A 72,089-nucleotide genomic window follows, 5' to 3' on the forward strand; every position below is an offset into this window, starting at 1 on the left:
CGTGACACGGTTGAGCGCGCAGCACCGACTGAGGTTAGTGTCGTGGCAAGGACAACACGATGCTCTCATCCACGGAGGACAATGCTCTCCTCTCTCACTTCCTTTCCTCTTCTTCTTCCTCTTCCTCTCTCTCTCTCTCTCCCCCTCTTCGCGCTCTCCACCCCTCGACAACGTCAAGATTTCACTCCGTCCTTGTCTTCTTTCCTCTTGGTGGATACGCCGCGTTATATTCTTCCTCCTCCTCCTTCTCCTCTTGTTTCACAGTGTCGCCTCTCGCACGTACCGGATTACGCGCTGCGACGAAGCTGGCTTGCTGTCAATCGCGCGAGCACACATTTTACGCGGGCGGTCGCGATGTCGTTCTCCTTTGTCGCGACTGACATTCAAGTGGCTCCAAGTTGTCACGGTTATATCCCGCGCATTCACTCTCCCCGTGGCGAGACACACGAAAATTTCACGTTAAAAACGGATACGATGAATGCATTGACAAGACGACCAAAAACGACGACAGTACCAACATCAAGCACAACTTCACAACTGCTCGCGGCGAATCGCACTACGTAAATGTACTACTTGCTCGCGTCCTAATTGCCTCAGCGCTCTCTTGTGAGTTAGACGTGAATTATCGTCGATAAAGTAATCTCCCTGTAATCCGACTTACTATTGGAGCAGTCAAGAGGTGCGCATCTTTGCTAAATTCGAGTGATTGTTGATAAGACAGTCCCTCTGTAATTATTTATATTTTATAATTGCTCAATCAATGCCAACTGTATACAATGAAAGAAATAAGAGAAATAAGAATTATTCAACGTATTTCAACCTACAAAAAATCAAATACACCAGAATACAGTTTCTGGTAGGTTGAAATCCTATTATTCGTTGCAAATTAGAACGTTTGAACTTTAAATATGTACCCCTTTAAAACTATTTTTAATATTAATTGTTGTATTATTAATATTAATGTATGTCTTAGATATTTTAAAATGTTCTTTTAATTTTTTTATCACACAATTAAGGATAATTTTTATATATTATTTGCTGTATTTTTGAAAAATTTTTTGATGATAGAATCAAAGCTATATCTCTTGTTAAATATATTTCAACTGCACACTGTAATATTATTATAAATTTTTGTTAACATATGAGTTGACATCTAATGTATTAGCGAATTCGATTGAATTACATATTGATGTTTATTAAAGCTGTGTTTCACACAACACAGACTGAAGGGTGTCCTACATGATCCTAACGTTTTCAAAGCGTATTTTTGATAAAATGGCTTTACGAGATTGTATTGTTTTAATCTGAGTGTAAAAAAATACACAGGTAAATAAAATATTTTATCTAATAGCACAATAATAAAGTGTATTGAGGATTTTGCGCTTTAACTCGTTTCTATATTTTTGTATTAACTTTCTATCTGCAATTTGGATCTATTTTGTCCAGCCCAAGTTTTTTGCTGTTCTAGACTTTCAAAAAATATAAAAAAGTTCAAGATTATTTTTCTATTACATATTAATAAATAGTTTTTAACTTAAATATAATAAAAATTGAAATTTGAGCAAAAATGAAGAAGAAATTTGCGAGTGAAATTTCGCTTGTGTCAAAAAAGACCCTGGTTGCAGATGGAATTAAACACATCTTTACATTAATTTATATAATACGATGTCATTAATTAATATACACCAGGGAGCATTGAGTGCGTTCAATTGAATTCGCTATACTTATATATTTGTTTTGTTTGGATATTTTATACACTTACATCTACGTTGATTTCTTTTCAACTAATTAACAATGATATTTGTTAAAGATATAAATAACGAAATATATATAATAAATGTTTTTGTAAACATTTCTGTTCATGCAATAAATATGCACTTTCGTTTAAATGCACTTTGCTTGTCATTTACTATATTACCTGTTTGAAATCCTACATGCCTTTACATACAATTCTATCTGTAATAAGGAAATGACTTTCATTTATACGGGCCAATGACATCGGTTTGCTCATCGGAAAACGATGAGATCGATTTACGTAAAATGATTGAATTGATCGGATCAATTGCTCTCATTGTTGCACATGCCATTCGGATTCCAAATCGCATTATGTAGATTGCAATACGAAAGAGCAATTGTATCACACGTAATTTAAAATCACTAAGCACTTAAAGGTTTTAAATTGGTGAAATGTGAAATAAAAGTTAAATAAGACAAAATAATTGAATAAAAAAGTTAAAATTCTAAAAGCTAAAAGAATAATTAAATAAAAAATCGACTCGAAAGGATCGATAAAGGTAATTTTGGGAGAGAAGAAAAAACAAAATAGAAATTAATGTTGTTCAAATTTAGTTTAATTTAAATAATATATAAATATATAAGAAACTTTAATCTGTATCTCTCATTTAGGAACATCTTGCGTAATTTATACTAGAGAATTTCATTGTATCTCTATTCCGAAACAATTGCTCCGTAGTTTTAAAGATACCATAAGCTCATAAACATCGGTAATGTTTATTTTACAGTTACTTCGCAAGTCATTGAGAAATGCGTTATTTACGTAAGACCGTCATACCCGCAGTTTGACGCATCTACTTCAAATAGACAAATCGACATGATTTCACTTACGTTTAGTAATAAAAATATTAGCATAATGTATGATAAGAACGAAAGTAAAACAAATACTTTCCGTTGAAAGTGAGATCGAAGACATTTATTTTGAAATGAATACATAATTCAGATTAGCCTCCAATACGTATAAATATTGTTTATAATTGCACTTTTTATTTAAAATCTACTTGCTTGTGAACAATTTTCTATAAAAATGGATTTTAAATAATTTTAAATAATAATTAAAATAAAAAGTTTAATTCAAACAAATCGTCAATTATTTTCCTTTACAATATAGTTTCTTTTAAATAATTCGTCAATGTCAAAATTAAAATTACCATCTAAAGATCTTGAGACATCCCAGAACATTCGAGTTATTTTGCAATAATCATTAATCTATTTGTTTCCAGAAAAGTATCTCTATCTAACGCACCATTATCGAACAACGAAATTCCGAGAAAGTAGCATGTAATTTCGTTATATCATGGATCGTTATTATATGTTCACGAAAGAATTCTCTCATTTTACGAAGTGCGTTAGATATGCCGTCTTGCTATATCGATATATGTGCCACTGGCTAACGAGCGTAAACGATGCCAGATAGTTACGTAAAATGAAGGACACAAGTTTCGATGTTCGCTATCGATACAGGCTTCCGATGCTTGTTCAATTTTAATGGCTACACCGTGGGAAACTACATTGTACTACTAACACTTGGAACATTTCACTAAACAGCTTTGGATAATCTATTAAATAATTTATTTTGAGATCTGTAACCAAATCTTTTTCTTATTTATCTCAAAATAATCCTTGTCTTCCATTGATTTTGATTTTTTGAAAATTGCTCCAAATATCACCTGGTGAACGATCTACTTTCTTTTAGATCTGCATACTATAATCACGCTAATAATTATCTAGACGCGATTCAATATTATATCTTTAACGTTATTTCAATAGCCAACAGCTCGTCTTTGTTTCACGTGAGCGTCGAGTACTTTTAAGCGATAACGATGCGACGAAGGCCGAATTTGTGTCAACGGTGAGCGAACGTCGCACACTTGGGCGGCGCGGAACATCCCAGATAATCGTTTGCCGACCTCGCCATCGTTCTTTTTTCTTTTTTTTTTTAACGACAATGCCGGTGAATGGATGGTCGCGCGGTGCCGGTATTTACCCAGCCGCATCCGATCGTTCGATCACACAGGCAGGCGGATGAAATGCCCCTCTGCTCTTCCTCGTATCCGCCGTTGTGGCACGATGCATGGCGATTGCTTTTCATTTCGTTACGTGTACGCTTCGCAGTTGCACGGTAAGCCGACACGTACCGGCGTTAATCTCACTCTCCGCTGGCAGAACGAAAGGATGGATGTCCATCGAGAGTGAATCGCGAGCGCGGCTCGATGAGAAGCGCATGAAGCTGAAGTCGCGCAGGAGGTGCTCCGATCTCTAACCCGGCCGACGATGCACGTCTCAGCTAAGTGTGACGATCGCTACTAGAAGAGCTCAATGACGGATCAGCGTTTGCACAAGAGCGTGAGTGAACGCTTCCAAAGTACAAAGTACAAAAGACTTGAACTCGCAATTTTTAAACGAGTTCTAGTCTCGAAGAGATCACGAGTTTCATCCTTGTTTTTGCACAAAGTATAAAAATCTTAGAATATATGAATCTATTTATCTTGTTCCAACATTTTATGTGGTTTATCTCTCGAACACGGTTTTTTTACTTAAAGCAATCTGTGTAAACATTTTTCTTTAAACTTTTTCTACAGAATATAAAAAGTATATCGTCACAAAAATACGGTTTTGTATTTTACAAGATGTTTATCTTTTAAATAAAACGTAACGTAAGATTATAAAACATAAACATGGTTTTAAAAACTTCTTTTTTACTCATGTTTTAAACTTATCAGCTAAATGCGCGATTACGTGTCAATGCAAAAATAGCTTAGCTATTATCTTTCGTTATTCTTCTCATTACCTACTGTTTTAAATATGAGTATTAAATATGAGCCATCATCAATGTTGTCATACATTCGGATCATCGATATTGTCACACATGTATTAATAATGCATTAGTGTGACTCCTTCGATTAATCAACTATGACTTAACACTTGACAATTTTTTAAAATCTTTACGAGCAAAAGGGAATGTTTGCTTCTCAAGAGAATATTTTGGATTGCAATTAAATAAAAAAATTTTTTTACTATGAAATGTAAATACGCACGCTATATCTGTTCGTATTCGATAGAAAAAATGACTTATATAACAAATAGAGATTATAGAAGGATTTATTTTATTAAACACACGAGTTTCAACAGAATTCGTGTTTTACGAAATAAATCCTGCTATAAGCCGCTATCGTGCAGATTACATTGTGTGCTTATGTTGTATTAAAAGATAGCGAAACTAAAAATGCAACGTAAAAACGGCATGCATAACGCGAGGAACTCGTTTATGAGAAACGTTGAAATTATCTTGAAACCTTGAAATTAGGAGGGAGAGGTCCTTAAAGAAACTATTGACGGATGATTGCGTTTGGCCGCTTTTCCACTCGACAAGTCTACGCGACCTAATGTCATGCGTGCCAATTTCAGCTTTTACACGTGATAACGGCGTTACGTAACGACGTTTGCACAGGTACATCAGTGACGCGATTAGAAGCAGGAGATGTCGTTCTGGAGGTAAAACAATCTGGGAAATTCTTGAAAAACAACCTCTTGCAATTTGGTCTTGCCCTGTTGTTTGCAGTGGAAACATACAAGATGACGACATTGCGTTTCGCCGGCACGATTTTCGTCTGCTGCCTTGTTTCGAGTACAGGTGAGCTTCAACGTGCGAGTGATGCACTGTGAAAAATATAGCTGGACATAAATGCATCGTAAAGTATGAAAAAAGGATTCTTTTTCGTCAAAATAATGAATAAAATTAATTAAATTAAGAGAAGAAATTTTAATTATTATACTTAAAAAATGATTTAAAAAAATTTTACTGATGTCTTTTTAGCAAAGATACTTTTCATTTCTGTCACCTTTTATTCACTTTTTAAGTTTGATTAGCAAAACAGTCGTCCACGTCTGTGAATTGCACGTACAATCGTGTTCTTTATCTAGAATCAGCGATAGTGCGTAGTGCATTGTGTAGGAATGACACAAGGCTGTTTACAACTGCAATTCACATTTTATAAAGCACGCACCTATGCCCTTCAGGTTGGTCTCAGAGTTGCCAGGATCAAGATACGGGATGGGAAAAGATCGCCGGAGCAAAGCCAGCAAATGCTGTAGAGACTGTAATTTACAAAAATGGTGTGACGTCTATAAGTAATAACGGTATCATCGCGCCTTGCTTTGATAGGTGATCCATCAAGTATCTCTTTCTTTCGTGTAGATTTCGTAATTACGTTTCAATGAATAAATTGCTTAGTTGTTCCGGGAAATTATAAGTAAATGCAGTCTTTAGATGAATTATGGATATTTTGCATACGTATATAGTTGTTCGTTAATAGATGCATTTAATGAATTATACATCTCTTGCGAAAATGAAAAATAGCGCTTTGATATCGCAACATCTTTTTTAAGAAAAATTAACGTTAAATTTTTGTGAAAAGTACTTATGTGAAGCAAACACAGTATTTACGTAGTTCTATTACGCACAAAAGTATGTAAATTTATCGTTTAAAAATTCGTCTATCACAGGTGTAAAAGTTTGAATTGCACAGCTTTCGTAGTCGACTTCGCGAGGAACATCTGCTACAGTGTGCAAGTAAAAAGTGAGGAACTCATTCCTGAAACGAATGCTACGCTTTTCAATAAGATTTGTGTTACAGGTAATAATAAAAACTATTTTTTGTTATGTATACAAAGTATTATTAAAATACAATTTATTTTTTGTTAGCTAAAATTTTTCTAATTTCTGTATTAGAATTTAAAGAGCTACATATGAATTTGCAATTGTTTTATAGAAGAAAATCTAAAGCATTGAAATAAAGTTTTATGATTTCTTATTTCTAGAAAAGAAAAACTAGAAATAATATTTCTGGAAATGCATTTTTTAATCTCTCTGCGTTTTCAGTCCCGCTGAGCTGCAAACAACAGCGATTATGGCAAGTAGAAAGAACCTTGGGAGCTGTTTTAAAAGAGGGACAGTCTGGCTGGTTCCATCAAGCATTACGGAGAAGCGAGTGTTACGAGAAGTGTCTACAAGCAGGTATGTCAAGTAATCGTGTGGATTGTGTCGAGTCCTAGTTATCAAATGAATTGAAATTTTCATGAAATTATAAGCTGTGCACGGTCAATTTGAATAATAAAGTGACCTTAGGGAACGAATGTGTATCTGCGCAATTTCGTACGGGCGAGCCTTTGTCAATCAATGATACCATTGGCACGTGTTCGTTGTCAAGGCTCGAAAGGGGTACCAGACCGCAAGCCTACAGATCGTCGATGTATCGGGACGAGTATCTGCAGGATCAGTGCCATAACATAAGTAAGTCGATAAGCCAATCTCTGTCTTTCTGTAAATCGTAAGATCGAGTTGCATTCGAATTAAATTTAATTTTTATGTATTCTCTCTAATATAGCGACGAAGAGCTATTGTTCCTACGCAGAATTTCGAAACGTATCATTGCCATACTCGGACGTGGCGTTACCAGGACTGGACGTAAAACAAGTATACCTTGTATTTTCTATTGTTTTTGTTGGCTGATTCATTTGTTACTAGATTACAATTTTTTAGTGCGAAGAGAGATGTGATCGTAGCGTGGATGGTTTCATGTGTAGAGCTTATACTGTCGATTATTCGGAGAAGAAACCGCTTTGTCTCCTACATTCCGACAGTACAATCGGTCTTGGAGTCAGTTCATTGATTCCCAGACCTAACGTGATCTACAGGGAGCAAGAACCTTGTATAGATCGTACGTTTACAATGTGGATAGTTTTACAAATTTCAGCCATAAAATTTCAAAAATCAAATAGTAATCGATTTATAGTTTAAAAAAGCGAAAAGATGGAATATATGAAATTCATAAAAATTATAATTAAACATAAGATCTTGTTCAATGACTTGAAATATTAATTTATTTTACATTATATACATGCTAGTTGCTGTTTTATTTATTAAAATCTATAAATTTTATTGTTCATTTATTTTCCATACTGGCACTGTCTTGTTTTGCAGTGAAAGTGGAATGTGGCGAATCAACAATGACAATAATACTGACTACTGCGGAGCCCTTCATAGGACGGGTGTACGCGAATGGATATGGAGATGTTACGACTTGCAGCGTTAATGGTATTGGGAAAAATGTAACGATATTAAAATTGCCGCTGCCAAAGAAAGAGGAAATTGACAAGCCTGACCTCGTATGCGGTCTTACACCCGCGTTTTCCATCAGCAACGAAAATCGGTACTTGCTCTCGAAATCATCTAATTGAATCAATTCAAGGAAAAACTATTTTATTGAAGTATCTAAAAATTTAAGTAGATACAAATCTGAAAATGCTTTTGTTGACTATCAAAGTAGTTATGTAAGAAACTAAAGTATGTACTTAAGTTGCAAAAAGTTCTTTTTTTATCAACCAGCTTAAACGTCTTACATAAAAAAATGATTTTGAGTTTAATTGAACTATTTTTAGATCTGTATCTATTGCTACATTTTTAAATATTTCAGTAAAACTGTTCTTTCCTTATTTGTATCACTATCAAGTGCGATAAAAAAAATGAAAATGATTATACTATAATATTATAATATATTAATCGAATTAAAGGCTAACTTTACTAAGCTACCGAATCTTGTTTTTTCAGGACGCACACGTTGATTTGGGGTATCATTGTGATACAGTATAATCCAATCATTCAGCGATTGGGAGATCAGTCAGTGAGAGTCGGATGCACCTTAGATGAGAGTGGTCTTCCGGAACCGAGAAACGTGACCGTTCATTCGAATTTCTCTTTCGAGGACCCAAAGTAAGTTTAGTTTTTTTAATTCTTACAGGATAGCGTTCACAATTGTTTCAAATGACATATTCACTTAAATTGCCATCTGATGCAAAACCATCCCGATACTGTGACAAGTGTCCCCGATATTCCGGCTCTGGTTATTCTTTTGTAGCGCAGGCGTACCGCCGGTTGGCTCAATTGTAGTGAACGTTTCGTCCGAGGTGCCAGTGGTGACGATGAGGATTCTCAACGAAAGCAATATGGACGCTGTCGTTACCCAATTGGGAGAGAAGTTAACTCTCAGAATTGAAATTCATCCCGTAAACGGTATCTTTGTTCTCTTACTAAATTTTCAATTCAAATTTCCTTTAATAAGAGTATTGTAGCATTAATAATTTTTTAATTAAGAAATATTTAAAATTAACTTTTCGTAAATTTAGTTTCAGTTGCATTAAATATATTTTATTTTGAAAAAAATTATATTATAATTCTTTGGTTTGACAGGAACTTATGACATCGCAGCTGGACACCTCGTAGCTAGTAGCGCATCCGGAGAATCCTCGTATCTTCTTCTTGACGAAATTGGATGTCCAACAGATCCGGCGACCTTTCCCGCGCTATTGAAGGATCCAATCGATAATCGATCTTTGATCTCAACATTTACTGCCTTCAAATTTCCTGACAGTCAAATCGTTCGATTTAACGTCATTGTTAGATTTTGTATCGAACAATGTGAGCCGGTAAACAAACTACATATTCTTTTTAACATCATTTCAAGTTCTTTAAGTCATGATTGTATTTTAGGATATAATATTAAAATATAATAATAAAATTCTTTTTACATAAAAGAATATTAATAACATTTCTTTAATAAATAAAAATAATTTAGTATCTTTGTACAAATTAGTTAGGTTAATTAAAGAGTGAGAAAATTTGAAATTTATGATTTCTTTGAAGGCCATATGCAGAGGAGGACAACCATCGTATGGCAGGAAGCGGCGGTCGATCGGGGAGCCAGTCACTGCCGAGGTAACTGAAATTTTCAGAAACCTCACTCCCGTGGAATTACCATTAGAACTATCTATCGTCGTTCAAAGTCCAGTGATAACGGCAGACCATTTATCCAGGGAAAATCCTGATACGCTTTTGATCACCGGCGGAAGTGAGTTTAATATCGATATCGCTACGTCCTGCAAGCGTCGGAAACTTCGATTCTAGAAATTTGATTTTTGCACTTTTAAAGTCTAGATAATAAAGTTATACGACAGAGCTAACGGAGCTACACAAGTTTTGTTTTTTTTTTTCCAGAATCTGACAGCCTCTTTTGCGTGGACGCGAGTTTAGCTCTGGGTCTTTTGATCTTTTGGTTAATAATTCAAATTGCACTCACCGCTGGTTGCATTATAGCCGTTCGTCGCTACAGAAAAATGGCTGTAGAAGCCGAAGAAGACAGAGCTCAGATATTGGCGAGACATCTTTACGGGATTCACGGAGGAAACTTTGAAATCGCACGAAGGGTTAGATGGGCCGATCGAAACGATTCCTCAATCGGATAGATTCATTTTCTGCATTTTTCAAACGCAAGGGCAATTTAAATATTATTAATATAAAAAGTTTTAAATAAAGTTAAAACAATAAAAAATATTATTACACTTATAATAAAATTTTTTTATCGTAAAATTTTAAAGTAATCACTAGTCATATTTTCTATTTTAGGACTTTAATTACATACTTTATTATTTGTGATGTGGATTTATTTATTTTATTAAGAATAAGAAATGGTTTTCTCAATTTGATTTTTTAAGAAATTTTATTTTTTAAAAGTCATTAATTTTATTTAAAACAAAAATTAAATTTTATAAAAGGAATAAACCATTCCCACCAATTTAATATATATACTTTTTGTATTAACAATTTAAATATCTAATAAAAGCCCATTATAATTTGTTTGATGTTGATAATGTTAATTTTAAAATCATTTAATGTAAAAAGATTATATAAAAATAAAGTCAATAAGCTCTTATTTTTGCTTATGAAACAATTAAATATGTTTGTTACATATTATACAGTACACACGTTACGGTGTGTACATACGTAAGTGATTCATATATGAACGAGACTTTTTTTTGTGTTGAATACAAATCAATGTTAGTAGATGTATTTACACTGATTGTGAATGACAAGTAAGGGCGTCTACTCATGCTCGATATAGTTGTGGCCTCATGGAAATTGTTTCTGTAGTTATTGTCGCGATGTCCGAACACTTCGAACAAATGAGCAAATACTTCTACCTGTCACTCAATATAAAAACATCTACCAACACCCATTATCAGTATAAAAACACCTATCGATTTGTATTCATACAAAAAAAGTTTCGTTCATATTCGAATCATCCTCGTATGTTTATTTTTCTTAAGTTTGCCAATTTTACATTAAAACATTTATTATCATAAACTGTATTATAATGAAAATTGTAAGTTATCCAGTTTCGTCTGTTGTACACTTTCCATGATCTTTCGGTTTTACGTCTGTAAATATAAAATATTGTATGTTGAATATATATTTTACTGCGTTCGCAATCGCACTGCCTTGTACTGTAATTATATGTAAGAAGTTTTTATTATTTTATATATTTTATAGGACAAAGATTGTTAAATGTATAAATATGTCCGGTAAATATATTTGCTGTTGCAAAATCTGTTAATGCTAGAACAACCGAGGACATTTAGAAGAATGATTTTCTTTTTATGTTATGTGTATATGATGTATATATATAAAAAAAAAAAAAACTCTTACGTAATTTTATCTTTTTTCCTCATAATTTACATATTAATATCAATTTTCGTCTTATAATTAATATAACTTAAAAGATTTAAGCAATAATAATAATAATAAAGGCAGTTAAAAAAATTGATAGAAACTACGTGACTTATTGAAAAATATTAAAACAACTAACTTGATCGTTCTAGCGTTAAAATGAAAAATTTGTCTCCGAGACATTGTCATTCTGATAGAAAGCTTGTTTTACATTGTTACCACGCATATATCTTTCATATAGTAAAATAAATACAATTGTTAAATAAAATAATGTCTCTATTTCACCTATTCCACATCGTTGCTCGCAATGCAATTTTCTTAGATTGCTATAAGTAATGTATCACAAATGAGATCGAATTCCAATGTCGTCTGTGACAATTAAAAATGCCATTATAAGTTCAATATTAAATTTATTTTTCAGAAGTAAATGAAAAGTATATTCAACAAGTAAACAACAAGTAAACAATATGGTGACGAGTTACTTTTCAAAAGCAACTCTCTCAACTCTTTAGCGTTTAATTAGTTATTTTTAGTGTCATAAAAAATTGCAACGTCATTACCAAATCGTTATTATAAAAAATAACGACAAAAGTAGCAGCCTTACTTACTTCCCATCCTATTTGTTTCATCCAAATTCTTTTCATTTATAATTGCATCTGTGTAATATCGTACAGCAAGCTTTCGTCAATCAACGATTCCATCCATCGACAGGCATTCGTTGTCGTGGAGAACTGCAAGACCGCAAGTTTACAGATCATCGACGTATCGAGATGAGTATTTACAGGATCAATGTCATAACATAACTAAGTAAATTAATCGATCTGCCTTTCTGCAAATTGCTAGATCTAGCTGCATTTGAATTGAATTTAACTGGTACGTGCTGGTATAATGAAGATCGGTTTCGCGGAATTTCGAAACGTATAATATTATTGGCAATACTCGGGCATGCCGTAACGAGACCAGGGTACCTATCATGGAACATGTACCAGGGTACCTATCATGGAACATTTAAGTATATATGTCTCATATAAAGTATGTAAAATTATCTGCATTATAAACGTTTACTTATACTTCTCGCACAAAAAAAACACTGATCGAGTGAATCGAGTTACTCAGAAGAACAGCCGAAAATATAAAGAATATTTAATACCTGCTTTATGTTCAGAGCATCTATCATGGAACAAAGGCGGAATGAATTCTAGGGAAAACGGAATAATTCCGATCGGAATTCATTCTGATTTTGTTCCATGATAGATGCTCTGAACATAAAGCAGGTATTAAATATTCTTTATATTTTCGGCTGTTCTTCTGAGTAACTCGATTCACTCGATCAGTGTTTTTTTTGTGCGAGAAGAGATGTGACAGAGCAACGTTTCATATATCGTCTGCGTATATCAATTATTTAAACTCTAATCGCTCTGCCTACTGCATTCCGATAGGACAATCAGTCTTGGAATAGTTGGAATTACTTCGCTATAATTACCAGACCTGATCTATAAGGAGCAAGAGCTTTGTCTAGACAGTATAAGTATACATTTATAATGCAGATAATTTTACATATTTTCTATGAGACATATATACTTAAATACATATATATCTGCATATTAACAATAATAAAATTTAAATACCATAAAGCACATTTACATAATTTGTTTGATATTTATAATGTTAATTCTAAAACCATTCAAAGTAAAAAGATCAAAGAAAAAGTCAATAAACAGTTATTTTCTATTATAAAGCAAATAAGTATATTTAATACATATAATATTATACATACATTATGGTGTGTAAACATGTTTATTTTTCTTACATTTGCCAATTTTGATTAAAACATTTATTATGATAAATTGTATTACAATGAAAACCATAAGTTATTCAGTTGCACATTGTATACAGCTTCCAGAACATTTTACTGTTACATCTGTAAACAAAAAGTATTGTATGTTGAATATTTTAATCACATCGTTTACAATCGTATTGTCTTATGTCCTGATTATATATAGGATTTTTTGTCATTTTATATATTTTTTAGTGCAAATATTATTAAATATGATTGGTAAATTAATTTGCTATTGTATTATTCATTAATGCTGGAATCGAGACTATTTAGAAGAACGATTTTCCATCCATCTTGTATGTAAAAAAGAAAATTTTTTTTGTAATTTTAGTTTGCAATTTTAATTTGCATATTAGTAACTATCAATTTAATTACTTCAAAAATATAATTAATGTAACTTCAAAGATTTGAACAACAACAATAATAATAACAATAAAGATGGATTAAAAGAATTGACAAAAAGAATCTCTTTGTCTTATTGGAAAACATTAAAACAATCAGTTTGACTGTTCTAGTGATAAATCAAAAAATGTCTTTAAGATCATTGTTACACTAATAGAAAGCTTGTTTATGTTACTATCATGTATGTGTTTTTCATATAAAAAATAAATAACTATTAAATATAATGAAGTTTTAATGAAGTATCTTACTTTTTCCACAACATTGCGCGCATTGTAGATGTGATCGATTTATATAAGTAATTTCGTCTGTACCACAAACAGGATCGTAAATTAATATTATCTGTCAAAAAAATGCCGTTATAGGTTTAACATTAAACTTATTTTTCAGAAAAAGATGTAAAAGATTTTTAATTATAATAATAAAAAATTATAGTTATACATTGCATTCCTGAGCTGAGAGGGATAAATCGTCACTTTGCTTAGATTGTCTGTAAGCCATTGGACTGTTACCATCCACCTGAACTATTTCTGCTGCGTTATCCAAATTCTATAATGTTTATCGAATTAAACTTCCAAATATTAAATTCCCGATTTTTTTTTAAATATAACGGAAATATTACTTTCAAAAATACAAAATTGTACGAAGCATTTTACACGATATTGATTTCAGAATATTAAAATAAATATTAAAATATGAATAGAGTATGTGCAAACTTTTCATTATAATATTTTCATTCATATGGAACAAATAATATAAGAATATCATTGTTATATAGAAAATATTAATTATTAAGAACTCAAACGATCCACGAACATTATGATATATCTGCATCATAGCTTATTGCACTTATTGTTAGCATAGAACATGATTATATTTTTTGACATTATAACATATTCAAATGTCTTGAATCGTTTAAATATTTATTCATTTGTCTCCTACAACAGATCGCACGAAAAAATATTTACTTACTTGTTGAATCGCGTGATAAGAAACGGCGATGCAGCAACTGTAAGAATTATACAATACAGTGGAGATATTAGAATCAATTAATTGATGCATAAACAATTCGCAACATGCATGAAATATTTGAAATAATTTTCTTACTCAGCAACAAATAAAATAACATTTTGTTAAAATTTGCCTGATCAAAGATCACCAGTTATCGATGTTATATGTTATTTTATGTGATCTAACTTAAGGTAATCTACTAACAGAAATTTGTCGAGCTACTGTTGGCAGTATCATGTTGCGCTTCCTTTTATGGAACTAGTTGTTAATTGGTGGCTATATCGTAATGTAAGCGTATGATAAAAAAATTGCTCAATACACTTATTGCATGCTAATTTTCAAACTTTGTGTAACAATGGAAGACTTTGAAGTACTAAAAGGAATTATATGTGTATAGAAAACAGCAATATTAAAAAATTTTTTTAATATTTATGCGATGTTGATAACTGGCGGCTTTTTAACCAAAATGTTATTTTATTGCTGAATAAAAAGATTATTTCAAATACTCGCGTTTCGTGTATCAGAAACGTTATGCTTATGTATCAATTAATTAATTCTATAATATCTCCATTGTGTTGTTTATTATTTAATTCTTGCAGTTGCAGCATCGTCTTTTCTTATCACTGCAATTCAAATTTCTTACAAATTTTTAACAAAATGTTATTGAACTAGTAATATCAAAATCTTGAAAGTACAAAAGTTTATCATTACGTTAATAAATAGACGTTGTATATAAGTCTGTAATATTTAACATGCCGGTTTTATCATTGTATAAATAAAAAATAATAATAAAGCAAAGAGATAAAATAAAATAATGTCACACAATTTTATCAGCGTTAAAAATATCGCAATTATCTTCACCTACATGTCATATTTATTAATCACATGGAAACGATACTATGTATCTGTGCAATATTGTACGGCCTTGTGTCAATCAACGATACCATTGACAGGTAGTCTGTTGAGGCAGCAGTTGTTGAGACTCGAAAGGGGAATAAGACCACAAGTTTACAGAACATCGACGTATCGGGATGGGTATTTACAGGATCAGTGTCATAACATATGTAAGTGTATAAATGGATCTGCCTTTCTGCAAATTGCAAGATCTAGCCGCATTCAAATTGAATTTAACTTGTACATACTAATATAGCGAAGGCTATTGTTCCTATGCAGAACTTCGGTACGTATTATTACTTGGACGTGACATTATCAAGACTGCGGATGTATGTAAAACAAATATTTCTGCTGTTCCTGTGAGCGAGCTGATTCACTTTGTTAATAGATTGTTTTCTTTTTAATGCGAGGGAATGTGACGCAGCTTGGATGATTTTACATGCAGAGTCTATTGATTATTGAGATTATTCGAATGAGGTTCTGTCTACTGCATTTCGACAACACAATCGATCTTAGAGTCAATTCGATAGTTACAAAAAAAAACGAAAATTTAAGGAGTCAAAGTTTTGTTTATATTATATGTTTATAGTTTATAATGCAGATAGTTGTATAAACGTTGACTACAAAATTGTAAGACGAAGTATAATTGACTCTTGATTCAAATAATAAGCGGAAAGATAAGTTATATAAAATTCACAAAAATTATTATTAGACATAAAGTTCCGCGCGATGATCGAAAATATTCACTTATTTTACATTATATACATATTGATCGCTATTTAATTATTAAAGTCTTTGAATCTTATTGTCGTACATTTTATTGTCTTGTTTCACAGTAAAAATGGAGAGCAAAAATTCCGCAGCAGTCAATACGTCAACTATGACATACTGACTGCTGCGGAATTTTTAGTAGAATGAACGTACATACATAAGTCATCAAGAAGACATTGAGATCTACAGCGTTAATGGAAAAATTGAGAAAATTGTATTTTTTTGAAGAAGAAAATGACAATATTAAAATTAATAATGAACACAATAAATATAATAATGAACACAACAATAGGATTCCCGAAATTCAATAATAACAAATTAATGAAGGATATTACAATTGCCAAAGGAATAACAATTCAATAGGCCTAACATTGCGACATGAAAATTGCCATACTAAAATGTATATATTACACAATGTATAAATATTTTTCTTTATACGTTTATAAATATTTTATCAAAATATTTATTACCGTGAATTGTATTGTATAATGTAAATCGTTTGTTATCCAGTTCGGCTTGTTGAACAGCGTCCATAATAATTTAATGTCACGTCTGTAAATATAAATTATTATGTGTTAAGCATTGTAATGCGTTCGTAATTACACTATACTTTATACTGTAATTATGCATAGAAGTTTTTATTATTTTATATATTTTATAGGACAAAGATTATTAAACGTATAAATATATATGTGCTAAATACCTACTTTTGCTATTGCAAAATTTATTAATGCTAGAACAATCGAGAATATTGAAAAGAATTGTCTTCCTTCTATCTTATTAATATAAAAAGAAAAAACTTCCCCATCTAGATTTAAATAAGGAAGTCTTTTCTTTTTTCCTTAATGTATGTACAAAAAAATATATAAATATAAATATAATATGGTAGTGTACATTAATATATTCAATTTACAATATAACTTCAAGGATGTAAGCACTAAGCAATAATAATAATAAAGATAAATCAAAAGAACTGATAAAAACAATCTAAGACAAATACCAATTAGTGGACATGACCCAATTATTAGACAAAATGACAAAAATTAAACATTAATTTATTATATGTATGTTTTAAATATTAATTTTATGAAGCATCTCACCTTTCCCACAACGTTGCGCGCAGCCTAATCTTCCTGGATTAACGTAATCAGCGTTGTCCGTACCACAAACAGGATTATATTCGGTCGTCACCTATGATAAGAATGATATTTACAGAGAGAAAGAGAGAGAGAGAAAGATTCAATATTAACAATAAGATTATTTTTCAGCAGTAGATGTAAAATTTATTTAACAAAATTTTCTCTTGAATTAAAAATTGTTTTGAATAAAGTTACGTTGAGAGATTTCAGTGAGAAAAGAATTATAATTACCGGACAGTTCATTACGCATACATTATATATATTGTCAAGTATAATAGAAGAGGTAGTTGTGGACGTTGAAGTAATTCTTTGTTGTCCATTGGATTCGGAAGCCACTGGACCGTCAAAGATGAAACCATCTACTTGAGCCATCTCCACAGATGCGTTATCCAAATTTTGTGATATACACACATACATTTATCAAATTACACTTCAAATATTAGATCCTCGACACTTTTTTTTTAGAAAATACAGAAATATTATTTTCAACAAAATTATATAGATAACTTTACAATATTGGTTTCAGGATATTAAAATAAATACAATATTAAAATATAAACAAGTATGAATGCGATCATCTCTTGTTTTAATCTCTCTGTTCATAGAGCGTAAAATAAAGATATTATTGTTACATAAAGGAAATCCTAATTAAGAATTAATCGACTCACAAACGTCATGATGTGTCTGTGTCATCACTTAATTACTGTGCTTACAATACAAGCAGTGCTTACAGTACAAGACATGATTATACTTCTTGACAACGTATGCAAATGTTTAAAATCATTAAAATATTCTCCCCTACAAAAGAATATTTTGTATATTAAAGAATGTTTACTTACTTGTGGAAACGCGATAATGACAAACGGCGATGCAGCAACTATAAGAATTATTCAACATGATTGAGATATTAGCACTAATTGATCTATAAGAATAACATTTCGCGTCATGTACAAAATGTTTAAAATAGTTTTCTTACTCAATAATAAATAAAACAACATTTTGTTAAAATTAGTTTGATGAGAAATCAGCAATCGACGTTGTGTGATGTCCAAGATGATATTCTGAATATAAATTCGAGGATCTACTGTTTAGCAGCATTAGTTGCGCTTGCTTTTATATAGAACCGGTTGCCAACCAACGGTTCTGTCTACAATGCGCGCAAGTATAAGCGAACAGGAATTCCCCAATATAATGATATGACCTATTCACTAGCTGCATAATAATTTTCAAATTTTTTACGAAAATAAAAGATTAAAAAATAGTGAAAATTAATATCTTTACAATATAAAAGATATTTTAAAATTAAAAAAACATTTGATGTTATTACTCAAATTCTTTTTCTAACAAAAAGTTATGAAAACAGTAATGTTAGAATATTGAATAAGAATTCATTAGTACATTTAATAAAAAGAAAAACCTTTAAGAATTCAGATTGTCTCGTTTCAACAAGTGAGCATTCATTTGTCAGATTTATTCTTATTATGCACAAGAATGTTAATAATATTGTATCGACATAATTATTACCTTTGCAGTCGCGTTTTTGGCAACTATAATAGGATTGTATTGATTATCTCGCAGTGTTTTAAAACTATAAAAAATTAAGAGTTGCAGTTTCTATGATGACATATGTGTGCATACTGTTGTAATTAATAATTAATAATCGTATAGAGTAATATTAAAATATAATAAGTAAGTATTCACATAACAGAGTATTAATTAATTTCTAATTTAATGTAATGTAAATGTTACATTTTAATTTAATACAATTATAGTAGAAATATACTTTAATGTATTGTATATACAATGTAAACTTAATATAAGTATGTCTAAATATTCAGTAAGCCGTAGTTTTTACATAACGTAATAGCAATTACAAATTAAAAATGCATACATTTAAAATGTAATGGAATACATCGAATACATTATTAACACATAAAGTTTGCGAAATGTTGATGGTCAGGAATTAATAGTTTGCGATATCAGAAATTTCCTCTAATAGACGTTGTATATAAGTCTATAACATTCAAAACGTGACAGTTTTATCATTTGTTTATGTGAACAAAAAATAATAATAACGCAAACAGATAAAACGTTTTACGTTAAAAACTAACATTTATCTTTACCTATATGTGATGTTTATCAATCATATAGAAGTGATGGCGGACCATATGATATTCAATTACTACTCAGCTGGATGTAAGGTTCACAAGCCCTGATGACTCTTATCTCAAGTTCTTAAAAAATATTTAGCGTTATTAGATAATTTATTCGTCGAAATAAGAAATTATAAACGATTTAATAATTAAATAGAAGTAATGAAGAGAAGATTTATAAAAATTCATGTTAAGAAGTTTAAATAAATTTAATGTAATAACGAAGAAAAAATAGTAATGTAGGAGTAATGCAGTACTTACGTGGATTACAATTTTTCGCGCAATTAAATCTTCCTATATTCCAGTAGGTTACGTTATCGGTGCCGCATATCGGGTTGTATTCAGCAGTCGCGATACATGGACAATTATTATTATTATTAGTATTAGTATTATTATTGTTATTATTTATTGTCCCTTGCGTGGTGCTGCTTGGTGGTGTGCTGCTGTTCACCTCATCATTATTATCAAATATTATGGAGTCATCGACGACGTTGCCCGACCAGTCTCTTTGCGGGAATGCCAAGGCGACCAACCAAATCATGGTCAATACTTGCACAACTATCGAGTAAAACGACGTATCATGATGTGCATATGCACATTTTAACGCAAATTTGCAGACAAATTTAGAAATCTCGAAAAATATCAAATAAGAGCTTAAGAAATATCTCAGTTTTTTTCTTTAAATATTTGAAGACTTAACAAAACATCGGAAATGCGTTATTCAAATTCAAACGTATCAGATATCCACGAAAAGAGAATAGATTTTTGTTGTCTTATAGATTTGAAAAAAATAATCAAGAGCTATATTTTTTGTTACACTGTACTCACGTGCAAAAATATATTTCATGATTGTATCCGTGCGATATCGAATCCAAGTTCAAAAACGAGTAGAAGTTAAATGAAAACGTTTTAATGATACTCGAAAGAACAACCGAATGACTGTCTTTGGTAAGCTGCTTTTCGATTTATATTAGTTGTCCACTCTTATCTGTTTTCAACTTGTTTCCTTATACAGGAAAAAACCAGTAAGCGACAAGCGATCGGGAATATCCACGTTGCGTATATACTTGTTGCATTAACAGTGATTTCACGCATATAAAGACCAAGTTTATAGACTTGCCCCGTTTTTATCTCATACAAATAGCTATCAAAAAATAAGCTGGAATTTTTGTTTATTCCTTTATCTTCAATCAAAACTAGCTAACTTATATATTTAATCACATAATGCGCACGAAATCATTGCGAATTATTGCATCTTTTTACCATAACTACACAGCACACTAATTAATTACATAGCATTAAACTACATCATTTTGAATAATCAGATCTTTGGTTTGCTGTCACATGATAAATGACGATTTCACTCGATCATTATAATTTTATTTCATCAAAATATTGTAAGAGATAAAATAACAGCGTTTTCGCAGAATAAGTGAAAAATGCATAATCCTCTCTTTATCATTATAAATATGAGTATATCTATATAACATCCAGACAAGAGCTATTAGCCTTGAAAATTATACACGATTATGAACAAATTATCGTTTATCTCTTTCACACATATTCGCAGAGATATTGATTTCCTGCTCGTACTTCCTACATCATCCTCACGCACGAGTGAGTTCTTTAAGAATCTAAAATACGTCAGCTCTCTCGAGCATGACGTACGTTAGAACTGAGGAAAGCTATGAGATTATCATAACTTGTATTTATACAATTTTTAAAAAAATGAAATCAATCACGATGAACCGTAGGTCAATAAGACAGGTCTGTAATATATGCGAAATGAAATTGATATTAGGAGCGTTTGGACGCTATTAGCGCTATTTGTGTCATCTTTATCGGTCTCATTAGATGTAAAACAAAGATAGCTTGACACAAAAAGCTAATAGGCGTCTCCCTGAACACATCCATTGTACTGCATTTTTCATATTCGGAAAAGATTCAAATCGCCTTCTAAAAAATTGTAAAATTATATGCAGTGCGTGTGAAAAACAGATAAATGAATTGCTCGTTATGCCCATATAAAGTCCCAAGGCTATTTAAAACAAAAACCTTGTATCAATTTAATATAAATATATACATTTTGTCGAACGGAATTTCGTTTCTGATAAAAAATTATGCGGAGTTATAGGAATCATCTGCACATTCACATTTCTGACATCATAACAAATAAATATTGACTTGAAGTCGTACTTTTAATGGACAAATTAGAAAGAAATTCTTGAAGAAACGGAAAATTATTCAAAGAATTCATTAGGGATGCACTGGATATCCAGAAAGTATCCGGTATCCAGTATTATCCGGTACTTTTTTACTATCCGACCGGATAACCGGATATCATTAGTATCCGGGAATATATCCGTTTGAAATTTTATATCATTAAATTGCTGATTTGTTATCAGGGCTGAGCATGTATTTGAAATACTTTTATTTAAAACACTATTTGCAGTACAAGCGTATTTTGTACTTTTTATTTTAGCGGATCACATAAAAGTATTACGTATTTTGTATTTAAAATCGAAAGATTGAAAGCTTTCTGCATTTTGTAATTCAAATAATAAGATTGATTGTCAATGTGTTAGTATTTGAAATACAAAATACAAAATACTTTTATATGCTCCCATGAAACACAAAATACAAAATATAATTATCTTACCAATACTGTTTTTCAAATAAAAGTATTTCAAATACATGCCCAGCCCTGTTTGTTATTATATAAATGTTTAGAAATGAGTATGCATATTCATAATGCCATATTAATATCTTATTGTTGCAAAGTTACAATTTTTTCTCTACAGCCCTTTTTCTGCTTTTTTTTTTAGAAAACAGTTTTCCGAAATCCGGTCGGATATTCGGAAAATGTCGGATATCCGACTCGAAAAAATTGCCTTCTCAGATATCCGATATTCGGTATATGGTAATTTTACGATCCGGTGCATCCCTAGAATTCATCATTTTTTAAGTTTTATTTGAGACATTTTGAGATTCTGTAAGATTAGTAGCATCAAAAGATGATACTTTTAAAATTATTTTTGCTTACACGCGTGTTCCAGTAAACGCTAAATATTCCTGAAATATTCGTAAAATTTCCAAAATCCCAAAATAACATTGCAAGAATATTTCAGAATATCCCGAAATATTTTCAGAATGTGAGAACAATATTCAAAATATTTCATTCGTACATCGTTACATACCGTTCTATATATATTATCCGCAAAATTATAATTTTCCAAGAAATTCCAAAACCTGCGGTCCCTGAATTAATTTTTAAACAAAATTGCACTGTCAAAAACACATTTCATATACTTTCATCTTGGAATCTAATTTTAGAAACTCACTTCGCACAAGCGAATTGCTGGGCTCTTTGTATTCTTTCCCTTATAATTCTTTCTCTTATAATTCTTATTTAATATGTGTGGGAACGCACGCAATTTAATTAGCATGCTTCATCGTAGATCGGGTAACATATTAAGACTGGACATAATATAGCTTGCTATGCGCTTGCTAATAGAAAGGGGTTTTACGCGTTTACGCATAATCTTTATTTATAGCAATATCAATCAACCGTATATAGCTTTACCATGTATGGAGTTACGATTCACGGTCATAACGCTCTTGGAAATCATTTATCCTTGTTGTTTATCAGTGGTAAAGAAGAACAAATAATACTCACGAGAATTGTGAGCGTGAATCAGATCGTAGCTTCATACAGCACAAATCATTCCAGCAACATTGCAACGTTTGAGCAATATTACAGCAACATTGCAAACATTGCAACAATGTTGCTGCAAGTTCGTTATATTTATTATTATATAGGATATATCATATCGCATATAGAAGATAGAGACATCCTCTGGACGTTCTTAGGACATCTTTTCCAAGGGATCCTAAGGACATCCAGAGAATGTCTCTATGTCTTATGAATGTCCTAAAGACATTCCCAGGATATCTCTCCGATAAAATATGCTGTATTGCATGATCATGTTTGGAGATAATAAAAAACGATACATGGAAATCAAGTTTGAGGCTCATGCGGACGAGCCGATCGGTGTCAATATGGCGCGGCGCGGCCCGATGCGCGCTGATGCGCGCAACCCGCATCTGAACGTACCTACTGTGGGCGCGACTGTCGCTGTTGACGCTGTTGTCCGTGTTCGATAAGCCGGGCGTGAACGCGCAGGAAACGTCAAGCACACACAGCCGAGATGTCGAGGAACGATGGCAAGAAGGACACCTCGGCGTCCGCGTTCCGTAAGATCGACGTAGACCAATACAGCGACAACAATTTCAAAGAGGAGGACGCGGACGGCGGCGTAGGTGCGCCCACCGGTCCGGACGAGAACGAGATTTTGACACTTCTTAGCCAATATCCTTTTGCGATACTTTAACGTTCCGCAGAGCCTTTACTTTTCAGCAGTTCCATTATGAGATTTTTCTTAACACAATTATCAAGGGTAAGAACGCGGAAGCCCTAATATCGGTATTAAAGTCCGCACCGTTGGAGTGTAAGAATCAGCAAGTGAAGGTAACCTCAAACTGCGAGACGGTGATTCACCTTTTGTCGTAAAGCGACTTTGTGATTTGCTAAATGGAATGGCATCGTGTACTTGAAAATTGCATAAATTAATTGTGGGAAGCAGTCATTATTTTAATGTAAATCGATTTAAATTTTGTGATTAAGAAGTAACTTCACGAGGTCCACAATTAAAGGAGCATGTTATATTTTATTAATGATGAAAATTGCTCTGCAATTTGGGTCTTTTGTTTTTATTTTATGATTTTTATATATAATTCTAAGAAGACTAATTTGCAAATTTGAATATATATGAATAGTTAAAGTTTATGTATGATTCATGAAAAAATATGTAGTTTCAAGCTTAACAGTCCAGCATGCTCCTCTAACGGGTGTGTTTAGTGAACATAATAGTTGAGTGAACGCTTAGTAATTATTGCCTGTGATTGAAGTAGACTTTTTAGATCCATGAATAAATAAATCTAGAAGAATATCCTAATAGCGAGCTGAATGCACCCAATATCATTTCACAATGTTATGTGTATTTTATTAAATATAAATTTCCATATATATATATATATATATATGCAAGTACATTTTTCTATTTGCAGGACAGTGCACGAAACTTAACACAGAAGGTGCTTCTAAGTATAAAGTCGAATCAAATGGACGATTGCTTAGCACAATTAGATCGTGACTTAATAGATGTTCTAATGAAATATATTTACCGAGGTTTTGAAATCCCGACAGAAGGTAGCAGTAGTCACTTGTTACTTTGGCATGAAAAAGTATTTAATATAAGCGGTGTCGGCTGCATTGTCCGTGTATTCTCTGACAGCAAGCGGGCTTGAAGAGTTTTGTACATTTTGCAGTAACATGTTCATTATCATAATTACCATTAATTCTTACTGTTATTCATCGTCATTGTTAATGCGATGAGGATGTAGATAGGCAAGCCATTCACAATTTTCCATATGGGAAATACAACAAATTTGTGTACATTTGTTATCAATAAAGTAATTTTTATTTCTTGTACATTTGGAGCAGTAATTCCTTCCGCCATACTCTTCTACCGTTCTGCCCTTATTTCATTCTAAAGAGTATAAACAGATTGTTTATGAAAATTATTTAAATGAGAATTCAATTTTCTCAAATGTATTTTTCATCCTGAATTTTAAACTGAACACTATTATAATAAATTTCAATGTTACCTCCAGATTTATATAGGTTTTACTCAAATTTTATACTCTTTAGAGTTCTGAGATAAAAGGAAACATAATATATATATATATATACGATATATTATTTTTATATAACAACAATAAGGTCGTGTTCATGTTTTTAAACATTTCTTGTATATACAATACTATTATTGACCATTACAATAAGAATTGACGATTAATATGACGTTGGCACAAAATAAAAGTATAAATATATAATTTGTGGAATATAATATACCCCAACATCTTTATTATTTTATATATATCTATATATATATTTATAACAAAAACTATAGTGCAACCGATTAACGGCAACATAATGACGTTAAATCTTCTATACCGGATATTTAGGTTCTATCATTGCTTGTATAATAGAATATGTGAGATTAGAATGTTATGCTGATTGTAATATTTATGGTTTATCTGACTCTAGTGATATTATCACATACAACACTGCAAATTCATAGTAAAACTGTTTACTCACATTTGTCCTTTACTGTGAGCATAATCATATTTGTTTGATGTATCAGGTACAGTGCACTCACAAATACTGCATTTGCTCTGTAAGAAGTATAAATTTCGTTTAATTAAGATAAAAATGTAATGTAAATAATACCCCTCATTTGCTACAACACAACTAAAAAGAAAACCAAATTTTCCAGAAAATAAATTCCAATTTTCTGAATTATTAAAATTTTGTAATAATAATTTTGAAATATATAATCTTGGCGTAATAACTGATTCAAGGAGTAAAATGTTCTTTCTTTTTGTTCTTTATATTTCCATTCTTTCTCTGCAAGCGATTAAAAAAAATGACAATTTTTAATTATGTCATTATTGTAGCGAACAAGTAATATGTATTTCTAATTTTTGGCTGCGTTATTATTTTTGTTTCGATTGGTTATTTTGATACTTACTGTCCCTCCTTGAAGTATTCCTTTAATGTATTACTGAATCTTTTGCTAAACTTTACAAATTCTCTTTTACGTTGATCTAAGGCTTGTTTACCAGCTGAACCGGGTATAAATGCAGTAACTTCATTCACAGCATCTAAAAGTTTCTTTATTGCACTCGCAATTTCTCTGAAAGAAAGTATAATTGATAGAGCTATGGAATTCCGTATAAAGATTGTACATAGAAATATGCTATACAAACTTGATTGTCTCTAGGAAAGTCTTTCTGTCTGTAATTTCATCAGGAATTCTGCTAAGTATTCTCTTTAAAGAAGTTGATTTACGATTCAATTCTTGGAATGCATCTTCTGGACGTGCTGAGCGATACTCCACAACTACAATCAAAGGCAAAATGCATTTGCTTATTTTAAATCTTATAATAACCAGATGTAGATAGTAAAATGCTATGAGGGACGACATTAATAATACATATAAACACAAAGTAATTTATACATATATATATATATAAAAAAGATATTTTACCATCATAATCAGAAGCAGTGCCTTGTAACCGTAAGACACTCTCGTTCATATCAAGATTCAGCTCAGCTCTGCGTATTATACCCATAATTAAGTCATATGTAATCCCAGGATGCGAACTCTCTGCTTTTGAGAGAGCCGCACGTATAGTCTGTGCCGCCATAACATTTTGCCTTTCCAGCTGTAAAAATTTAACATGTTACTATCTGACAGACATTCTTATACAAGAGGTTCTGTATCTAATGGTGTAAAACCCAAGATATAATACAAAACATAATTCACAAGATACAATTACCCACAATTTTTTTCAAGTACACTCATTCTTCTACTGTTAAAAGATAACTCTCTGCTAATACAAGACGTCGAACAAGACAAAGATTGAAATATTATTTATAGAAAAGACACAAACGTGTCCTGGAAGAAAACACATTCAGGTGATACAACAGACAATCTTGATAAGACCCTCTATCAAAAGGTACAAAGCCCAATGCGAGATACAATTCACTGTGCAATTGCGCACAAATTTTTTCAAGTCGTTTCTCAATTCATTCTTCCACATTTAAAAGATAATCATTTATTAACAATACAAGACGTTAAACGTAGATGAAAACATTTATGGAAAAGACGATTGTCTTGAGGAAGAGCATATTCAACCGATACCTTGGTTAATATTGGCCTTAATATGACGGGAAGAACCAGTGATGTAACCGGGGTCTCATCGCCCATTGTCATCCTTCACCGTGTATGTTGTTGTTCAAGACGCCGAGAATTAAAACAATTTAGTCGTGGATTCGAGACGAGGCGCAAAGTCAAGGCTGTTTCACAAAATGGCGAAAGAATTGTTTACACGAAACTGGCACGATCACGGCTCAACTAGAATGTAACTCTTCCTCTATGACAGCTGTCACAATAGGCGCTAGACACGCGGAAATGAGGTTATCCGGCGCTGCCAACATTACCCGAACGAGTCGAAAGTTGTCGCGGCCTCGCGTCGTCATTGGTCACCACACAAATAGGCTTGCTCATAGTGCAACTTTTTATGCTTTTCATTCTTCCTCATTCTCTTAATTCCTAGTAACGGTGTAACTGTTTCGTTTTAACTTGCTACTTGTAGATTAATCGATGATTAATCCAATCGTGTCTGAATTGCTCGAAGTAAAATTTCTATAATTACATAATTTCTTATTACATACCTGTACCAAAGAGAAACCTGAGAGTTTATCTCGACGTAGGACCGAAATCGCCCGATATGGGCTAGAAATTAAATTTTTTTTAATTAAAGAAAATTAAAGAGAAAGAGAGAGAGAGAGAGAGAGAGAGAGAGAGAGAGAATAGATGATGGCTATTAAAGACTATGAGAAAAAGATCGAACTTATAAATACGCAATCTTGAAAAAAAACATAACAAAGTTATAAATTCATAATACAAAATTAAATGCTTACAGGTTTATCGAAATTTACAATCAATATCCGTCATTTATAATAAATGAATTGAAAAAAAAGTCGCTTACAAATTTCTATCTCAATTGGAAGTTTAGAAAGAGAAAAAAATAAAATATAAATTATAAATTATAGATCATTTAAATACGTTGTGCAAATTTAGAAATATACTTATTTTACTTATAAAGTTCTATAATAAAATTCTTCAAATTGAGATATTAATAGTAATATAACTTCACTAAATTCTGTTTATTAGATACTGAATGTATTATGATAATAATTATTCATTTGCGTATAAATGAAATGGAAAACGACATTAGATGTTTTGTGTACGTACGTCGGAAAATGGATTCAACGAAATTAAACTCCTACAGCACAAAAGTTGCAGTAACAATGCTACATTGCAGGTTGCAGCGATATTGCTGCAAATTCTGTGCTGTATGGGTAATATTGTTATGTAACGTAAACTATAATGCTAATGCTAACAATCTAACATCGTAAAGCGCGTTCCGAGTACGGTACTCACTCCAGAAACGCATGTGTTTAATTTCCGAAAAAGAGTGAAATTTTTGTTGCGAAGCGCTCATTTATATACTCTATCCGAAAGCTAGCGTTCTCCAATGAGCGCTCGAATTCAATGCCCGCAGCGCGCTGATTGGCTGGCGCGCAAGTGGTGGGGATTGACGCTCGCCAAGTCTTATATAAATCGCGCATAAATCGCGCGCTCGCGCTATTGCGAATATGACATTTCTGGTTCGGATCTGGTGCGACCACCTGCGATACATTGTCGCGTTGCACGGAGACTTACAACCGTAATCCTGACTTCGAGTAGCATGATTCTTCCTTCAAAACTGAATAATTTAATTCCTTCAAAAGACAAAGCGAACTTCGATTAGATAAATCATAAGAAAAACAGCTCGGAAGGAATCGTTGGAATTTGCCAACGAGGTATTCAATAATTATTATCTATATTTTACTAAATTATATTAATACTTTTACGCGACATCAATTCTAAGCAGAATCGTAAGATCTGTAATATGTTTTCGTAAAACTTGTATAAGAACTTATGACTAGTATTCTAATTTTATGCGTATATATCGTATAAGACGTACGATTATTCGTAAATATCTACGATTTCTTGTAAATTTTATGGCTAGTAAGAAATATTGTATAAAGGTATAAACACTTAAAAATTCTTACAAATCTTACAAGAATATGTTACGAGCGTTACGATTATTCTGCTTAGAATTTAGGCATAAATATGCGAGAAATATATTTCAAGAATCGATCGCTTCTAATTATTTGCCGAGCATTACGGCTGGCGACAAGGTTTGCAATGCATTGTACGTACAATAGATCGCCCTTTATTGTAACCGTCACCACTGCGTTTCGTAATTCGAATTCGAATACAAACATGCCGTGTAAGATGTTTGTTTGGATGTGGATGTATTTTATTTTTATAATTTTGCACACACGGCTCCGGAAAAGTTTATACGACGAAGTTTGCATCGGTCGTTTCGAATTTTTAGATCGGTGACGACGGGGACATGAGGTATCGCGCTGTCTCGGCCAACTTCATTATGTCAATCGCGCGTACCGCCGCCATGCCGCCGTATAGTGTAATAAGTGTAATTGGAGTTGGCGCGTGTAACGGCTACTGACGCGATCGCGCAAGTTTTGTCGTGTGTTCGTTGAGCTCGCAATGCGGGAATATAAACGAATACGGGATCGTCTGCATCGTTACTGAGCCACCTTTTGAAGGCTAAAATTCTTGGGCTAAAGAAGAGTGCGGGGTTCGATAGACAAAATGTCGCGAGATCGAGAGTCGAAAATTTCCGTGGAAATTGCGACGTGCTTGTTCCATGCGGAAGCGTTTTATCGCTCATCGGCCGTGTGTTTCAGAACGTTCGCGTCATGAGGATTCTGAAAGAGAGGAGAGAGACAGGATGCAGAATCCACGACGAGATCCGGCAGCCGCTATCGAATATCAATTAAGCAGCACGACTGGAAGCCGGAAATCCTGTTTGCAACGACGAACGAGAGAAGGTAGATGCTAAATATTAATAGCCAATATTCTTCATTCCTGTGGAAAAAATTTTGTTGTAAATAAAATGCAGCAATACAGTTGAAAATAAATTTTGCAATATTCAGAAATATAATTTTGGAGCTCTAAATGAAATTGTTTTGGAACAGGATATAATAATCTTGAGTTGTCAATTTTTATTCATAAATATATTCTCAGATATCATGGTAAAAAATCCTCTGGTTAGAGAACAGTAAAAGTTTTTTGCAAAATTAATTAATTAATTAATTAGAATTACACAAGGAATTATTGTTGATATTATTGAAAATTTTTTTTCTAAATATGTTCTCAGATATTAGTAAAAAAATCTAATTAGAAAATTATATAATAAAGGCTTTTGCAAAATATCAGTAAAAAATCTAATTAGAAAATTATATAATAAAGAATTTTACAAAATTATTTAATTAATTATTTAGAATTGCGCAAAGAATTATTGTCAATATCATTGACAAAAACTTGTTTTTCCTACATAATGGTCGACATGAGTAACGTAATTGCCTTTTATGTGAAGAAAGAAATTTTATTGGTAACGTAGGAACGTCCAAATATATAAACAGCGTGTATAAAAGTATAAAAAATAAATATTAACAACGCGCACGCGCGCCGTTATTTCGTGAGTCTTATGAATAACGAGTCGGGGTCGCGATGTACTCTCGACCACGCAATTGGGAATACGCGAGCACAGTCAAGAGTACGATAGTATATAGCTACGATAGTAATAGTAATAATAATTTTGACAGTATCAACAGGGAAAATAGGCGAATCGCTCACTTTGAAAAAGATAACACGCTGCTGAGAACGAGATCGCTTTTACGATCCTAGTTGTATTATCTATTTAGCTGTTCTCTCTCTCTTACGTGAATCACAGTATTTCTTGTTTACAACCTTCCGATGTTATTAGAAATGTGAACTGTGGGAAAGGCGATTTCCGAGGATCGCAGATCGCAAATCGAGATTATATATTATTACGAAATATTACTTCGATTTTTAGTTCGGGATAGTACGTAGCACACTCTCTCCAAAGTGGTCAGGTTCAATCGCAATAATCGTGATAATCGTAACTGTTATACCGCTAATCTGGAGTCACGCTAAGCCATGGCGCATTATAATCAACGTTACATTAAAATGATATACTAATTCGCTATTAATTAATTAAAGCATTTCTAACACATACCTCTCTCACGCATACCTATGATTACTTATATCTACTAATTGCATTCCGCAAAAGTTTTCTACGAAAGACTAAACTCGAAGATCTATAATAGATATATTACATATTTTAGAATTTACCGTTTATTTTCTGAATGAGGCCTCATCCTATTTCCAAAGTGTGATATAAACGGTTCAATCTTTATAGGTATATATTATTGCAGTTTTGTAAATGCGAAATTCTACAATAATCCTTTTCTATTGAGAAATCCTGAGAAAAGTCTATTTTTTCCTCTTTTTTTCCTCTTTATTATAAGCACAATGAAATTATCTTGTCTACAACTAACTCCGGCATCGGATCGAGATTTCGTTATACACTTAATCGTGTTTATCTGGGTATTGGCGTAAACGACACGATCAATTTGACTTGAATTTAAATCTCTTCTAGAGGATTGTATGGCACATTCGATCGGGTTTCGTTTCGCCGAAGATTCGTTATAACGAAATCACGATATTCGCCGACGTTTTGTGTGTTTACGGATTTCGATTTTGCGCCAGAAGTGTATTCTCTGACGATGAGGAGCCACACGGAAGCTCTGTCGTGAATGTGACGTTAATTAACGTGTAATTAATATCCCGCGGTTCGCTGTTCACGCGAGGATTTACGATGTCTGTCCTCCTTCGTCCTTATCGTTTAACTGCACTCGCGTGTAGTTGCTCCGCGGCAAACACTTGCTTGCTCTATTATCTTAAATTATTTTTCTCGGCCTCGTTCGCGGGGAGACGCTTCTCATGGCAGTCGATTTGTAATCTACACTAATCGTCCTTAATTGACAGAGTCGATAGGCGATTGGGGCCAATCGCATGCAACGATATCACGTAAAGTTCTCTTAATTCATATATGCTATTTCGCCAACGACAGACGACGACATCGTCGATTGTGACGAGGAGTAAAATGGAAATTTTTTAAAGTTGGTGTGTGTGTGTGTGTGTGTGTGTGTGTGTGTGTGTGTGTGTGTGTGTGTGTACAGTAGATTCATTAACACTTATTTTTAAATCGCAGTAGTTCTAAAAAATACAATAAAAAAGAAACCTCGATAATATTAAATTTACATTTAAACTAAATCGCGATTATTTCGTCTCGGAATGGCAGTGATTGACTGAATCGTTTTTATTCCAATTATATATAATATACTGAAATGTGTTCTGCCTATCAAACTATACATTCCTTAACATCACACATTCAAAACAATTAACGTTCTCACAAACGCATTGACGATTAACTTTTCGCGTGATTCGATTCGCTATTTTCCGCAGGCCGATTAAATTAATTATTGCTCTACAATTAAACAGTATATTTTGAAGTTCATATTGTTTGTCAGTTCAAGGAATTAACGAATGTATCTTTTCTCGTAAGAATTGTTCAATCTTTTTTTCAATTTAAAAAAAATTTTTTTATCAATTTTTTATAACTTATTTTAGAGAATATTCGAGTTTTTGACTTTGATCATATAGCTAATATATCATCTAAGTGTCATTTCGATATTACATGGAAAGGACGGTTTTATTGAACTTTAACAATTTAACTAGACATAAACCTGAAAATTTTGTTGAATGATCAAAATAATTATGTAGAACGCTTAAATTGCTAGGATGTTAAAACTTTTTACAACATTGTTTATCGTGCTTCAGATTTCTACGTAATTTATATTTTGATGGTCCCACAAAATTATTTTTCAGGTCTATATCTAGCGAATTTTTAATTTTCAGTAAAATCGTTCTTTCTGTGCACCGTTGCAGTAAATTCCTTCACATAAGTATTGACTTAGATCTTTTTAGTATCGTTAATTATCATTCTTCTTCCTCTTGTTGTTTCCAGGAAGATATTTATATTAATTTTCGCAATCTGGTGATAGAATTTCATGTAAAATCGTGAAAAATTGATTTAATTTCCTGGAATAATATAAAATTAAATTCTATCTAGAATTATATTGAAACTTCGATCGACGTCACTTCTGTATTATCATGATCTTTCTTGAGATCAATGTATGATAACGATTTTTCGTACAATTTCGTCTCAGAATTCGGTTTCAGTATCCGTCATCTTTTAATCGAAACACAAAAAACGACTTTTTTTTTCGGAATGACGTCAATGCCTTGACTAATGCTTGTCATTTCTGTCAATGGCATCAAGTGAGTTAATTCCTCAGCTATAACAAGAAAGACACACATATAATCACTCCTGTCACTATATTTGTACAATTGCAACAACGGCGTCCAGAACAGCTGCGCTTCTTTCTCGACCAGTCCTCTTCAACGTCGAACTTGTCGGCGACTTTAATAAGGGGATCGCGAGATCGCTTCTCCGCGATTGACTGTCGACTGGCATCAGCGTTGAATCAGGCATTCTTGTCAAAAAGATGAGCCTTTCCAAAATTTCCTACGCTGGCGCCTGCGCCATCGGCCTGTGGATCGGCACGGAAATCACATAGATGTCCAGCTTCTCGCCGGACGTTTTATCGACGATCTCGTTATAGTTGACGGAATCGTAAGAAGGTGGGGCGAACAGATGATAAGGTGGCGGCGGAGTCTCCGTGACTCCGGTTGTATTTAACGTCTCAGCACGTTGCGCATAGGGCACTGTCAGAGGTCGACCGCCTCGTCGGCAGCACCACTCGGAACAGCTGACGATGAGAAAAAACGCCACCAAGCCGCCAAACGAGCCGATGTACCAGACTATCGACCACGGATCCAGTGGGTTCTGCATGTCGCCGTTGACTACAACAAAATGGGAACCTGTGAGCGAGGAGCTCGTTAATAATCAGAAATGTCTTGATTTCGCAAACTACTCTCATGCGAAGGAATCACGGGGATACAATTAGAGTGGCATTCATGTAAAGCGGCTCCAGACGACATGGCCAATGTACGCCACTTTAACTTTACGCACATTCGCAAATATTACCATTTATATGGATAATTATGTATGTCGTGTATGTGCGTAATATTTGCTAAGTTGGCATACATTGACCATGTTGTCTGAAGCTGCCTTAATGAGTATCACAAAATGGTATATTCATGCAAGAATTAAAAGAAAAAAAATTAAGAAAATAATTCTCTACGTTTTTAAGTATGAATTATTTCAAATATTTTAAAATTTAAGTATTTAAGTATTATTAGAAAATTCTTCTCTCTTAGAGAAGATCAGAAATTCTACAATGAAATTACGAGAAGGTATTTTTGACATATTGTTCGCTTCAAAGTAGAAAGAAATATATTTGAGTTGCAAAAGATGTGACAACCGTTTTTATTTGCGATCCACGTTACTCTTTGTTGTTTACTTTAAGATGCCATTCTCGATAGAAATACAAGACAATGAGTGTCGCATCTAAAATTAGTTTGATGCTTCGTTGCTAAAGTACTAGTGGAATCAAAAGCGTTATCAAGAACATTATCTATTTTTCAAATTTACATTTGCAAATATTGTTTGTTATCATACGTAGAAAAAAAAACAGTTTTTTTGCTAGATATATATCAAAGAAACTGGCAAGAAGCAATATAAAAAATTCATGTTGATTTCATGTTTCAAGTTCGCACGATAGAATCAGATGAATATTTTCCATTCTCGATACTCTCGCGATATGAGAATATATGGAAAATTTTCTACAAAAACTACACCCTTTTTTTCCGATTGATGACGTGTGCAAAACGAACATTCTCAATTACTATTAATGCGTGATGTGTACAATGTGAACTCAGAAAGGCGATGCAAATGAAGATAGAACTGCTACATATTTGCATAAATCCTTGGCGCGTGCAGGCGCCGTGAATTGTTCCCTGCAAGTGTGATTTTAACGGGATGCGCGCGAACTTGAGAACTTGATTTCAAATCACCTTCATATCAAATCAGTTTCATATCCTTATCCACTAAGTGATAAGACCGATTCTTCACACTATGCGATTATTATTATGGATATATAATTCTTTATAGTATATTGTGATCTATCAACAGCGCAATAATGTTGAAAATATCACGTAAAATAAAACTTCAATGTACATTGCACACGTTTTTATTTTTTACATGACATTTTCGCTTTATTATGTGTGAATCATAGTCCACTATTGTCTTATTTAACTTAGCGTAACTAAATGTTCGAAAAATTACATCAGATTTTCTAATACTCTTTACACACATTTTCTATTATTACACTGAAAAAGAAGATTAGCTGAATATGGCATAGCGTTTTTAATTGGTTGCAGCAGCTAATTAAAAATGCTATACCATATTTTACCATCTAATTTGCTGCAGCAGCCAGTCTTTTCTTTCAGTGTATTACATCAGTTTCTACTTTTAAACATTTTATCCTCTACTGGTATTTTATAGTTCCGATTAATGAAGTCCTATCTCTCGATATTGTTTGTGCAGAGAATTAAATTAGCATCGAGTCATAAAAACGAAATGTTATGTCGCGCTTCGTGGCAGATAAACTTGAATTTGACAATTTGTCACAGGGAAATATTACAAAGGTCAAGAATATAACGCGATATTGATGGAGCAAAGTAACATTTTACAATGATAATTTTCGTTATCATCGATATGTGCAAATATTTCGCGAAACGCTGAAGGTTGCGATTCGAATAATAAATATAATTACTATGCTTTTAATGGTTTTTAACCTTCGTACAAGGTTTGATATATTAATGCAAAACACAAAATAGATATAAAAAGAATATATCACTGTGTTTTTCGACGTCAATATGTTATTTGACATCAAAATATGTATCGAAATATTATATTCGAACGTGATGCACGAAAACTTGATCTCGAATTGTAGCGGGAAATATGCTATGATTCGTGGTGACACGAGGATAGTGCGCGATACTATTACTATGAAGTCATTCTCGTGCACCAGTAAATATGATTCATGTTCTTACCACTCTCTTCCGTGTCCCTTTCTTTCTCTGTATTCTCCTCCTTGCCCCCGAATGCAATCACGTAGACTGTACCGCCGTCGACGTCGCCGTCGTCGTCGTTGGATTTCGAGTCGACCGAGTGACGATTGTCGTTTACACTGTGAGTTGCTTTATTGCTCTCCATTCGCCTTTCAGCACCGATGCTGTAACTCGACACCGTATGAGCTACGACAAATTATGATCACTTAATTAATTGCACTTAACTTAATGCGCACGAATGCATATGTTATGCTTTCTGAATATTTCTTGCGTTATTTCGTCTTTTAATATAAATATATTTATGAATGTAAATATATTTATAATCACATTACTATTTCCAATACGTGATGCAATAATAAACTACTAAACGTCCAATCTAAGTAAAATATGATTATTACAATTCGATATTGAAACATTAATATTTTATTTAAATTATGTATATTTATTGAAAGTTATTACTATTTATAAAGTTATGTCTATTTGTGACTCTTTCCTTTTACTATCTTTATTTTTTTTTAGTTGCTTTTTCTTCATTTTTCTAAAAGAATTTTTGAGTGTTGAAACGTAGTAAGTACAGATATTTGCCGTTATCTGGCAGTTCTAGCACATTGCATTCTCAAGTAAGGTGCAACTGCACGCGATATATATCATATTGTGCAAAATCTCAGGGCTAAAGATGTTAACACCGAATAAACAACTCCGCCTGTCGCTCGTTAACCTGCATCAAGGTACTTCATGTACCGTTTATTACGAGGCGTAGGCCGTGAAGTCAATATACGTTGAAGAAGATGCCGTCCGCAGCTTCGATTGCGTTGTCGGCGCCAGTCTTATTCCATCTTGTTAGCAAATGCGTATCTTTTATCGCGAATACGAATGATAGCGGGAGAACAGACTCGTAGAAACAGATATACCTGATAATTAACGAGTCAACTGGCTACATTGTTTGAAAAGTTGTCTCGGAGTAATGAACATTAAGTTGGCGATTTTATAGACGAGAACTTCTCATAGCAAGTTTCCTTAAATGTCAACCGAGAGGCACGTATACAGTTTAACTATCGAACAAATTCGATTGGTATAATAAAGATCTTCAATCTCCATGCAATCTTCTAAATGGTTCCTTTTCTTAAGTAATGAGATTAGTACGCAATGTATGGCTAGCATGTTCGAGAGCTATTTCTGCCTATCGAGAAACAGTTAACTTCGCTCGACAAGTTAAATCCATTCTTGAGGAGTCATGTTAGTATTAATTATCAATCAATGAAGTATCTAATCTTCAATTATGAAGGAAGGGAAGTTTCGCGAGTTCAACAATTACGCGTTACAAATCTTAAACTTTTATTTTATCTGTATATAACAGCATTCGCTTTTTTTAAACATATAAGAAAGTAATTATAAATAAAAAAAATGGTTTAATGAAGTCTTAATAGTTTCGCGAATTTAATTTGTATTTGTGCTAATGATTAAATAGTTTCGTTGTTGTTATCTTTTAATAAATAAATAAATAAAACAGTTTTCTCCGTTTTTCTATTGAATTATACATATGAAGAATGTTTTATAGCCGCTTTGTGCTATTTTTAGCTTATTGTTAGGCCTTACAAAGTGGTGAAGCGTGAAATCGATCGAAGCTCGGGCTTTCCTTTTTAAAGAGAAAGAGGAAGAGAAAAAGAGGAGAGAGGAAGAAAGAATACCGATATTGTTACAATTTCTTAAAGCGAGGCGTGGCTGATGTCTTTTAGTTCTTCCAGAATCTCATGTCTCTACCCTGACATGATTATCCGTAACATCCACTACTTACAATTAGCAACAGCGACTAGATTTTGCTTCGATTTTATGGACAAAGTTACCTGTGTAAGAACGTGTGACGAACAGCATTTATCGTAAGAGTTGCTTTCATGCTAACATAAATGCAAATCCGATTTAATGTACTATAATTTGTTATAATTGACTATTTAATATACAATATATTTAATATACTATTTAATATACTATAATTTTCTAATTGGCTATGAATATTTTAGCAGATTGAAACATATATTAATTTCATTGTACAAACGTTTAAACCAATAATATATCAAGTTTGTATAATGTATTAAATATTTATAATCGAAAGGATGAAAAATACCGTTTCGATAATTAATTCTTTTTATCGTTAATATTTCTTTTCATTAATAACATACTATTAAGAGATAGAACATTAAATGAAAATTTGACTGGTCAAGTTAAAAATTTAGCTTCTCAGATAAATTTCATCTTTATATATAATTTCATGTTTATATATAATTTGATAGACATTTTCAAAAACGTAGGAGAGATACTTGATTTATAATGCTACCGGAGATGAACACGTATCTGCATGTAAACATGTTCGTTTTTCGTCTGTTGATTCATATAAGTCGTCGTCGAAGGTCGCGTGTAATTAAAGACGAAGTCACGAGAGAGAGAGAGAGAGAGAGAGAGAGAGAGAGAGAGAGAGAGACAAATGGAAAGGAGAGAGAAATAGAGACAGAGAAAGGAGGAGCAACTCGTGACACTTGTACGCGTGTAAATAATATATCTATTATATTATTTCTGGCTAATTCATCGGAATCTGAGTTAAGCCTACGTTTCACAGATCACGTACGCTTTTCCGTTAAAGAAAAACGATTACGAAAATGAATTCCTACCGGTTGAGACACAGGGGGCAATTTAAGTCGCGACAGATGAAAATCTCGATTTTTACAGGATGCGTACGGCTGATGTAACCGCTAGCAATAAAACAACTACACATACATATACATATATGAAAGATCTCGAATACTATGTGTCTTTGTTCACGATTTACAATTGTCGGGGCGTCGCACGCGCATATAGCAAACGGTATCATTAGCGTCGTTACGATATTATGCGACGGGCGTTGCATTTACGTAACGGTTTTTTCTCTCTCTTTCTTATTTGCAATCGCGAGTCATGTTCCAAGTCAAGCGATCGATGTTCAAATGTTCGAACGCAATGCAGTCGGCTACGCCCAAAATGTAAATCTTTTGCCTATGACCAATGACCGGTGAAGCTCGCAAGGTTACGTTATTTACGACGTGAAGTTTTATTCTGAGCACATACACGTTCACTTTTGTCACATCACATGTTGAAACTCAATCTGTCGGTACTTGGTAGTATCGTTGATATCTTCTGTCTGCTGGGACAACAATCGCATGATCTCTTTCCGCTAATTCGTCGTAATACAAAATGCAACCGTTCTGAGAAAAAGACGCATCGATTCGAAAAGAAAAACACTGAAACATTGTTATTTATGCCTGACAAAGTACTTAAGGCTCATTAACTTCATTTCTGTATGCTCCCTGACGTCTATACTCTAAATGGAGTTCAAGACCTACATACTTACGTTTATCTCGAAAATATCTGCCACTAAATATTATAAGTATACTGTTTTTACATTTTTGTATAAAAAGACGTTAATTTTAACATTTTTGCATGTCTCAGAAAGTTTACTATACGTTTTTAAGTTAAAAAAAATTAACATTTTATTTTTAACAATGCACATGTCAAAGATTTTATTTTAGTTTTAATGCGAAATTGATATTTCATTATATAAAATAGAAAAACAGAGAGAGAGAGAGGGGGGGGGGAGAGAGAGAAAATAATCACTAGAAGCGTGAAATGTTGACATTGCTGCGGCATATTTATTGTATCATTGTTAAGAAACATCGTATATACACTTCATGTCGCTTCGCACTGATAAACTCTTCATGCAAACTTTTGAACTTTGCAACGGAAGTCTGCTTAAAGTCTTCGCGTTCAAGCATCTCCTCGTGAAAACGACTCCTTCCGTCGCGAGAATGTTGTTTGTAAAGTTTTACCTGATGCAAGTACGGTGCTGTAGTAGATCGTGGTTACGGAGACATCGGGTTGATCGAAATATTTGCGAAACTCCAGGCAGTAACAAAATCGAGATAAATCGCCATTGCCGGTAGCAATGAGTAATATTTTATGATATCTTCCGGATTGTGAAAATTGTACAAATCAAGCATAATAAGAAAAAACTGTTTTACATTGCGATTTTATTAACTTCAATGTAAATCACATCTTGAGGTATCACAGAAATTAATTTTAATGATATTACTCATATATCTTCGATTAACTTTTTTTCTTTTTTTGTAATCAGATTATTATCATGATTGTCTTCCCGCAATATTTGAATTAAATTTTTCGAGATTACTTTTTTTTTTATTTTTTTTCATTGTAAGACCGATCTTCCAATCGACAGGTTTAGAAGATATTAAATTGATAAATATTTTAAAACTCGATTATCGCAGCAGTCGGATATTATATCTTTCTTTCATCTCTTGTAAAGTATATACATATGTGTTGCGTGATGAAATATTCTTTATGCATCTACGTACGTGCGTTATCGTAACGTGGAAAGATACACACGTGTAAATATAGCTCAAAAGCAAGGTTTCATATATACATTTTAATGATCGTATAAATCCGACGATATCACTCACTACTGAATTGTTAATTCATGAAGCTGTCGTTAGATGCATGTATTCAGTCATTGTCGTCGTTGATCACTATGCAATTCATTAATGTTAATTATTGTAATTATTTCTTTTCAAAGCGATGTAAAATTTCACTTTAAAATGAAACGAGAATATAAACTGACCCTAACGTCGATTTTAATAAGATATTTATAAAGCATTCATATCTTTTCATATCTTTTCTGAAATACGTAAACGTCTCATTTATGAATATATTGCTGCGTAAGTTCTATTTATGCTGATATGATGCAAATCAAGTTAAAATATCTTGTATCAAAATCCAATATATCGTCATTGTTATTTATGAGGTAAATTTTCATTTTTTTCATCTTTATCAGATATTGTCCTCGTTGTTCGTATTTGTGGCATAAAATTTTTCAAATCATTGACGACAAGTGCAAACGCTTACAGTACCTTCATCATGTGTCATACAAACGAGTTTTTGCTTCGTTTTATGCACGGTTTATCAACGAAGGAAAAATTCGTAAAGCAAGCAATATCTTATCTGTGTCGTATTTTAACAACTACTTTTCATATTTATACGACGTACATGTTTCGAGTTCTATTGTCATTCGGGCGACAATAGAAAATACAATATCTCCTTCTTTACATCGCATCGTATAGATAACATTTGTATTAGAAGTTTCTTAGAACCGATAAGATTTCTATATTTAAAGCAACTATTGGATTAGATAAAATGCTTACGCGACAATCTAACGTACGAAAACTTATATTAGGGTGTATCTGAAATAACGCCCACTAATTATACAGTGCTATTCCTATACGGAAAAAAAATGTTTTTAGTTTACAGCTAATTCTGATTAACTGAAATTGCATTAGCTACTGTAATTATGAATTTGCTAATACATACAAAAGATTTGCTGCTGTAGCTAATGTAAGGACGTGATAGCAAAATATGCATGTCTGTTACAGATCGATTTATTTAGCAATATGAAGTTAGCTATCACAGTTATGTCGGATATATCCGTGTAAAAGAAAATTATCTCTATCACAGTTAAATATTTGCTGAAACTGTACTTGCTACCAAATTGTCTGTTACACAGAAAACGTTTGCTGCAATGATCAATACATCGATATAATAGCAAAATGCTTGTCTGTTACAATGATAATATTTAGGTCTCACAGCTAATGGAAATTAGACCTCGCAGATACGACGTTAGGTATCCATATAATGGATACCTAACGTCGTATTACTAAATTTAGCTGCCATACCTAATTTTTAGCTGTGGCAGCTAATATTTTTTTTCCATGTAATAAAAAAACTAAGTCCTCTATCATTTTGCAATTTTTGCAATAGTTAATGAGATAATAATTTCTAAAGATTGCTGAATAAACGGATAAAATCGATGTTTAAGATACCTTTCAGTGTTCTTTGTGAAATATTTTGAAGATGTTTCTTAAAGAACTCTTAAAGATATCTTAAAGTTGTCTTATACACGTCGATTTTAGACATTTTTTGCTCATTGGATAACTAAAAAAATATTGCGAAAATTGCAAAATGGTAGGGAACTTTTCATATATTTTAATGATATATGTACATAAACAATGTAAAATGATTACAGGTGATACGTGATTGCTACATGGCCGTAGGAGTTCGCAACGGAGCCACGATTCCAATCGTTGGTGAAAATCGTTATCGCATTTCCCGCGTGTCTCATGAAATTAATCGCGCGCGAGTGACTATCGCGAGTGCCGATTTAAATATCGTGCGATTATCATAGAATGTCAATCGTCCGTTCGAAATCGCGAGTTTAAAGCGAATACATAAAAGGAAAGTCTCTCGGGAGTGCGGTCTTGAAGTGTTGGGCGATATTATTTATTGCGTTAATTAAAACATTATGCAACAATTAGAACTGATTTCAACCAATTTGTACACGTGTTTTGGCTTTCGGCAAAAGTAGAAGGTTATCAGAAACTACGTCGATAAAGCAACGGAAAGCCGTGGAGCGTATTGGGTAAGTCAAATTATTTGTAATATTTGCATTCACACACTTAATTGTTAATTATAAACGGAGTAAAGTTATTCGTTTAGGAATTGTATTCTTATTGCAAAAAGTAACGACACCTAAATGGTTTCCATTTGTAACGATCGAAGACCGAATCTTATATTGCGGAATTTTATATTGCGAAGACGGTCTCTGAATCGCACTATAAAATTCTGTAATATTAAATATTTTATAACATTCCAAATTAAAAATAGTAATCAACTATACCATCAGAATCGATTAATAATGAGTCTTATTGTGATAGGATTGAACAAATAGATTCCTAGAAACCTCGATCGTAATTCATTATTTTATTAAGCAATAAATATTGTCCATTGTTGGTATTGGTCCAATTAACTACGAACGTGCGTGTGCAATCATTCTGTGCGTTTCTCAAAGCTACTTTAATTTCGATGGCACTATCGTGATAACATTGTTTGCTCTATCAACAATTATAACCGGCGCTTTTATATAACAGCTGAATAATTGGAATCGACGCTTCGACAATCGGTCATATCTACGTCTGTTGCCGTATTAAAATGTGGTATATTTTTAACATACGTTCGCGCAAAAAGAGTGTAAAAAAGAAAAGGAAAATAAGCGGAAAATAAGGCTGCAGGTGCTATGCGTAATTGTTCCCTAATAGGTAATCAAATCAGACAGTGATGGTGTAAACAAGTGACGTAATCATCGAGATACGTCGGTGAAAAACAAACCGATCGTGCTCACGAAATCATGCCAACGTATATAACACGAGATTTGGATTTTCCTTCGATTCTCCTTTACAACGTGTGACCTTCGATCGAGAGCCTCTCTTATGACCTTCGAGAGTATCGTTCGCGTTCAAGTTAGTTTTTTACAGTCTCTCTGCTTCTGCTTGCCCTTCTCGCCCGGATTAACTCACGTTCTTGCTAACCTGCTTCATCTCTGAATACTTCAGGTCTTTGTCTTGTTAAGAGGCTGAGTCTAACTAAAAGTCGAGCTCGATAAGATGACTGATACGTATACGAGTGCATCGATTGATATTGAGTAATTATTAATGGCGTTGTTCCAAATTTAATGCCTCTTAGGATACGATCAACAAAGTAGATGTATTTGTTATCGCTGCGATATATTGATATTTATATAAACGAAATTCCCTTTCCATTGATATTGTCATACAGTATTTTTACATTAGACTTAATTAAATCGAAATATACAGAAGTATATTTGAATGTACAGAGAAATTTCTACATTATTTTATTTCACATGTACTACTGATAGGAAGTTAAGTTTTGGGGGGAGAGAGTGGACCTTTTATTATATTCACAGACAGAGAGAAAAGGTTTCGCAGTGTAGCCAATAAAATGTTACGCTGAGTGCTGCTTCGTGATTCTACTTAATGACTCGATCGCGGTAGTTTTCTGAAATAGACGTAGAAACGCGCCTAATTGTACTTGAAGAGTACAATTGTATCTGAAGAATTGCGAAATTATCCGGAACTTTATCCGCCCAGGAAGTTTTCGTACTCCATAACTGTACTTTTGTGACCAAGTTCGGCGAGTGTTCTTGGCGTCGCTTCAAGTTCCGTGATCACCGTGTATTATTATCGGAAGTATTGTTAGGCAAGTTTAAGAGGGTACCAAGAGCATTGTCAGCGAATACGTATCGACGAGTATCGTTATTCTTTCAGGAGAGAATTTACTTCGGACTTTACTTTTTCTTCTTTTCTCTCCCACTCAGCTCTCGTCTAGGTATAGTTTTAAAGTGGAATGCTTTATTAAAGTATAATATTTCAAAGTCAAGTATGTGTAAGACTTCATATGATGTCATCTAGGCAGATATTGTATAGAAATCGCAATATTGGAACTTGGCTCTCCAAACAGCACGACATTTGTAACATATACATCAAGATAAATGCCGCCATTTATACTAATTGCTTATTAATATTAAATGATAAAAATATCCAGTTACAATTAGACCAAGAGAGAAAAATTTCTGATTGAAAATGAACGAATCAGAAGATTCTGATCACATACCAATAAAAATTCTAATTATATTTCAACTAGAATTTAATAAACTCAACCAGAAAATTCTGATTTATTCAGGTTTACAATTCCAATTAATGTAACCTTTTTCCAGTATACCGTTTTTAATCTACAATCATATTATCGCGATGTTAATTTTAATAATAAATTTGTTAAGTTCAGAACTAATTTTTCCTTCGGAACAAAGTAGCGAGAAAATTTGTGTCTTTAAGTCTACTTAAATGTAGGAAGTTTCATCGTAATTGTATGAAGGATCCACAGGATGTATTCGAGGCTAGAGGTATAACGGTTCCCCGCTCGCTTTTGTACTATATTTAGTAACATGAACATTATGTGTGCAATTGTATGCTCGTACATCCATTAACTGGGCGTCTAGACGGATTATTCGATCGGTTGGATAAAAATTCGAAAGATATTTGGCATGGTTCAAATATGTTTACAATCTATATATTAGAAAGTTTCAAGTTGACCTCTTACTACACATATGACACGGTTAATGGCGATATGTAATATTTTCAACAAGATTTATTACGAGTATCTATATCGATACTTACTAATATCATTGCATATTAAGAGATACCTATAATTTCAGCGTTAATAATAATATAAAATAACCTGTAGCAATAAAAACGTTTGAGAAACTCTGCTGTGATCAATCTTTTTATACAAATTGTGTCGCGGTAAAAACTATCACATTCTTCGAATAGGTACTTAAGATCTCGATTATTCAAGAGTGAGGTATCGAAAAAAGTCGTTGCATTGGTATCGCGCAGACGCTATTGAATTATTACGGCGTATTCTCGTTAATAAAATAACATTTTTACAATCTTCGCGCACGGTTTCTCGATATTTCATGCGATATCTAAATTTCCGCGAAGAAAATTTTGGCCACCGAATGGGATCACGAGATGAATATTAGATGAATGGTTTATTTTATATTTACTCCAGTTTTCGCTCTGAAACGTTATCCTATTTAGACAAAAATTAGTCGGGGTTGTTAATCTAAATAATGCTCACGCATTCTTGCAATTGCAACGCTATCAAATGTGATATTTTTAGTCACGTGAGAGCGTTGATTATCGATATATTAGTCAGATAAAAGCGTGAAGCGAGGCAGTACAGGATCAACTATCTAGTCTAACTGCTTTATATCACAGTTATTGAGTTATCCAAGATATTTCTCGAATGAGTGTATTTAAAAATGCACGGGAAAGGGAGAGCAGAAGTTACGGGAGAATGATCGAAACTTTGGTGCCGATCGAACTTTCATACACTGGAAGCGAATCAAGTCCGTCTGACTCTGGCAGGCAAACAGTTCAAGCGAAATTCTCGTCGACTGCGAGAACGCGTGCGAGATAAATCTGTCATTCACACAACGGCAGTATGCAAAATCTACGCGCGACAGAACACACACGGTGCAATCACGGATTTAACCGCGAGCTTCGCGATACGAGTTCTTTCGAGAACCGCCTGTGCGATTAGTGATTTTCCTACCGCGTTTGTGCGACCTTCGAATGCGAATTCGATACAAGCTATTTCGATAAGAAATCATCATGCGAGAAAGAAAAAAGACGCATAAATTGAATCGCGCGGCTAATTGGAAATTGATGGGAAAAGTATTATGTGTGTATTCCTTTCTCCAGAAATTTGTCTATTGCAATTTATATGTATAAAGTATCGCGTATTGAGAAATTTAATGATTTCAAAGGGAGATTTTAAAAATTAAAATCAAGTAAAATATTTGTTTGCACAAAGTTTCATAAATTGAAAAAAATATTGTTTACATGTTTATTCTTATTAATGTGTGTATAGTCATAATATAAAATGTTAAAATAATATATGAATTTTAAAGCTCGTTGCTTAATTTTAAATTTTAATTTTACTTGATATTTTATTCTTAGATTATTGTATAGTTCACGTCAGTACGAGTAATATCAAGAGTGATTTGACATAATTCTTGGAAAATCTCTCGTCTTTCTTGATGGAAGGAACTTGGCTAATATATGCATTAATGCTTGCTTAAGATATGCGCTAATTGACTATGAGAAATTAAGGTCCGACACGAGATGGATTAGACTTAGATTAATTAATAGAAGGCTACAAACTGAAGGATTAAATCGAATTATTGAAATCTCATAATCATATCGATTGCGTCGTGCTTTGAATAATATAAAGTTACCTATATTCGGAGTTGGATCGATTGAAATGCGGTCCAACGAACCAGACTTCTTCAAGCGTATTGATAAAACCTTCTGCTATATCTTTCCTTTTTTTTCGTTATCTTTCATTTTGGTGTACATGAATTACTTCGGGTTGCAGATATCGCGTTTCATCTTCGTACTCCAATAATATAGTACTCTGTGATCTAAGTGCAATATTCGAAGCGTTTCTAAACGGAAATGACACCAGATTTAACCCTAAATAGTTTAAGTAAGGTCCATGACCTATGAGTATTAGATCCAATGAAATATCTGACGCGATATTTATTCGCGTACTGATGTGAAGTTCACAATAGTCTAAGAATAAAACAGATATAATTAAAATTTTAAAATATGGCTTTAAAGCTATAAGTATTTTACATTAATTCTTTTTATTACATATATATATATTGTATATATATATATATAAAATTGGATAATACTACATGGTGAAAATATTTTTTCATAAATATTTCAAAAATATTTTATTAATGTTTATATAATTTTCTAAATATTAATAGAGAATTTTATATATATATATATAATTCTATTAATTCAAAAACATATAGAAATGAATCGAATATTTTTCTATGAAAAATACTTTTGTCATCTTGTGTTATCACTTTTGAGAGTCATGATTAATGCAATCTCGTTAGAGTGCTGTTTTATTATATTTGTTTTTAAAGATCTAAGAAAAATATTTAAATAATGTTTACGATTAATTTCAAGTAAAATACGTAGCGCAGCTGCAAGTCATTTACGGGTTTTAACAATTTAAATGCGATCACACGATCGATAGGCGATTCACGTACGTGCTACGGTGTCAACACTCGAAACAGGTTATTACCAAAAGTGACCGAAGATCTTGCAAAACTGATTCACGCCTTCGATGGATATATTAGAAAACCAGAAAAATTAGATATATTCATTCCATCACAATTATAATTATCATTAATGCGTAAATTCACTGAAAGTATTGTAATTTCCGGCGGGAAAAACTTACACAATGAATCATAAGATCTCGTGTTTGTTCCGTCGATTCTGAGATACATTTTATTATGATACATGATATTAAATACGCCAAAACTCCGTCAAAAACGCATACCTGATAAGGGCGCACTGAGGAAGGCCTGGTTGCTCGCCACAAGGAACGAAACGATAACGAAGAGGCACCACGCAAAAACGATCATTCTGGGGTCGAAATGATTGTTGAGTAGCAGCAAGACGTTCAATCGACTGCTCGACTGATCTGTGCACCACGTTAATGTTCACGCGGTTGTTTTCGCGAACGTGAGCGCGATACACGTGATGTTTATTGCACACACGCGACAAACACGAAAGAAAAAAGAAAAGAAAGAAAGAAAGAAAGAAGGTTTCTAGTTCAAACACGTTTTTCCACTCTTTCTCTCATGCACGAGACACGCCGCGCAGACGACTCGGCTTCGCCGACTTCTCCGACCGGTTAGCCAGCAGTGAACTGCTCGTGTTCCTGCCTCGGGTATCGTAATATACATAAAGTCGCCAGATAAGCCACGGCTGACACCCCACCACGGACGCGCCTCGTCGTGGGACGGCCCGTTTCTGCTCGCTCTCTGGTGCGCGCCGCTAAAGAGAGCTTGAAATCCTCGCCTCTCGGTGTGAAGTACAACGTGATTCCGCTCGTCTCTCTCCTTCCAGTCTTCTCCAGCCTTCTGTAGGACGATAGCTATCACGACGCTTGTAATTCTTCATCGTGACTGTGTGATTCTTCATTGTGATTACGATTAACATTACTCACACCTTCGTTGATTAATATACTCCGGTTAATGCAGCATTTATCGAAATAGATAATGTTAATATAATTTTAAGTACTATGTACACTTAATGATGCTTTGTATTCTCGGACTGAATCAGTTTTCATAAATTGATATACCTTTCATTTCGTATCTAGATTCTTAAAGTATACACAGCGTTCTTTTCTTCTTTTTTAAAACATGCAAAGTAGGGAGTGGTATGTTGAAGGCCACATGTAAGTTCAAACATATACCAATGGCGTAAGGATGTTCACTTAAAAGATCTCTCGTTGATAGTCGAGAAGTTGATAACTGGCATGTGAATCGTTAAGTGATGAAAAAGGAACGGATAATAAAAGAAACGATAATGTCCGATTGTATCATAAAAAGTCGCACAATTTCTCTCAGTCATGCTGTGAAAATATTAACACCGCCAGTTTGTCAAGGTCATTTAATGATCAGTCGAGAGATGAAATAGTCGAAGTCCTCTCGTCACTGCACACAATACGATTGCTACATGTTTTCGCGTTCGCTGATCTCGCCGAACTGGACGTCAGATTTTCGAGGGAACGTGGAGACGCGGTTCGATCTTTTACTTTTAAAGCATCGAACGTGCGAAATCCGAAATCCTCTTTCTCCAACTTACCGACATTTCTGTAAGCTTTCTCTCACGTATTCATATATGCATACGAATACGTGAGCTCTTCGAGAAATCGTGTGATAGATATCGCCATATTTCCTTACAATATCACTATTAAATTGCAAAAATTCGTCAAAAATAATTTACGTTTTCAGCTTGCGGCTGTACTTTTACGGAGAGAGTTCGTACACGAGAGATAATAAATATTTATAATTATATAAAGTTACCGGAACTATAAATATTTGCCTTTTTCTCTTTCGCGAGACACTCCGCGCAGAAATAGTGGAAAGATGTTTGGAAACTTACGCGGTAATTATAACAACTTTAATGAAAGTTTTATATATGTTGCTTCAGTATAAAAATAGTAAGAATTCCAAATTTTTATTAATAATAAATCATCGATAATAATGTTGCATTTTCCGAGAGAAGATGTGCATTTTTGTTTCGATGTAAATGAGCAATAAAAACGTACATTATGTACGTAAATTATATGTATATAGTTTCTGGATAAGATTTGGCACGTGTTTTACCGACGCAATCCATTAGAGAAATAATGATTAATGAGAATCATATGATGTTCCCGCGGATAAGAAAATCATTCAATCACGATAATGAACAAGATTTTATCTTTCAGCGAAATGATAGATACTGCGTAAAAGAGTATGAAAACTCAATGAAAATCCAGTACGTCAGTTTTCCTCAGAAGAAATTACCTTAATAATGATCTTGCCTACGTATATTACCTTATACGTATATTATCTTATGCCGCCGCGTCATCCATGTAGATACAGCTGTAATGGAAAAAATGAAAAACTGATTTGCGACCGGGTATTTTTACCACTTTTCAAACACTTTCTGCCAGTAATCGTGCTAATCCGGCTGCGCGAACGATCGTGACGATCGACTAAAAATATCAATATGATATTGATACGTGCTGTGTTCTTCTATCGTCCATCCACGCGATAAGATTCGCAAACAATTTTTTCTGCCGTGGCCTTAAAATCGGAGCAATAGACCTTGATATGCGATATCATTAGTATCTTATTTAGTATCATTCTTAGAATTCATCGTTCAGATCATCGTCCTGACCAATGTCTGAGACTCAATAAGACGTGAGGCACGTGAGATGCATGTAATAAACAAGAATCAAATCAATTCCATATGATATTAATACGTTTTTATATATATTTTTATATAGTTATCTTTTATAGTTTTGTTTATTTTATTTTTATCTTATTTTTCCTCATTAATTTATGTCCTTGAAAAAATTTATTATACTTTCGATACTCTGATATCTTTATAGGCACGTCCGTCGATCGAAAACGCTTTACATTAAATAGACCTTGACGATTAATGCACATCTTCATTGTTGCGACTCTTATGTCATTGTTGTTTAACTTGTGATGTCATCGCTGATCTAATGTCATGGCTAAGACCCGTTGAATACGAGTTGGAAGAAGAAGATTGATAGGACGTTCGCGTTTCAGAATGTATCGGAAGAACAGGAGATTTGAATCTAAAGAAATCTAAACTCTGCGTTTCTGCAAATGTTACAGAACATAGCGCAAATGAAAAAAAAAAAAACACAGACATTACTCACCTTTCAACTAATAACAGACAGTAGACGTCTTTATTTGTTGTCAAAGGCAAACATGAAAAACGTACCATATAGAAAATATATATTGTGTCAAGAATTATATGACTGAATGGCTTAATATAGATAACATTTGCGCCGCTGTAGTCGTCTTTTCATCCCGGTCATTTTTCTTTAAACTTTAACGAATGTCATACCGGAACGGTATATCATTTTCGTGTTATCGTAACTAAATGATTAATCGTATCACGTACTTCATATTCTTATAATGATGTAGTACACAATCACGACAGTCATTAAGATAAAGTGGAATTTATCTGATAAACTTCGTTGCTTAGATGAATTTTGATCTTTTTTATTTTTGTTCATAAATTTCTTTTATATTTTTTTTATAGTTCTCAAGGTTTTTATGTTCCAACAATTTTTCTTCAATCAATTTTGAAGGTAATTATAGAGATAGCATATGATCATAATGTCGATTTATTGTACATAAAAAATAAGTTTCAAATTAATTGTAGAACTTCTTATTGACTGAAGTTTGTGGCAAGCTTATTTACGTAAGAAAATCAGATAGTTTACTTTATTATTTATCACAAGATATATATAGAAAATGATATAATTTCTATCCTCTCGAATAAGTGATGAAGACGGAAATTAAATCATTGAATTAAATTATTGACTCTACATTACGTTACTTATCACGATGTGGAACTTTGATTCGACGTTATTTGAATTTTCGTTTCTCTAAGTTGCATTTAGTCGTCCGCAAATCCAAACGTCACCGCATGCCGGCAAATCACTGCCATGAATTAGCATAATCTTCTCGTCTGTGTACAGTTGCGTCCGTACAGGCTAATTCCTAGCCAAGTATTTCCGTTATAAGTAAAGCCAAGAGTTAACGTTTCATATACCTTATCGCAACCAGAAACGCATATTTGCCTGGCTAAAATAAGCCGCTGCGCATAATATACAGCAACACATATTCTTGTATGTAATAATTATTCATGGAACTGCGTGTACAAGCATGTGCGTCAAGCCAATTCACATTGTCTATGCAGTTCCATGTGCAGCAGTATTTTCAGTTTATGGTACGCAGCTACTTGTTGCTATTCCTAGCAGGCGACGAATGGATTGACATATATTATTGCTCACGCATACAGCACGAGGCATGCATCGTTAAATTGATTCTTCTAAGCTTTATCGATTTGTTGACAGGAAGAATCTACGCTAAATTTGCAACGTGATATATATAATAAAACGAATAAAATCGACTGTAAAAAATATCTCTTTTCGATAACGAGAACGTTTGGTATTTTTATAATAAATAAATGATGGATTCCGCTCTAAAATGAATGACCGAATAATGGAATACTTTTTTATCGTGTTGCTACATCAAATAGAAAAGCTTTGAAGCTGTTCTTTAAAATTTTAACTATCCGAGAGACCAATATAAAGAAAATATGTCAAAGTCGTATAACGGCTTACGATCGGCGTTCTCTCTCTCTCTCTCTTTCTATTTCTCTTTCTCGACGTCTCCCTTTTTCTTCTTCATTCTTTCATAATTCTTCTCCTTTACGTGGTATTACGTGAGTGTCACGCGTCGAGGCTAACTTATGCGATACTTGACACAGAACTACTGGCGATAACAAGCTACCTGGAACGAGAATAACAAGCATCTCACATTTCTATGATGAATCTCGTGGTGTTAACGTAGTGAGCGATACATCCGCGATGACTCATCACGATTTTTCAGTATCATTCGCTGAGATGACGGGGAATTTCGGACAGCGCGAAAGAACGCTTCTCATCGTTACTCAGTCTCGATTATTGATTGTCAGATGTAATTCGCAGTGTCGATGTAAAAAAAGAGAGAAAACGTACTGACGCGCCGGCGTATCACCGGACTAACGATACACGCAGATTACATAAGAATTCAATCATCAAACGGACGTCGAAGCGCAATTAATTCTCTTACTATTTTTTTTTCTTATTTTTTGCATTTTGTGTTTTCCTGAACGTTTTGATTTACGAATGCAAAACGAAAATGTAAATATATAAACGAGAAGTTTAAGCGCAAGATACGTCAACTGATGTTCGATGTCTGCCGTTGGAATTTATTGTCATACGTTACACAGACTGTTCGGTAATCAGGTGATTAGAATAATATTTGTAGGCAGTATTATATATTCGCTTTTTTTCTTTTCTTTTAACGAAGGCTATGTGAGTATTGACAGACGAGGATCAATATATGAGTTTTGCAACGTAATATATTGCTTGTCTGCAACTGATTTTCTTGACTAAACTTCAGCGATACATGTGGAGGAAAATTTAACATGAATATATCGCTTCTCGTCAGGCTTATAGTTTCGCGGCTTCCTTGTCGCGCATCGGACTTATGCTCGTTGGACCGCGGCATTTCAGCTCTGCATCTACTGTTGTCTTATGCTAATCTGAACACCTGACATTTTCGCATTACGCAATTCTCGCGCATGATATCTAAATTCTCTCTCGCGCGCGATGTACCGTATATTATCCCATTCGATCGCCAAATACGCGCCTGTCAAATATGCACCCGTTAAATTTGCCAGGCAATTATGTACCACTGATATCACGATATTCTGTACTGTGGAAGCTTCTGAAGATTTAGACATAGAGAATATTGTATATTTGAGATAAAACAAGCATGAGTTTAAAAAATAAAAAAATTATTTCACTTTACTTGTTGTTCGATCTTGTCAATATCGTATATTTGTAATAATGGTACTTCTATATCGTTCAATCACTCCTATTTTAAAGGCAAAATGTCGTAAACATCTTGTATGTACAATAAAGTGACACTCACATATTTTTTCCTCAGTGTAGTATTTGCAGCTCTGTCGCCAAGAGAGCGATGTTTACGGAATCGATATGAGCTGACGTTGCAACGAGGACTGCGACTTTTAATTACGAAGACGCGCATAAGTATCCTCGCATCAATTTTTCAAAATAAACGTTTGGTATTTTTTCTTGCTGACGTTGTCCATAAGAATCTCATTAATTCTTGCGAAATTGCGCGTAGTACGTATCAGATGTTATTTTACGACAGAAAAAGATAATTAGCCGCGTATCTCATGCGGACGCAATTACAAAATTCGTTACTGAACTTCCTCGTTCGTAGGAGATCGCGATTCTGCGTGTGTTCCTCGATTGATGTGACGGACGAACAAAACGTATGTCAAAATATTCAGTTCGGGCGATACCAAATCTGCTTCATTAGAAGACTCATTAGTCGCGCTGTAATTCAATATCGAACTATAACAGCTTTCTGTGTTATGATTATGATTATCAGTATGTTATTAAATGTTATACTTATAATAACTGAATAATAACTAGAATTAAGACAATGTAAGTTTAAACACTAATGATGTAATTTTTAATTATTTGACATTTAATATGGAGTTTACTTTTTAGCAAATGTATTGAAAATATCAATATTGTTTTACGCGATGTTTTATTTTTAATTTTAATAATAAAAATACTGATAAACGTTATTAACGCAATTTGAAAAATCAGTCTGGATTACGTCAATGATCAGGTATAGAAAGAATTCAAACTAAAGAATTTAAGTTAATAATAGAAAGTAAGTGAAGGAGAATATTTAAAATTAATTTTATCACACTCGAACAGCACCGAAACATTCAGTCTAAAAATAATCGGTTCTCAAAATATACTTTGCCATATCGCATTTATGCTTCTCGTTCAATTTATCAGCAAGACGTTTTAAACTTGTCGTGATACTTACACAGAACATTTTGCATGATAAAAACTTATCTGTATGTCGAAATGAACGAAAAACATAAAAATGCATTTACATTTGTCAAATTCAAACATCAAACTTTTTTGCAATGACTGTTCATATTGGAAACATCAGTGAATATCGGTTTATGTTTATTTAAGGCATTTTATTAAAGCTTTATCTAAGCATTCAATATGCGATTATACTTCAAATATTAACTAAGTAGTTACTATCTTCAGTATCTTCTAAATCTAAATTTTTAGTTGTATTATATTTTTACATAACGTTTAAGAAAACGAACTCTTACATAACATTTTTATATAAACGATTCACGATTTATATAAACGATCTATATAAAATTCACATAATGTGTACTTTATAGACAATGATAACAACATTATTGTACGTTTTCAAAGTAATTTTTGAAAGTTTTTGAAGCAAAGAACGGGACGCTTTTAAAATAAACAGAATATAATAATTAATTCTAAAACAATAAAAAATAATAGTTTTTTCTTTGGAATTTAATTCTCGAATATCTTACATTTAATTAAATTTATATTATTAATGATTTATAATAATATACGGAAATCAGACACCAAGAAAGTTCTTCAACTAAACTTATAATTAAAGAAAAACCGACATTTTTTTGTATATCACACATACTGTTTCTTTATCTTTTTTTTTTATATTCAATACAATAAAGATGTTATCCGCAAACGGGAACCAGTTAATCCGGAAACTTTGAGCAAAAACGATTATTTGCGATAATACTTTTCAGACATCAACAGTTGTTTTTTTCTGTATTTTGATATATTCATGATATTTTGATATATTCATGATATTAAAAAGACCTTGCGATATCAATGTCATTACCTTACGCATCGAATGCGGCATTTCTTGCAGGGTTAAAATCAGTAAAAGATCACATATTACATTTCAAAGAGTTAAACACAAGCTTATAATTGCTTCTTTTTTCAAATTTATTTTTCTAGTATTATCTCTAGTATTATTTACGGTGAGAACTAACAACTTTCAACTTATCTAAGCTGTTTTATCGCTTAGCATGATAGATAACTCATTTTGTTCCTATTGCCGTGATATAACAATGCGTTGAATTCTAAGTTTTTTGTCGTTCGGATTATGTGGCTTTAAAATTATATGAGTGTACGTACTCGTATATATTTGCTTTCATCACTTATATGACGACAATTTGTCCCAATTTAAATATTTATAGTTGTTGGTCGGTATTTAAATATTGATTTATGAATATGATATTAATATTGTCTGTGTTTATCGTACCAAATGTAATCGCCTCAAGCTGACAAATGTAGCAGCTTTTATTTTACAATGAACGTAGACTCTTCTATAATATCTGACAATCGTTGGATCTAGCGACGTGTTTGCCGCAGCAAACGTATTTTCTATTTTTATCCTCGCCTAACGCTTGGGCGATAAACCACACCTACGGAAGTAAATAGCCGATATTGCTATAATGAGTAAAAGATCCTGATAAAGAGTAAAAATTATATAATATGTTTCTAATAATTATCAATTTTTAAAAGCTGACACATGAAAAGTTGATAACTGATAATGAGGGTTTCTCAAATTACTCTTACATCCTTTATAGATTTTTTCAAACGGTTCTTAATTTATTTCTATTAATTTATTAATGTTGTCATTTATTTAAAACATTTGAGAAAATAGTAAAAAAGTTTTTGTACAACTTAAAATATTTAATAATCTATTTTTAATACAACGAGAATTAGAAGATGAATTGACATACATCTTGCAAAGAGTTAATGAAATATTTTCGTTTCGTGATTTCTTGCATGTTGCGATGCAACACGAAGGATTCATTGATGGTAAAATTAATCACTTACCTCGAAGAAAACTACACGTGGAGGAATAATTATTCCACGTTCTATGAATACTCGCGTCACAAAAATGCATCTTAGAAGGTAGCGTTAGTTTATCGATTCATTCGATAAACAAGTAATCTATGATTCTCGAGATTACTTGGCAATGTTAGAAAATAATTAAATTATCCAACGCGGAGTTATCACGTTTGTATCAGATTGCCGCACGCTTGTGTGTAATTTTCTTTTTACGTACGATGATCGTATCGCTGCGGCCGCGGTGGAAAAAGAAGGCTTGTTTTACAGTGCGTGTTAGTACATATGCCGCAGCCATTTATGATACGAGCATATATTCACAGACTTATTACGTTAGCAGAAACCATAGAGTGAAAAAATACTTTCGATACTAAAGTATATAGTATCATACGTAATAAAGATCTGAAAGCCACGTAAGTTGTAGTTAACGATAAAGAGTTGCAATCAACAATAATTTTTAGATTTTTCGATATTATACAAATAAAAAGAAAAACATATATTTTATGTCAATATCTAAAGGGAATTTTATCTCAAAATACATCTTTATAATAATGATAAAATTTATCTTATATGGACCGCGAGGTAAAGCCGTACTTTGACGCTTGTTTTGATGACTGATTTCATCACGCTTCATTATTTGAATATTATATCGTCATTACAAAGAATGATAATTATTCTAATTGCTGTTACGTGAGAATATATAATCGTAGCATAATGAATAAGCATATATCGACAAAGACGCGATATCACGGAATCATCGTTTCCCGACATGAAATATGGTATTTTTTTATCGATTGCAGACTACACCTGCCGAAAAGCATCAGATGATCCGTAAATAAGAGACTATTTTCTGATATGAGAAGGGATTGAACTTGACATGTAGATTAGATAAAGCCAGCCAGTATAGAAATCTGTGATATCGCACAGTCGAAAAAGTCGGCGAATCCTCCTTCTCTTTATAGGTCGCCGCGTCCTGGATAAGAAAACGCGAAAGTAGGCCTGAAAGGATTTCGCGAAGCCGCGGTCGCATATATATTTGTTTCAGCTGATTTTTATGTGAAGATTTTCCTGATATTTGTATCCTTGTCGGGTCGTCATTTTGTCATTCGAGTTTCGCGGATAAAGGAATCGGGTTAAATTTATAATTTAACGTTTCTCGCGTAGTAACCGTTATTCACAAAGATCAGAAATATCTACGTATGTCTCCATCCCATATAAGTTTGACATTTTCGATATCAATCGTGGCTTTCACGTATCTTATCGATTAAGAATATCCTCCTTTGTAGTCGAATACTGATCGAACACGAAAGCAGACATTCTAGAAAATGTTTAAAAATTAAACTTGTCCATTTCTACCCTTCATCGAAAACACGTCCATGTCCATTCGTGAAAATATTGAAGGGTCTATCTATAATCGAATCGGCATGAAACGTCGAGAGAAATATTGGAGCGGTATCAGGTGACTACGTAAAGAAACGCGAAGAAAACAAACGATAACCCTGAGTATCCTCTCCTCCCTCCTTCCCTCTTCGTTTGACTCGGTAAACAATAATCACGGTGATTGCTGTATAATGACTGTCCTGGTTCACCGTGGTCTACGTTGTAACTTTCACGTAGACCCTCTCGTTCACATATTGACATGTATTGCGCGAATACTGTATTTGAGGAGATGGTTTTCTCGACCGGTTTTCACGTAGTCGCGTATTTGAAAACAACATAATAATCGTATAATTAATGCTGGCAGTTAAATGCCACGTCTGTATTTACGTGGAGTCGAACGTACTCTCGTCCTAGATTGAACGAATTTCACGTATTTGCAGAATATATATGCACAACGCGACTTTCGAGCAATTCTGTCAGAAACTGGGTCGCGCGCCGGCGGGAGCTATCGTGTTTTGACAATGAAGACCCGCGCGAATAATCCTCTAACGGTGAACGCGACGTCGAGCGCCGAAGATTTGGTGCAAAGCACGATCGTGGCATGACACGATTTCCCGAGGGGAAGTACGTCTGGATCAACAAAAGATTTAGAGATTTCGATGGACGATTGTAAATCTTATCAATCTGATAATATTTATAATAAATAACGTCACTTTCATCGCATTTGGTGAATTTATTATGTGGAGGGGGCATTACTGTTTCAACGTAAAAAGAGAAAAATTTGTTTGATAGGTACTTTATATATCTATATATTTTACGTAATTATTCTCTTCTCTGTAATAAAAAATACATGCAGTCATCTAGTGGAGCGTGAGTAAGGTTTTATCTGGAAAGTTGCGAAAATAGCCGGTATAACTAAGTTAACTCAGCACTTGTCCGGTTACCATTCGATGCTATGGTCGACGGAACTGTTTTATTTCCTGTTCATCTCTCGATCGATAAATAATAAAAAATTTAATATTATTCGTTTAGTAAAGAACGATTGTATTGTAGCGCAATCGACACACGCGAACGATATACTAATAAAATATGTACGGTTTAATATACTTTATTATTTACAAAAAAGTAAATTAAAGATACGTAGAATATAATAAGACACGAACAAAATTTTATAACGTATAAAACTAATAAGCAAATTATGCAGCGAACATAATCAATGTAAGAAAGATATGCATTCTGTATTATTTTATATTTATTGATATTTAAAAACTTTTCGTATTTCCTTTCAACGTATGTATTTTATATGACAATTCATGTACCACATAAATAAACATAAATTGTCCCCAACGAAATTGTGCCAAAAATACCAATTATCGTAATTTTTATTGACTCACACGTTGATGGGTATAAATGTCAATTTGTTGCCCATAAAAACATTACAGTAGTCTCGTAGCCGTTACAAGAAAAGTATGTGGCTGTATTTACATTAGTTCAATTACAATGATTACACTTATTATGTGCTATTTACCTATATTACATATGTATATAGTCGCACCGATACAATAAATCGCAAATTATCAAAAGGTCAAACACCACAATGGCAGTGGTCGTCGAGACGGTTCGAAGCGCGATTAACAATCGTGGGTATATGTTTCATAATTGTTAAGTCGAGGTTATATATCAAAAAACAAGGCAGTACATAAACCGTAATCAACTTATACGAACTTCCTTCATGTACGGCGTATTCTTTTTCCATTCAATTAACTTGAAGCCTTTTCCTATTTGAACGCATTCGTGGCACGAGGGATATACTTCATTATGATTTCACTATCGGCTATTGAAATAACGAAGCTCTCGATTCGCTTCCTTCAGAATTTTTCGCTACAGTTTAACGAAGCGAGGATCAGTAAGATCGAAACAGTAAGAACATCGGTTTTGTTTGATCAGTTAGTCTACTCGGACGTGTTTCGCTTTTATATTTACATTGGGTGTACATCAGCGCGTGTACTGTATATACATATACACGAGTCATATAAAGTACAGATGAGTATAATCGTGCAGCATAATTGCGGTGGTGGCCGGGCATCACGAATTTTTTCGGCTCTTAATTATGTTACTTTGATGTGACGAATAATATCGTACATCGAGTTTAAATTGAAAATTTTCAAATCGCTTTAAATCCACATTAAAAAATCATAGAGTATGCATTAAAAAGCTGTAAGAGAAATAAAAGATATAAGATAGTTTTTAAAAATACGGATGTAACGCGATTTAGAGATAGGCTATTCGATCATATATTTTTTGTGATTACCTTTTCAAATTCATTGAAGAAGCGTCGTCTTTGACTGCACGTTTTTGGCACGATAAGTGATTTAGCTGGATTATCACGATACAATCGTACGCGGTTACATATTTACAAGATTCGGACTGCCGGATAACAAACCCCATTTTTTATTCTACACGGAAAGAACATTATATTACATAATTTTTGTTCACCATAACGGTGTTGGTCAAGCGATTAGACTATCCCTTAGTTCTTTTTTTCTTTTTTACAAGTACATATACAGTATTTACAGGAATTCGAAAGAAGAAATGTAACGTTGTAATTTTGCCCGTAAGATACAGACGAATCGAATAATCAGATTTAAATTATCAATTATTTTGGGCGTGTTAAATTGCTGGGTTATTATCATTACTTGAAGACGAATATTTATCATTAACATTTAAGTTTGACTACGTTGATATTGTGAGAAATATCTTAGATATTAATGAAATCGTTAAGAGCTTTTGTTCTTAATATTTGATATATTAAAAAATTGTGAATTAATAATATAAAAATGAATTTGTAGAAAATAATTATGTAGGATATAAAAAAATGTAGAGAAATAATAAACATAGATTACGTCTGTACAAGTGTGTATAGATAAAATTAAATAAAATTAAATAAATAAAAAGAAGGAAAAGAACAACAAAAGTAAAAATGTAAACCACTTTCTTTATTAAAACGTTAATAAAAAAGAAATTATACGCAATAATCATCGCACTAAAAAACAAAATGTGCAAGTGTTTATGAAAGATTACAAAGATGCGCTGATAAATTGTGTACAAAGATTAAAAACTTGTCAATTCGTTTGAATACGACGCGAGATATGAGAAACTATAATTTCACAGAAGTTAGTTTTGGAAGTAAAGCTGATCTCCGATCGCGATTTTGGAAGGACGGCTGCAGCGTAGATTGTTGCGAATAATTAAAATTAAATTGCTAAACCAGATTACTGGCTCGATCTTGTGGCAACGATTAGATACCTTATAAACCTAAGTAACTGATATTTAACGACGCAATGTGAAACAATGGAGAATCATGATGATCAACGTGCCTGATCTGCGACTTGCGTAAATTTAAGGAGGAAAAGATTGACAAGGCAATCTTACAAAGGCATAAAATGGGCTAAATCGCATACTAACTTAACGCTCGACGCACTACAGTACATCTTCAAATCGAAATTGGTTTAATTCGTGTCACGTGATCCGCATATTCTTTGACGAGACTGTCTGTTGCGGTTTTCTCGACGAGGATATCGGATCAGGTTAACAACTCGAGTTAATGGAACGATACATAGACCGGGAATGTCGGGTTTAGCAAATTGTTTCGACGATTTTGTATTAGACGTACGCATCAGCTCGTCGCGCGTCTTTGCGAATGAAATATAGAAACCGCGATGTACTTCGCTTATGCGCACATCGTTACGTATATCGAGATGTATATTTTTATGAGTAAATCTTATTTTTCTAGGGAATGTATCGCGATTCGTTTTTCTACATTTCAATCTTAGCAAAATAGATGATTGCAAATCTGTATGTACACAGTCGTCATTAAAACACATACGCATCCGCCGCTCATATCGTCGTCATAAAGGAGAGTATTATTTTGAGAGTCTTCGTCTTAAATAGCACAGCCTTTGCTAAACCCGTTTCCGCATTCGCATCGATGGCTCGTAAAAAATCGTCGGTTAACTTAACTTCTTTATACGGCGAAACGAGTGACTAATTAACGTCACGGATCACAGCACCGTGAATTCACGATAGAGAAGTTCCTCGGGTGGGTTAACAATAAATTCGCAAATTTTGTTAAATAACAACAGCATTCCTCCAAGTGTCACGTTAATTGTATTAATATATTCGGCTATCTACCGTGACGCGACGAGATTTACAGGGAATTCCGCAGAAGCGTAAGATATCGGAATGATATATTTTACATTCATGCTCGAACTATTTAGCAACAGATTGTATCATTGATTGGCACGTGGATTGATCGAAAAAAATACATTTGCAGTTTGCGTTTAGAAGTTTCTTGACACAAAAGGCTGAAACATCTTAAAAACTGAAAAATCATGTTTGTTTGTAATTTTTTTTTCATACGTATTTAATATGAATGTCACATGTATTTAAATCGCATTTTTAAATTAATTAAGAATTACTTGCGTCCCGTCATGGAAATTGGCAGTTTACGGATATTGCAAGTCAGTACGCAAGTTTTGCGTACGGGCCAGCCCGCGTGAAAATTCCTTATCAACCAGTCATAAGTTTTCAAAAAAGTGTCTTTTACTTTCTTCGTTCGCAACAAGGAAATAAATTTTCGAAGATTCGGAAGTGCCTCGTGAAACATTTCCTCAACTATTCCCACAAACTTTTGCTCCGTTGTTAAGTTCGAGCATAAATAAATACATAGAACCGTCGCGTTTCTCAGTACACAAGATTTATAAATATTAACAGCCCAAGTTAGCACGTTATGCCACCCGCGTCTACTCGCACAGTATAATGCACGTAAACCATGTAATACACGTACTCCATGTAATTTACTACACGATATAAAATGCGGCCTGGTCGTATTTACTATCGATCCTTCAGTAACATATGTCGAAATCCCTCGGTATTATTTCTCGTGAAGTATTTTCCAAATCGATAAACATTTAAAAGATTATCATAATTTATGACTGTGTTTGTTTATGCTTGTCATTTTTTTTTTAGTTTGGAGTGTTAAACTCCATCACACGTAAATTTAGCAAGAAATTTAAAGATTAAATTTTTCTGATAATTAAATTTTCAAAAATATAGCGAAACACGAGGAATTATTACGTCAACATTCTCGATGAACTCGATAAACTTATTCTTGTTTGTGCTCGTAGTTTCCATAGCAATAAACAGTCACGATCGTAGAGTCGAAGGAGGCTTTCGACAGTTTCGACATGCTTTTCAATATAGTATCGATACGATACGTGCGGTAGACACGGTGTATGACGGACACCTGATCCATCGATGGCGGGATGGAATGTATGCAAATTAGAAGGAATCGATATGCCCGAGGTGGCACGGTGGATTACTGTGTCGTTTTGACGACCGATTGGGAACAAGGAAAAGTTATTTGTGTACATGTATATGTTGTATGGCTGCCGTTCTCTGTCACGGCGGAGAGTTGTTAATGGTTCACTTGTGCGGTGAAGTCGAATTCTCTCGTTCACCGCGCCCCCACGACGACGTTACGTTGACCAATCTTATAATAGCTCGACACATTGTAGCTCGCAAATTCTAGACGAGGGTATTCGTGCGTCTTTTTTTACCCTAAACGCACGAAACGTATCGACTTTTCTCGTTTCTGAAGAGAAGAACGGGATTTCGCAGTCGACCGTGTCCTGCAACGGTCGAACGGTTTCGCGCGAGCCCGGAAGAAGCTGGTTGCATTTATCGTTTAACTTCGCTAATACATTAATTTCTTGTTTCGTATAACTGAGTTTCAATAGAAAATATTCGACTAACAATAGTTAGCAATAATTGACGTTAATGCCTGAGAATTAACTACATCGACAGGCTTGATTAATTAATTCTGATTGACAATCTCCTGTCTCTTTAAATTATGGCCTCGACTTATGTAGAAAACGAAAATGCAGTTAACTGTGATTAGCGACGATAATCGATGTTGATGCAATCAACCTTAAGGCGTCTCGAGAGAGATCGAATTGCGAGTACCAGGCACCGGATGAGATTCCATTGTTTGCCCTAGGAGTATCGATTTTCCGTGGAATCGAGTCCCTCGCTTTGAGTGTCACTTGTGATCGCTTATTGACTTGTCAGTTTGAGTAGTCCGGATATACCAGAATGAATATATCCGATTCGAGAATATCCATTTTGTACAACCAAATGGTTTGATTAAATGAGCTATATTCTTAATGCTCAAGAAATTTGTAGATCATATATATTCAAATGAAAGTTAATTTAATATTTGAAAGAAATATTAGCAAAAAATACTGTACAAGTATTTATATATAAAGTTTTTTTGTTCGAGAAATATTTCGCAGATTGGAGTGAACTCATTGAACAAATAAGCTTTTCCACGATTTTTAAAAGATTCAATTTCGATATATTAGATTTATGTGAAATGTTTGAAGCAATCATTTGAAAGTGGATGCCTGGATCTCGCAATTTTTAAGAGAAATATTTTGGCGCACGATTCCTCGCAAAGAAGTAAATACGTTTCGCAGGCAGCAACGTCAAGATGAAACATCGGACATTTCGTGACGATATACTGCGATGCACTCGTCGAAAAACGCTCGCGTCGTGACAACCAGCGTCTTCTCGTCGATGTTAGATAGTGAGAGAAATTGATTTTAATTAATAAAATATATTACAAGATAAATTTTTTATTCTAACGTTGGATGATAATTTGCCAAAAATTAACATCCTGAAATTAAATATATAACTAATTTAAATTTAGGCCGGTATTCACATAGTCCGTTCTTATATTTAAAACCGTCTTAAGTATAGTTTTTAGATATCATAAACCAATCACGGAACCTAAGATAATCACATTACTTAAGACAATCTTGAAATAAGAATGAATCATGAATACCAGCCTAAATTTAAGTTAGTAATATATTTAATCTCAGTGGGATTTCAATATATAATTTTCAATTTCTTTCTATATAAACTTGATTCTCATGCTATTATATATATTAGCACGTACAAATTTATATCTCTGTATAATCTTTGTATAGAAATAATTCGACGTAGATTATATATAATAGGTATATTTAAAAATTAGGTATAAATAATTAAATTACAATGCCGTAAATGAACGATATGTGTGTGTGCATGTAGATATTTTCAAAAAATTCATTACTTTTGAAGATTACTCCGTCTATATTTACGATAAGAAATCTATTCAAGAGCGATGTTAATCAGCGCACGATTGCAAAGAACAAGAACAAATTTTGAAAATAATCAATTTCTCTCATTATTCGACAAATCAAATGATTAATCGATTGGACGGTATGGAAGGAGCAAGACGGGGTCATCGCACGCGACTGTTTCTCAAATATTTACAAGTCGAAGGATTCGAGCGGTGTGAAACACAGCGCTGTTGGGCGGATCTGATTAATTATCGTTGGAGAATCGCATTCGGTATCCAATCAGAGCTGTTGCCTCAATCGCGAAAATCCTTCGAAGTATCCGTCTTCTCTTCGTCCGGGAAAAGATCCAGTTGGTCCACTCGCCAGTTCTCCGAGTTCGCGTCGAGACTTTGTAATTTGATCAACGTAGCCGGTTAGCATCTATAAAGATAAGATGCTAGACTGCCGTGGGGGCACGCGATTGTCAATGCCACTTCGCCTTTTGCGCGAATATATCCGCGCGCAGATTCTGCGCGAAGCAGATTCCCAGAATCTGAAAACAACAAGAACACTCCGTTCATTGCTTTGTCGCAAAATAGCCATGATAATTAGAAACGTTTTTTCAGCATTTTCACAAAATATTCATGAATATTTCAAACGTCGTTTTAATTGATATCTGATACGATTTTCTAAACATACAAATAATATTCCTCTTGCTGCTGTCAAGTAGCCAATTTCCAAGAATATTTTACAAAGTATTCTTTTAGTTAGCAGGAATAATTTAAACGTCTGCTTATTTAATCATTTATTATTGTATTCATGAGCCTATATGTTTTTATGTTTAAAATAATTGACGTATAAATCTGCCATGATTTAGATTTGCGAAAATGCTAATAGTGTTATTTATAACTGCAGAAATTTAAATATAAAATACATTGATACAACATATGAAATTTATCGAAGAATCGATAAATTTTTTAGTTGAAAGAAAATTACTGAAATTAAATTTTCACTACTACTTAGTAATATTTGTGCTTATCGTCAATATGCGCTACATTTATATACATCTTTAACTTTGAACAATTAAATACGTATATATAAAATATGCATAATTTATAGTAAATACAATTAGTCTGAATAATTGAATCGTACATAACATTAAGATGCAATCGATAAGTTCTAATACAACGAGCAATATCAACATGCTTTGGCATCTACTTGTACACTTATTAACATATATAACGAAAAAATTCATTACGCAAAGTAAGTACGAATTTAAAATCCTTTAATGAAATTCAAGAGAGGCTCTATATTATGCTGATAAAAGCACTTGCGCCGTCTAGCTACGTGTTATTATGTATCTCGCATCTACTTTACGTCTTCCCGCGTGTAACACTGCGAATGAAATAGATAGTCAACGTTGCAAGCACGGGTAAAGTCTCACCTTATTTCCTTTAGGGCATACAACGGCTCCATAATGCAGCGGTCCGCATCGATGAATACATCGCGAGAAACGTGCTAAAATCTCGTTTTAACACTTTGAATCAATGACGGCAATCTTGAGCGACATAGAATATATCTGAATCGCAAATTGAAAATTAAGCGAGAGTTGTACCAAGAGTTTGAGTTTTCCATTACGAATTGAATTTTAAAAGACTCTCAACTACCGCAAAACGTCCAGACGTTTCAAAATATAATGTTTTACGACGAAGATTTCTATCTTGATGCCCCGTAATTGACGCTTTATTATTTAATTTAGTCAAGTATTGAACGTACGGAGATTCAAAGTGTTAATTACTCGCAAGTCAAGTCAAGGTACTTCCACGTACTCGTTGAAAGTTTATCGATGCGTGCCAAAGATCGGAGCTTGTACTTATGGTAATGCATTTTACTAGCGTATACCTGAGTGAATGCTGTGCCAACTGCACCGCTGGCAATCGCGAGAAGATTTCGTTCTACCCACTCTTCGCCGGCCTGTATGCAACCTTTTTCGTAAATCACTTTGGCGACCTCAAAGTTCTGTAAAAAAAGAAAAGGAAACTGCTACTTCGCTTACCGTCAGCTGTCCCCCCTTCCCCGATGTTACGCTACTATTATAGTTGTTAGTCCAGGACAATTTCTCGATGGCGGTGGCCATTAGTTAGTTCCGTGAAGGTTTCCGTAGAGAAAGTGAAAGGATAACTGCACCGTTGTTTATGTAACCCCGGTTTACCGTCGATCGCGTCAATCGGTTGCTATTTTAATGCGCGAGTGTCGTAATCGATTTAAACGTTCGTCGCGACGCGCGTTTCTCCATTTACGCGAATTGCGGCAATAATCAATGCTGGTTTCAACGATAGTTAATAAATTACAATAATGAATGCGGTACTTTAATGCGACTGCACGTTGGATATATTTTAAACTATATTACAGCAATCTTATTCTGTCCTTGCAAGAAGAGATTTATTTATCGCGAACGAATTATAACGTTGACGCATCGGCGTTTCAAAAGATTACAATGCGCTCGAATAATCATAAACGGAGCGCAAAAATCGCTTACGAACGGGAGCGAGAATAAAATCACCGATGATAACTCTCGGTCGCGGAAATAACGAGAATCCGCGAGAACACTGAAAAGGTCAGACCGTCCTCGCTTTTACATCCCGCCAGCTCGACCTCGTTCTTCGTTCCGTTAAGTGAAAACTCAATAAGGTACTTGGTCCGGTCGACGCGTTTTCTCTCTTGAGTTTTTCACGATTCCACCACGAGAACTATATCACTCGGAGGGAAGCTCGTCCAGGGTGAGCGAAAGAACGATAACGTACGTTATATACGAGAATGACGTTCTTAAAAGAGCGATATCCCGACTCTCGGTCGCGGCCCGAACAATGAATTTCGCCGTTTAAATTTTCTAGCGAGTCTCCTGCCGGTAACTTCAATTTCCAGTCATATAAAGGTAGCAACCTAATTTATTAAGAACGGACGGGGATACGCGGGCTACGCCGGAGGGGTGCAAATCGAGCCAGGATCGTAAAGTGGATCCAAAGAAGAAAGAGGAAGAAGAAAACGGAGGAAGATTTCAACCGGAGGGAGTGGAGGGCACGTACTCGAGAAAACATAGTACATATATATAAAATATATACATCGGTACGCAGAAGGCGGAAAGGGAAAGCATGTAGGAGGCATTTACGGGGTCGGGATGGGCGGAGAGAGAGCCTAAGTAACAAGCCCATTCTGTTACGCCGTGCCTCTCGCGTTTACCCTCAAGGAGCCGAAGGAGTAACTATCAAGGCTTTCAAGCTGCTACTTCATTTACACCTTCCTTTATCCCTCTTCGCTACCCAACTTTTCCTCAATGTCGCCCCTTCCGTCTCCTCCTCGATACGCGAGCGATATTGTACGATTCTCTCATTAGCGGGGGGCGTTAGATGCTCTAATTACCTAAGAGTTTTCACCACGTTCCCCATCGAAAGATTTCTGGGCGCGGATAACTGCTAATTTATTCTGGCTCTTCAATGTTGCGCGCCGCGTGTCAAAGCGGCCGACGATGCGCGGCGATGACAGCGTGGCGGTGAGATTGGGGAAGACCGAAGGTGGAAAATAGACGACGAGGGTCTGGTGTGTACCCAACGTGACTTTGGTTAAGCGCAGTTAATTGAGGCTCTGACAGGGTGTAAGCTACGAGTGGCGAAAATTTTTCAGCGCCGGGTGAGAGAAGATTAATTTGACGGTGGAAAAAGCCTTTCAAGCCAACGTGCCACTCGTTTCTCTCTATTCATCTCCACTGTTCGTTCAGCTACTTGCCAACATTTCTCACTTCACGACGAGATCCTTTCCCGGGCGTTTTTCAAGCGCCGCGGAACAGCACGGCGATGGCAGCCTCCCTATTTTAGCGTACTATAATCTGCTGTATTAGCATAGATAACATCGCAATTCTGGCGCGGTACAATCGCGCGCGCTAGCGTATAGATAAGCGCGCGATTATAGCGTAGCATAATCCCGGGCTCTAGCGTAGTAATATAATCCTGTGATTTTAACGTAATATGATTCTGTGTGCCTCGGCCGGTCGGCCGGCCTTGTACGTAATTCTACCGTATAATTGCTCGAGCGATGTTACTTTATGACCCGATATGCTTTACGATAATCTTTCTCAATCAGTATATAAAGAATCAACATAAATCTGAGATATTCTGATACGTGAAAAATTGCCAGATGCAATTTCAAATGCAATTGCAGATGTAATTTTACATGCATTTTCTGATTGCGCAATACGACATTTTTTTCCAAATCAATTTACCATTGAATCGTTAATTTCGTAGCTACATATTGACAAACCAACGGTTAAGTTAATCGCATTTTAATAGCAAATTTAATTATGAATTTCTCGATAATTTTCGATTAAACGTGTCAATTAATGTTACATTAATGTATGCCAGTTTACTAGCCGATATGTCAATATGCAATCTTGTTACGATGTAATTGGATGCGAACATCGTCGAAATAACAATAAAACTCGTCGGCCGCGAAATTGAAATTTGAATAATTAGCATGGAATTAATATAGTCGTTCTGAGAGAGAGAGAGAGAGAGAGAGAGAGAGAGAGAGAGAGAGAGAGAAAGAGAGAGAGACAGAAACGCTCATGTTTATGATGCGTAAACTGGTTCTTCGGGCGTTTGTTGCGCATCGGAGTGAGGTAGTATAATTCCAGCCGTCAAGATTATGCAGTGGGTTGGTAATTTACCGTACTGATTATGAGACAGGAAAAACTTATATTATTGCATCGCGTGCCAGCTTCGTATAAACACTTTTATAGAATAGTTGCACGGTGCGCGCGCTTATGACTTACGCTCCTATCTTCATTAAGGTATATAATGTGCTTAACAATGCAGAAAGTAGCGTTTTCGAAAGAAAAAAAAGATGAATAAACGAGACGGCTATCGTTCGAAATCATGTGAAATTTTTTGAGGAATTAACAATAATTAGCATGGAATTTGAATAATTAGCATAAAACTTCAACAGATAATCGTAATGCGTAAAAGAGTATGTGTAAACTATAATATGAAAACGTATGGGTGAGATTTCTATATTTATTATTATATTTTTATATTTTATTATATCTGTACTCTTCTTATATCGGTACTATATTATTTTATGTATATCGGTACTCTTATACGCAAATATTATCTCTTGACATTTTACCTATGAAGAATCATAATCATAAATGTTCGCCGTAAGTATTGGCAGATATTTGAATTGGCTATTCGATATACTTGGTTTTTGCAAAATCAAATTTGCACGAGTACACATATTTCAGTGAAGATGCTTGGTGCACATTGTGTACGCGCAACTGAATATTGTAATACGAACCGTGTGTTGTCATGCGGAACACAAAATTTCTTCGGACAGTTATGCTTCGATTGCTATACCATACCGCGAGTTTTGTACGCGTGACGTTTTTGTTTAGAAGCGGGATATACATAGTACTTACCGTATCGATTCTCCCTCAGCTGTCGCATATTAATACAAAATGCATCGCCAGAAATACATGATGTACACGTCATTGCTGATACTTACTTGCTATCTGACCCATATAACGGAGAGATACGCTTAAGCGAATACGTAATAATGGTATTTTTAAATTTGATAATGCAACGAACGTACGCTATCGAACAAAACGCATTAAGCAGAAATTAAAATGATATATCAAATATATAAACTGTCGTGAAACATTACCGAGGCATTATCACGAATCACCGGATGTCCTTTTCATTGCATTGATTCTTTTTAAATCGACTCGAAATCGAATTTCTCACAATAAACAATTTCAAACTCTTCGGTTAAAAGGGCATTCGGCGGTGATTTTCGAAACTTGTGCAAAATTTTGTTACGTCTACACATCTAATATACATGCGATCACGTTCGTAAACAGCGAATCATCTTTACTGAAGTAATCGAGAAGCTGGGAAATTGCAACTTTCTTGCGCGTAAGTCAGTCGCGTCAAGACATGCCGCGCGGGAAGCATCGCGCTTAATGGAATTAAAGCTTTAACAGTAAACCGCTTTGCATCGCTCGGTCGATCGCTTCGCCTGCTCGCCGGTTCTTGCCCAAGTTTACTTTTTCCGGTCTTTGCATCGTATGTCGGTGTAAAAATGGATCGATCGGCGCGTCTGGAATATTCATCACACACGTAGGTACGCCTTTAGAAAGGTAAGTAAGGCAACGGCCATTGAGGTGTAATAGCGCGCGTTACGTATTAGACGATGGAAATACACACGCTCGCGCGGATGTCACGCCGAGTGCAACGAACGATAGTCCGCGTACTTTCCTTTCCCTTCCGTGACGGCGGTCGCGCCATCAATCTCCGTGCTCGCGAACGTTATATTGGTATGGTATTTCTCCCGCCGCGAAATTCATACGCGCGGCGGTTCCTCTGAAAATCCGCGTTGCCTCGTATTTCTCGCGAGATTCTTCGTCGCCGCGCAATTCCGCCCGAATAAAATAGGAACACTCGCGGAAATAGAAATATCACTCGAGGATTGCTGTTTACGTGGACAACTATATCTGGAAAAATATGATAGGACTGAAATCTGGAAAAATATATTATAGCATATCCTATACTATAGTATCTAAACGTCCTATCTACCATTTTCAGATTTTCTTTTAATAATAATATTCTCTAGCTCGGTTTTTTGTAAACTTACGTAAAAACACCGTATTTTCGAATTATTTTAAGTAGAATATTTTGCGGAAAAAAGTGATCAATCGATCGATGTATTA

The 72,089-nt window shown here is 33.9% G+C and overlaps 7 protein-coding genes and 1 long non-coding RNA gene across 15 annotated transcripts in view; 2 read left to right on the forward strand and 6 right to left on the reverse strand.

Annotated features, from left to right (window-relative positions):
- The first annotated feature begins 3,406 nt into the window (after nucleotides 1-3,406).
- Nucleotides 3,407-10,122, forward strand: LOC108720404 (uncharacterized). Of its 3 annotated transcripts, XM_018444408.1 has the most exons (15): nucleotides 3,407-4,140; nucleotides 5,246-5,289; nucleotides 5,357-5,428; nucleotides 5,815-5,959; nucleotides 6,301-6,431; nucleotides 6,677-6,811; nucleotides 6,923-7,087; nucleotides 7,182-7,270; nucleotides 7,337-7,514; nucleotides 7,778-8,006; nucleotides 8,405-8,566; nucleotides 8,712-8,866; nucleotides 9,044-9,279; nucleotides 9,497-9,701; nucleotides 9,848-10,122. In XM_018444408.1, exons 3-15 carry the CDS (start codon nucleotides 5,371-5,373, stop codon nucleotides 10,093-10,095), a joined length of 2,136 nt encoding a protein of 711 aa, XP_018299910.1. In that variant the 5' UTR covers nucleotides 3,407-4,140; nucleotides 5,246-5,289; nucleotides 5,357-5,370; the 3' UTR covers nucleotides 10,096-10,122. The 3 variants fall into 3 exon arrangements, with proteins under 3 accessions (XP_018299910.1, XP_018299906.1, XP_018299907.1); XM_018444404.1 differs by having other exon boundaries at nucleotides 5,203-5,428; XM_018444405.1 differs by having other exon boundaries at nucleotides 5,246-5,428.
- A 3,025-nt stretch (nucleotides 10,123-13,147) lies between these two features.
- On the reverse strand, nucleotides 13,148-14,047 carry LOC108720259 (uncharacterized). The gene is made up of 3 exons (XR_001936520.1): nucleotides 14,034-14,047; nucleotides 13,844-13,934; nucleotides 13,148-13,277 (listed from the first exon to the last, which is right to left on the reverse strand). It is a non-coding gene; the product is annotated as an uncharacterized lncRNA (long non-coding RNA).
- A 2,656-nt stretch (nucleotides 14,048-16,703) lies between these two features.
- Nucleotides 16,704-18,638, reverse strand: LOC108720258 (uncharacterized). The gene is given in 6 exon segments (XM_073512017.1): nucleotides 16,704-16,820; nucleotides 17,369-17,459; nucleotides 17,639-17,803; nucleotides 18,247-18,284; nucleotides 18,384-18,477; nucleotides 18,479-18,638. Coding segments are annotated over 6 exon segments (465 nt in total). The 5' UTR covers nucleotides 18,506-18,638; the 3' UTR covers nucleotides 16,704-16,770.
- Nucleotides 18,639-19,237: 599 nt separating this feature from the next.
- On the reverse strand, nucleotides 19,238-20,652 carry LOC108720278 (putative uncharacterized protein DDB_G0286751). The gene is made up of 4 exons (XM_018444178.1): nucleotides 20,389-20,652; nucleotides 19,822-20,118; nucleotides 19,531-19,641; nucleotides 19,238-19,421 (listed from the first exon to the last, which is right to left on the reverse strand). Exons 1-3 carry the CDS (start codon nucleotides 20,405-20,407, stop codon nucleotides 19,583-19,585), a joined length of 375 nt encoding a protein of 124 aa, XP_018299680.1. The 5' UTR covers nucleotides 20,408-20,652; the 3' UTR covers nucleotides 19,238-19,421; nucleotides 19,531-19,582.
- A 2,980-nt stretch (nucleotides 20,653-23,632) lies between these two features.
- Nucleotides 23,633-25,076, forward strand: Arpc5 (Actin-related protein 2/3 complex, subunit 5). Its single transcript, XM_018444130.1, has 3 exons — nucleotides 23,633-23,929; nucleotides 24,016-24,088; nucleotides 24,688-25,076. Exons 1-3 carry the CDS (start codon nucleotides 23,769-23,771, stop codon nucleotides 24,925-24,927), a joined length of 474 nt encoding a protein of 157 aa, XP_018299632.1. The 5' UTR covers nucleotides 23,633-23,768; the 3' UTR covers nucleotides 24,928-25,076.
- Nucleotides 25,077-25,081: 5 nt separating this feature from the next.
- Nucleotides 25,082-27,821, reverse strand: Ccm3 (programmed cell death protein 10 Ccm3). 2 transcript variants are annotated; one of them, XM_018444129.1, is made up of 6 exons: nucleotides 27,390-27,821; nucleotides 26,733-26,910; nucleotides 26,452-26,584; nucleotides 26,214-26,378; nucleotides 25,781-25,857; nucleotides 25,082-25,169 (listed from the first exon to the last, which is right to left on the reverse strand). In XM_018444129.1, coding segments are annotated over exons 1-6 (627 nt in total). In that variant the 5' UTR covers nucleotides 27,462-27,821; the 3' UTR covers nucleotides 25,082-25,167. The 2 variants fall into 2 exon arrangements, with proteins under 2 accessions (XP_018299631.1, XP_018299630.1); XM_018444128.1 differs by lacking the exon at nucleotides 25,082-25,169 and having other exon boundaries at nucleotides 25,598-25,857; nucleotides 27,390-27,820.
- Nucleotides 27,822-33,126: 5,305 nt separating this feature from the next.
- On the reverse strand, nucleotides 33,127-48,571 carry LOC108720354 (uncharacterized). Of its 2 annotated transcripts, none has more exons than XM_018444324.1 (3): nucleotides 48,222-48,571; nucleotides 36,333-36,536; nucleotides 33,127-34,178 (listed from the first exon to the last, which is right to left on the reverse strand). In XM_018444324.1, exons 1-3 carry the CDS (start codon nucleotides 48,304-48,306, stop codon nucleotides 33,841-33,843), a joined length of 627 nt encoding a protein of 208 aa, XP_018299826.1. In that variant the 5' UTR covers nucleotides 48,307-48,571; the 3' UTR covers nucleotides 33,127-33,840. The 2 variants fall into 2 exon arrangements, with proteins under 2 accessions (XP_018299826.1, XP_018299825.1); XM_018444323.1 differs by having other exon boundaries at nucleotides 33,127-34,196.
- Nucleotides 48,572-65,316: 16,745 nt separating this feature from the next.
- Nucleotides 65,317-72,089, reverse strand: part of Tsp26A (Tetraspanin 26A) — a 114,436-nt gene continuing 107,663 nt past the window's right edge. For 3 of the 4 annotated variants that reach the window (XM_018444320.1, XM_018444321.1, XM_018444318.1), the window contains 2 exons: nucleotides 67,235-67,351; nucleotides 65,317-65,885 (listed from right to left, as the gene is read on the reverse strand). In XM_018444320.1, the coding sequence (XP_018299822.1) occupies nucleotides 65,817-65,885; nucleotides 67,235-67,351 (186 nt within the window). In that variant the 3' untranslated portion in view covers nucleotides 65,317-65,816. The remainder of the gene's footprint in view (nucleotides 65,886-67,234; nucleotides 67,352-72,089) is intronic. The other variant, XM_018444319.1, reaches the window with a different exon arrangement.

This window comes from Mycetomoellerius zeteki, unplaced genomic scaffold (genome assembly GCF_001594055.1).
Source record: "Mycetomoellerius zeteki isolate Tzet28-1 unplaced genomic scaffold, Tzet1.0 scaffold149, whole genome shotgun sequence".
Taxonomy (NCBI): domain Eukaryota; kingdom Metazoa; phylum Arthropoda; class Insecta; order Hymenoptera; family Formicidae; genus Mycetomoellerius; species Mycetomoellerius zeteki.

Excerpts from the sequence above, each read along its gene's own strand:
- LOC108720354 (XM_018444323.1), bottom strand. The coding sequence starts at position 48,306 with ATGATCGTTTTTGCGTGGTGCCTCTTCGTTATCGTTTCGTTCCTTGTG. Across the intron at positions 36,537-48,221 it reads CCTCAGTGCGCCCTTATCAG|CTCATACGGTGTCGAGTTAC; the intron begins GTATGCGTTTTT and ends AATTTGTCGTAG. Across the intron at positions 34,197-36,332 it reads AAGGGACACGGAAGAGAGTG|GTTCCCATTTTGTTGTAGTC; the intron begins GTAAGAACATGA and ends CCTCGCTCACAG.
- LOC108720278 (XM_018444178.1), bottom strand. Across the intron at positions 19,642-19,821 it reads CGCGAAAAATTGTAATCCAC|AACTTGAGATAAGAGTCATC; the intron begins GTAAGTACTGCA and ends ATATTTTTTAAG.
- Ccm3 (XM_018444128.1), bottom strand. The coding sequence starts at position 27,461 with ATGACAATGGGCGATGAGACCCCGGTTACATCACTGGTTCTTCCCGTC. Across the intron at positions 26,911-27,389 it reads TAAGGCCAATATTAACCAAG|CTGGAAAGGCAAAATGTTAT; the intron begins GTATCGGTTGAA and ends AAATTTTTACAG. Across the intron at positions 26,379-26,451 it reads ACTTTCCTAGAGACAATCAA|AGAAATTGCGAGTGCAATAA; the intron begins GTTTGTATAGCA and ends ACTTTCTTTCAG.
- Arpc5 (XM_018444130.1), top strand. The coding sequence starts at position 23,769 with ATGTCGAGGAACGATGGCAAGAAGGACACCTCGGCGTCCGCGTTCCGT. Across the intron at positions 23,930-24,015 it reads ATTTTGACACTTCTTAGCCA|GGGTAAGAACGCGGAAGCCC; the intron begins ATATCCTTTTGC and ends CACAATTATCAA. Across the intron at positions 24,089-24,687 it reads GTAAGAATCAGCAAGTGAAG|GACAGTGCACGAAACTTAAC; the intron begins GTAACCTCAAAC and ends TTCTATTTGCAG.
- LOC108720404 (XM_018444404.1), top strand. The coding sequence starts at position 4,114 with ATGACGGATCAGCGTTTGCACAAGAGC. Across the intron at positions 6,812-6,922 it reads CGAGAAGTGTCTACAAGCAG|GGAACGAATGTGTATCTGCG; the intron begins GTATGTCAAGTA and ends AAGTGACCTTAG. Across the intron at positions 7,515-7,777 it reads GCAAGAACCTTGTATAGATC|TGAAAGTGGAATGTGGCGAA; the intron begins GTACGTTTACAA and ends CTTGTTTTGCAG.